The sequence below is a fragment of the Pelophylax lessonae genome (assembly GCF_965119305.1).
Source record: "Pelophylax lessonae genome assembly, chromosome: 8".
NCBI lineage: Eukaryota > Metazoa > Chordata > Amphibia > Anura > Ranidae > Pelophylax > Pelophylax lessonae.
The window spans coordinates 204,659,600-204,731,688 of NC_138775.1; positions in this window are offsets into that span (position 1 = coordinate 204,659,600).

Here is a 72,089-nt window from a genome sequence, read left to right on the forward strand (position 1 = left end):
AACACCTCTCCAAAGTGCCAGACGCCATCCAATGTGACCATTTGCCCACTCAAGTCGGTTACGACGACGAACTACAGTAAAGTGGAAACCCCGATGAGGACAATGAGAATGCAGATGAGCTTCTCTGAGACGGTTTCTGACAGTTTATGCAGAAATTCTTTGGTTATGCAAACCAATCTTTGCAGCAGCTGTCCGGGTGGCTGGTCTCAGATGATCTTGGAGGTGAAGATGCTGGATGTGGAGGTCCTGGGCTGGTGTGGTTACACGTGGTCTGTAGTTGTGAGGCCTGTTGGATGTACTGCCAAATTGTCTGAAACGCTTTTGAAGACGGCTTATGGTAGAGAAATTAACATTTAATTCACGGGAAACACCTCTGGTAGACATTTCTGCAGTCAGCATGCCAATTGCGCGCTCCCTCAAAACTTGCGACATCTGTGGCATTGTTCTGTGTGATAAAACTGTACATTTTAGAGTGGCCTTTTATTGTGACCAGCCTAAAGCACACCTGTGCAATAATCATGCTGTCTAATCAGCATCTTGATATGCCATACCTGTGAGGTGGATGGATTATCTCGGCAAAGGAGCAATGCTCACTAACACAGATTTAGACAGATTGGTGAACAATATTTGAGAGAAATAGGCCTTTTGTGTACATAGAAAAAGTCTTGAGTTCAGCTCATGAAAAATGGGGGCAAAAACAAAAGTGTTGCGTTTAAAATTTTGTTCAGTGTATATGCTTGGCCTGTTTGCTCAGCTGGCCACTGAGAAACACTTAATGCTGAATATTGATATCTAATATCAGTATGGCTTCTATACATCTGTGTCAAGTGTGTTTTAAGTGACAAAAATGAGAATGTATGGAAAAGGAAATTGCTATATTACTGTTATTCTTTGTCCTTTCGTAATACCTTTCTATTCTAAACCCTTCTGCCGCTGTTTTCTCAGTGTGATTATTCTTACTATTCCATAATGACTTTCAGCATGGCCTATGATTTTGTGTGACATCATCAGGAGTATGGTCAACTTGGACATAGTATGTAAGGCTTGATGAGACCCAGGGACAAAAAAACATTCACAGCCAATGTTTGCACATAAACCGTATAGAGGATGATATAAAACTGTATACCGTACAGTTAATTTTCTGCACTAGACACAATCAAGCAAAGTGTTTTGGTCATTTATCTTTGTTAATACATTGCATGAAAAAGCAAAGAGCTTTCTAATGCCCTAAAACTGTTCAGATGATTCGAGGTTGTCAGGCTGAAAGTGTAAGATTGGTTTTGTGACTTCCATTAAAACTAGCTCACTGGCTGTAATACACAGCCCTTAAATAATTCAAATGTAGTTGCTTCTCTAGCGAGTTCTGTGTTTTGCGATTCTTTACTTTTTACCAATGGTGCTATATCTATTGACATGTATATTTTTTCATTAGTACTTTTAAGTTATATATATATATATATATGTCTTTTATAGTCCCTAAAGGTGGACACACACATGCTATATCAATATGATCATGCAATCAATCATTTAATGCAATCAAAATAGTTAAATAGAATAAAAACTGCAAACCAACGATCCCCCATTAGATCAATTTTGTTAGCTCTTAATCAAAATTGACTCTTCCAAGATAATTGGCTTTGGTGGAACTTTGACAATGGCTTCTCAAAGATTGAAACAAATATCTGCATGTGCCATGAAAACTGATCCTAGCCAAAATAAATAAAGTGATCTTTTTTTCAAAGATAATATACTTCTGTAACATATAGGTTGCATTTTAAAACATTCTTTTCAGTTCTTGCTGTGTGTGTTACATTGTTAGAGTTTGATGCATTGCTTTTTTGCCATCACTTCAACGTAAATCAATCACAAATCTCTACACATATGGCGACTTTATATGTTATTCTAGGTACCAGCTCTGATCTGAGTTCTCCAATTGATCCATGATATCACAATAGACTATATCTTCTTTTAGCGGTTGTTTGATGGTGGGCATGGGTATCTAAACATGCAGGATTTAGAAACAGGAATTAATCATGTTAACACGTAACAGTGTTCTGGTAGAAGAAGTGTCCTGAGCCAGCAGGAGTTTCCTGAGATCAATAATTGTGTATACTTTTTATTAATTGCAAAAGACTTGATAATAATGCATAAAGAATGTGGGTAGACTACATACCTCTCCAATGTGTAACAGATTCTAGTGTAAGAGACCTAAGGCTTGTCCCCACTCTGGTATATTATTTTGTAAATGCCAGGCTTCAAAGTGGTTCCAATAATACTTTCTATTTGGGGGGAAGTAGCTTGCCGATGGTGGCGTGAGGATCACTTTAACATCACTCTCTCCTAAGGCTGCCCGCTGTGGCTTTATACCCCATCATAGCAGACCCCACACAACAGCAAATAGGTCCCAATAAGAACCCTATACCTACACCAACTCCTGGCAGCACTGAAGCTAAGCAGCTGCAAGAATTCTTCCCATCAGCAAAGTTTCATCCAGCCGAAGCCGCATGCTCCAACATGGCACCAGCAGAAGCGCAGGATGCAGATTGTGTTTCCCCTCCTCATAGCCCTGCTCATGTGGACTCTCCTTTGCTGCTCTCCATAGATTCTACAGAACAAGGTCAGTTCTTACCTTCATTGACTCAGACTGACACTAATCTGGACACTTACATCTGATCTCCCCAGACCAGAGCAGATTTGGAAGCTATGTCACTAGAATTGTGGACTCTCTCATAAGGCAGAAATGCAGACAGTTAAACAAGATATATTCTTTATTGACAAAAGAGTAGAGGAGGTGGAAAAACACAGCAGAACATACACTTCAAATTGGAAGAACATAGTATAGTGATCTCTCATCATACTATGCAAATCAATGACTTCATTATGCACTTGAATGACCAGGAGAACTGCATGCATCATGACATTATAAGAGTATGCAATTTCTTGGAAAATGTCAGTATTGTTGCAGTCCATCTTTAACCAACTCCTAGATCATCCTAATGATGACCCGCTGGAAATTGACAGAGCCCACAAGAGCAAGGATCCAAATTGTCCCAGAGACATTATCCGCAGAGAGCACTATTATAAAGTGAAGGAAGCAATCATGTGAGCAGCAAGGGACTCTGATAGACTTTAATAGAAAGGTGATTCAACTTCTATCAGACTTATCTGGATAGACCCTCCAATTGAGGAGATCTCTAAGACTACTTCTAGACCTACTTCAGGAACACCAAAATACCTATCACAAGGGTTTCCCTTTCCAGTTAACTACACAAAAAGATGGTCAATTGAATGCAATGTTTAAATTGCTTGGTTTCTCAGGAAATTTCCTAACTTAATAAGAGTCTTTCAACTTCTGCAGGTGCAGCTACTACCTATGTCTTCTGTGCTACCTGGAGTTACTCCCTCTGCACCATGGAAAACACAACTCCCGTGCTGCCCTAAGAATGCACGCTAGATGCAACCAGAATAGGTTCTACTTGTTTCTCCTATTCTTTTTTCTATACTGGATGATATATAGTATCAGCTTGGTTTGCACTATTGCACAAAGCATAGCCAAGCTCTTTTTCTGACCCTAGCCATGCTTTTCTTATACCTACCTATTACATTGCTATGGATATTATCTTTAAAAGATCAAGATACAGAACCATACATTCTTAAGAATACCTGAAGAATTTCCCTCATAGTTTCTATTTGGGGGGGGGTGGAACATTGCGCGTAATGATCCAGTCTGCAGTGATCCAGCTATCTATTAATTTCTATGACTTTTAAAAGCAGTCCACCCACAGTCAGAACAGGGCCCAAAATCCAAAACGATGTGCACAAATATATAAATTTGGATTAATCTAATAGAGAATAGTCAAATAATCTGCTAAGGTAATACTATTTCACTGCCCTACATTAAAATTTAATTTTTCCAAAAGTTTGGACTTCTACTTTAAAACAACTTGTTATGTTAATTAGAAAGGTCTCAGCAAAATATAAGCAAAAATATTAGGCAAAGAGCAAAATATTTAGCAAAAATCTATCTAAAATGTATAGTTAGTTGGTGGCCACACTAGTCACAACAATTCTTAAACCTTTACCTTTTCCTCATTAGTTATAGGTATTGTGGAAAAATTTGTCTTGAAATTTCACAACAGAGACGTACAAATCTTAGTTTTTTTCCTATTTGTTTCTATTACAACAGAGTTATGCCAGCCTGCCTGCCCTCTAATATAAAAAGTAGGGGTTTCTAAAGCTGGCCATAGACGGCTGGCTGAACAAAAAATAACTAACAGTTTCCTCCAACCACACAAGCGAGGCGGACATTGTATTCTAACAGCTGCACCTACTGCAGTCAGAATATACTGATCAGTGGCTGCAGCCACTGATTGAGAAAAAGTTTTCAATATTATCCTTCAACAGAAGTCGATCTGATGATAGACTGAGTGATATTTGGCCAGTCTCTACTGAACCAGCCAAATTATAAACTGTCTATGGCCAGCTTAAGCTGTTTAAAATCTTCCGGAGAGTCTAAGGGTGGGGTCCCCGTCCCCATAGATGATTTTGTGGTTTCCTGGTACAGCTCTTAAAGAATCAAGCAAAGCACTCTCACTCTGCGTGCTGCTTGCTGACTTCTTTTTAATGTCAAATAAATAGATAATGCAGCAAACATAGTAAAACTCTATTGTAATGGTTGATGCACTGAGCCAGAATCACAGGTGCAGAGATCCTAAATCTGAGAAAAACATTAGAGAGTTTTTTACCCCACCTGCATCCACTCCCATCTGAAGCATTCATTTTGGGAGAACTAACTATTTAATATTCTGTCTTCTTTGTTGATCATTATATTTTTTTACAGTCAATCTGCAGAACTCCAGAAAACTCACTAATAGTTTATGGGAATGTCATCATTAGGTACCAACACAATGCCTGGATCCAAGGAGCTCTCAATCTATACATAAAAACAATTAAAAACTCCAGCCAAACTACTTCAGCCATTAAAGATGCAAAAGTTCATATTCAAACAACCATCGTTAATTTCTTTCCTCATACTTATTACATTTCTCATTTAAGTTTCCTCATTTGTATTATTATTGGACTTTCATTTAGCGTCCCACATCTTGTTCTTAATTGCTCATCATTAGCAACATACATGGGGGCCTTCCTGCGTAATTAAAAATGTGATCATTAGTATATGGGAAGACAAAAGCTCCTTTCAGACTATCATTAGTTACTTTGCCTCCACGGAAGTTCTCATTAGAAAAAAACTTCCCACCTGGTTCTGTTACCGTAATGAGGTTTTGACACTATATTTTTCATAGTGGGGTTTTTGTCTTGAAGTAATAGTACCCTTTGTTTTACTTTTAAGGCCATAACTGCCGGAAGAGATGGTCTTCCAAAGAGTTTTTTTTTTTTTAAACAGTTTTTATAAAATAGCGGTTGTAATATCTTGTAAATTCTGGCTGTTGCAGACAAATTTGAAAAGTAATCCTAAAGTAGCTTTAGTGTTTCCAGTGTCACTGATTCCCCCCCTCTTGTGTTAACGTATGGTAAAATGTGTGTACAAGGAAAAGTTGAGACTTCTTTATCAGAATGAGGAAATGGAGGATCATTTCATGAAAGTTTCATTGATCAGTGGAAACAGACCTACAGCATTATGGAACTGAATACTAAGTTTAAAAAAAAAAAAAAGAAGAAGAAGAAAAAGAAAAGTAGTATCAAAATATTACCTTAGTAATGCAGAAATCCATAAACAACTCATCTCGCATATCTACCCATAGTTGGGATTTGATAACACAGGTTCATTTTCTGCAATTTCTAGTTACATGCATTCTCGTGGATTCTAAAAGCAAGATGATTTTAAAAGGATTTGGAGAGTGTCTCCAAATGCAGCTGTATACTAAGGTAGACATTAAAAGCAATCATTTTTATGTGCTGGCAAACAGCCGTATGTTTTGCCTCACCTCTGTTTGGCTGTCAAGACAGAGTGGTTTCTTGTTTATTAAAAAGCTGATCACCTTAAAAACTCTAAACACAGTCATTATTTTGTGTAAGTTAAGGTTGAGAAACTAATTTTAAGTCCTGCGGTTTTATAGAGTATCTGTCACCACTTTGCAGAACTTCATTTAAATTGATGTTTGTTGGGTTTTTCACTTTCCTTTTTTTCTCCCCAATTAACTTTATTTTGTTTTTTTTCTTAATTATTTTATAACCTTACTGTTATTTAATTTTTTTTTTTGTTTTAATAGTTTAAAGTCATATCCATAATTTCATAGCCTTCACTGTTCCCAGCCAACACATGCATCGAGATGCACAATAGAAGTTCCAATATTTGAAAGGGATACAGCCAACTCTAGCAATAATCATGACTTACAAACATCTGAATGATTCACTATTGCACATAGAGGTTTTGCAACACAGAACATTTCTGTGATGTGTCTTTTTCAAAAATATTAATATTATTGTTATTATTCAGGATTTATATAGTGCCAACAGTTTGCACAGCGCTTTACAACATGAGGGCAGACAGTACAGTTACAACACAATTCAATACAGGAATAATCAGAGGGCCTTGCTCGTTAGAGCTTACAATCTAGGAGGTAATGTCAAGTGATACAAAAGGTAATAGCTGTGGGGGATGAGCTGATGGAGAAAATAAAAGTACAGTTGTTATGTGGGGGCAGAATTGGCTTTTCTGAAGAGGAGGCTTTTCAGGGATCATTTCAAAGCAAACAGAGTAGGATATTGTCAGACAGATTGGGGTGGGAAGTTCCATAGGATGAGAGAGGCTCTGGAAAAGTCAATAGAATAGTCATTCAATTATGCATGAACACTTTGTAACATTTCTGACTTGTGGAGAGAAGGTCTGGCAAGCCCCAGTTGTGCTGGAATCCCATGTGTAGCTGGCTTTAGCTTGGCCTTAGTTCAATAAATTTTTCAACCATATTGATAGGCAATAGGTGCTTTAACATGCTCATTATTGCTGTTTAGTCAAAGTCCAGCTCCAGCCATAACTTCTTTGTTTAGTTTTTAATTTTCCAGGACCAAATGACTTTTAGATGTTTTGTATCACATGCAACTATTAGGCTATGTAGGTCCACCCTAACAATGGAAGAAACCAAATGGAGCCCATCTTCTTATTAGGTGATGTTGAAGTTTATCTCTACCCAAAACTGTGTTTTTCTTATTTTGGATAGAGTAGGGAAGGAACAGAACCTCTTTTAGGTTCTTATTGCTGTCTGTGTCCTCTGAGGGTAGATCCACCCTATTTATTTATCCACTATTATCAGGACTGAAAATCCAAAAAAATGTAGGTAGTCACCAAAAACAGGAGGATAAATCCTCCAATGGGAACATCTGTTCCAGTTACTCCTGTCTGAGAGTGGGTTTCCTCTAATTTTATTGTTGTGGCTACAGGAAATGAAGCAAAAAAGATATTGGGGGGCACACACTAAACACGCAATTCTAAGGTTGGTGCTGCTAAAAGACCAATATACAAATTGAGCAATATAATAGCGCACATGTAGCACCCTACAAGGTAGGTGCTAGGCAAACGTATAGTGGGCCTTGGCTGCCTAACAGCAGGGTCATGATTTTCAGCTGGGCTGTCATGTCTCTCAGGTGATGCTGTTGAGGCTGGGGAGTCTCCCCACTGGCTCCATGAGAAGGTTCTCATTGGGCAGTGGAGGAAACCCAATCAGTGGCACATTCAGGCTTGTATCTACCCCAGAAAGGCAGATTCTGCTGCACAGGATTCTGGGAGTGGATATAAGTTTGAGGGGAGCGCATGAGGCAGCGTCTTTGGAGGGAAGCAGAGTCCCAGGAGGGAGAGTATTGAACTAAACAAAAGAAAAAGAGAGAGAGCGCTCTAAGTGCAGACAGTCTTTATTAATAACAAGGCATAGGTGATATAAACTCACTAGAAACCAAAGTCATCGAGCTGTGTCAAGTCATGGACATCAGGAATTCCTCTGGGAGGTGCCATCCACTCGTGTGTAGCAATTCAGAAGCTTGATCGCTGATCAGAGGAGAAAAGGAAGCCGGCTACCTCCTCCAGCAGTCGGCGGTCAGCGTCTAAGGCAGCGGCTGCGATGTGCGGTGGAAGCTGGAACGCGGTCTCGTCACCAGGGAATGTATGGTGTGTGGAATATGCACGGTATGCACGACGCGTTTCTGAGCATGCGCAGGGTCACGTACGGCCCTGCGCGCTCTTTCTTCAGGTGCTGTGAAGCCGTGTTTATTCCAGGGAATATATATGGTGCACAATAAAGGATAATTGGACACAGCCCAGGAGAAAGGGAACCTGCTAGTGATTCAAAACAACATATAGACAGGCAATACTATATAAAACTGCAATTAATCACTACATTAATATAAAACATTAGCGGCACATATGTGGAGTCTGTTCAATCGATGAAATATGTGAAAAATAAAAATAAAAAGACAATTGATCATCAATCTAATGCTTAGTAAAGAAAACATCGCCGCCTCATTGAGGGGGGATGTGATCTCCATAGCGTCCCGCGACACTTTCTAGAAATCCACGGTAAATCTACTGAGGGTCTAAAAATCTGGGTCATTGAAGCTATCCCCAAAGAATTACCAGAAGGTGAACGTTTTTCTAAATTGTGTATGCGAGAAACCTTTTGGATTTACACATTGGATGCTCTCGCGCCTCGAGGGTTAAATGAAGAGCTTGATGTACATACCATCTTATAATGTTGCGCCCTAAGCCTGAGTTTTTTATAATATTTTTTATAATATTTTCCTAATATTTTATAATTTTTTATATATTTATATTTTTACATTCTGATGCTTTTATAGATATATTAAAATATCTTGTTGTTTTTTTTTTCTCTTAGGTCCATGTATAAGTAAATTATAGGGACCACAAGTATACTTGCAATATACTGATTTTTGTCTTTTTATTATGTGATTTTTATCCTATTTAATGGTTTTAATGCCCAATCAAATCCTTGTTAATGGCGGTTTCACGATCATTCATATAATTAATTTTTTTTTTTTTTTTTATGTATTTTATTTCACGTATTGTTGTTTCCATATAACTCTAGGGGTCCTCAGTGAGCCTAGGTTAGCCTGGGTTCTCCTAGTTTTATCTTATCCTATTTTTATTATTCAATTATTTTCTTTACTAAGCATGAGATTGATGATCAATTGTCTTTTTATTTTTATTTTTCACATATTTCATCGATTGAACAGACTCCACATATGTGCCGCTAATGTTTTTTATTAATGTAGTGATTAATTGCAGTTTTATATAGTATTGCCTGTCTATATGTCGTTTTAAATCACTAGCAGGTTCCCTTTCTCCTGGGCTGTGTCCAATTATCCTTTATTGTGCACCATATATATTCCCTGGAATAAACACGGCTTCACAGCACCTGAAGAAAGAGCGCGCAGGGCCGTACGTGACCCAGCGCATGCTCAGAAACGCGTCGTGCATACCGTGCATATTCCACACACCATACATTCCCTGGTGACGAGACCGCGTTCCAGCTTCCACCGCACATCGCAGCCGCTGCCTTAGACGCTGACCGCCGACTGCTGGAGGAGGTAGCCGGCTTCCTTTTCTCCTCTGATCAGCGATCAAGCTTCTGAATTGCTGCACACGAGTGGATGGCACCTCCCAGAGGAATTCCTGATGTCCATGACTTGACACAGCTCGATGACTTTGGTTTCTAGTGAGTTTATATCACCTATGCCTTGTTATTAATAAAGACTGTCTGCACTTAGAGCGCTCTCTCTCTTTTTCTTTTGTTTAGTTCAGAACTCCTCTTGTCTGTGGAGAGCAGCTCGGTGCCTTGGACATTTTCCATCAGGACTCTGTCATTCATCAATTTATGGTATTTTTTTCATCTGCGTTTTTTCATCTGCGTTTTTTCATCTGCGTTTTTTTTTTTTTTTGCAGTTTCTATTCCTCATGTTCTCTTCCCTTCCCCTCCCCCACCCGTTCTAACCCATTTACTCTTCATGTGCTGGAGGTTTTGTTAGCGCTCCTACATTGTTGTTGTTTTTTTCTGTCTTATCAGGAGGGAGAGTATGGCTGGCTCTCCTCCTGTCAGAAAGATCGGGTGTTCCGGGCGGCTTGCCTGAGAGTACAGAGAGAGCTGAGCTGAGCTGCAGAGAGGAGTAGAGGGGGTCCAGTTCCAGGAAAGCATTCCAAGTTAGTGAGTACTGTGAACTACCCCTGGGGGTCTGCCTAGGTGAGAGGGGACCGCTCCGGTGAAGGTCCAAGGGATCCAGGAGCTAGCTAACTGTAAAGGGGGTGCCAGAGGACCTGAAGTGTCAGAGGGGGTGCCTAGTGAGAGGACCCTGAAGTGTCAGAGGGGGTGTCTAGTGAGAGGACCCTGAAGTGTCAGAGGGGGTGTCTAGTGAGAGGACCCTGAAGTGTCAGAGGGGGTGCCTAGTGAGAGGACCCTGAAGTGTCAGAGGGGGTGCCTAGTGAGAGGACCCTGAAGTGTCAGAGGGGGTGTCTAGTGAGAGGACCCTGAAGTGTCAGAGGGGGTGCCTAGTGAGAGGACCCTGAAGTGTCAGAGGGGGTGCCTAGTGAGAGGACCCTGAAGTGTAAAGGGGTCGCCAGCGGTTGGTCCCTGAATAGTTAAGTGTACAGCGTGCAGTGTACAGTGTTGAGAGTTGCAGCAGCACAAGCAGTTACAAGGAGCTACCTCAGCCAGTGAAGGGCTGGAGGGAGCTGTTCACAGGACTTTAGAGCTAAACGCAGTGTCAAGAGTCAAGTCTTGCTACAGTCCAGGATCTTTTGAGTTAATCTGAGGGTTAAAAGCTCTAGCACAGTCCAGCAAGACAGCATTTTTCAAGCGCCAGTAAGCGTTGGTCGTCATTCAGCTGGCGTCAAGACATTGCTTACAGGCATTTTTCTGCAAAGTGTCCCAGTTTACCTAGTTGAGCCAGAGGAGTATCCCACTCGTTCCCTTCTTCCATCCCCATTATCAAATAAACAAAACAAACCAAAGATGCCAGAATGGTTATTGTCTCAACTCTCACGCTTGGGTATTCAGCTTAAATGGGCTGAAGGTGTCACCGGTAACATTGGCAGATGCATATCGGGCCCAATGCCACTGCTACACACACATACACAAAAAAAAGTTGCTTTCAAATCTTGCAATGCTACTTAAAAACACCTGCTCTTCTTAAGTAAATATGGGGATTTAGTCACACCATATGGCCATATTGTGCTTAAGCCCATCACTACGTCAAAGTACCCCATTTTCAGTGGGTCCTACACTATTCATAGAAAAGTTCAATTCCATTTCTCAGAACCATAAGGCACTCTCACTCCTTGCATGGGAGAAGTTTGCTAGCTGCAGATTCCTCTGCTGAAACTGCAATGAAGGGACCCCTCCTATAACTACTCACAGGTGGACAATGATAATGAGGTATTGGTGTGGGAGAGTGGGGTGCTCCACCCAGAAGTCTGGTAAGGACTAAACATGTAACAAAAAAGATATTGGGGGGCACACCCTAAACACACAATTCTAAGTTTGGTGCTGCTAAAAGACCAATATACAAATTGAACAATATAATAGCGCACACATGCACAAAAAAAAGTTTCTTTCAAATGCAAGGAGTGAGTATGCCCTATGGTTCTGAGAAGTGGGATTTATCTTTTCTATGAATAGTGTAGGACCCACTGAAAATGGGGTACTTTGACGTAGTGGTGGGCTTAAGCACAATATGGCCATATGGTGTGACTAAATCCCCATCTTTACTTAATAAGAGCAGGTGTTTTTAAGTAGCCCTGCAAGATTTGAAAGAAACTTTTTTTGTGTATGCATGCGCTATTATATTGTTTAATTTGTATATTGGTCTTTTAGCAGCACTAACCATAGAATTGTGTGTTTAGGGTGTGCCCCCCAATATCTTTTTTGTTACATTTTATTTTTGTCTGTTGCAGATTTTCCATAATTTCCCTGTGGTGACAACTCAATGGAGCACTCGTAAGCAGTAAAAACCTGACAGGACATGCACTTTTTACACAACTGATACTTTATAACACAAGGTAAACACTTTAACAATTTTTGTTTTAACACAGTTGGAGATGTGGAAAAAAACATAATAAAGCCACTGTGCTGTATCATAAATGAGATGTATTTATGTATTAATTAGTTATTTCATTTATTTATTAGCTAATACCCAATATTTTTGTCTTGTTTTTTTAAACAATATTGCAAATTTTTAGGAATCTGTTTGCAGGACCCATTGCCACCAATCACAATTTATCCTATATGTCAGCTATGGAAGATGCAAGAGCCCAGTGAGGGAAAAATGGGGACAGAGACAGACCAGGAAGAGTTTTTGTTTATCAATTATGTATCGGTTAGTTGTTAATATGTTGAACAGTTCATATTTTACCATTTTCAATTCTGTTTTTAAAAAACATTGGAAAAAGAAAGGGTTGCTTTAAAGAAACAAAAAAAAAAAAAAACTAAAACAGAAAAAGAAAACCTGAAATATTGCTGATTGATATTTTGTATTCTTTTAAGCCAACAGGTGGAGCTTTGGACTTTCACTGTTTCCTTAATCCTTACTACTAAAACAAACAAAAAACTGGAATTTAAAACCTAAAACACATATCAGTCTGGATGTCACATCACTTCCTCAAACTGAATCTATCCAAAACTGAGCTCATAATATATCCTCCCCCACGTGCCCATTCCCCTGACTTCTCTGTCAAGATCAATGGCACAACTATCAGTCCGCCTCCACATGCCAGAGTGCTTAGTGTAATCCTGGACTCTCCTTTTGGCCCCAATATCTAATCACTGTTCAAATCAACACTTTGCACAAACTCCTCCTCAATGAGTGTGGAAAAGAAATAAAGGGAAGGCTCCCATAGTAATTGCTCGGTAATGCACTATGGGAGCCTTTCTTTTCCACACTCATTGAGGAGGAGTTTGTGCAAAGTGTTGATGCCCCTAAACTGCTTCTTATTTGATCCTTCTGGCTACTGGAGGCTACTGTGGTGGACATGGTGATTTAACCCCGGACCATCCGGTTTCTTGCATGATGCGCTTAGCCACTTATAATTTGGTGATGAGGGGGATCCGGTAAGGAGCCAATTGAATCGCTTTTTGAGTGCATTTTCTTCTGCGACTCCCTGACACATCTTACTCTTCTGTGTGGAGATTTCCTTTCTGGGAACTGTAATCATCTGTTTTTTCTGACAGATTTTTATGATATACATGGACTTATTGTGCAGATATTTAACATCGGTGACTTTGTCACACATCTTTTTATTTAGCCACATTCACTTTATGGTTATTTATTGATTGTTGCATATCAATTGTCACTAAGTAATTCTATGATTAGCGCTGCACCACATTGTTTGAAATATTTCCTTGAGGGCAGTGTTTTTCTGGTTTACATACTTTCTTGTGCAACGTCTTTAGAAGAGGCTTCCTTCTGGGACAACAGCTATGCAGACCAACTTGATGCAGTGTGCAGCGTATGGTCTGAGCACTGACAGGTTAACCCCCCTACCCCTTCAACCTCTGCACCAATGCTGGCAGCACTCATACGTCTATTTCCCAAAGACAACCTCTGGATATGACGCTGAGCAAGTGCACTCAATATCTTTGGTCAACCATGGCGAGGCCTGTTCTGAGTGAAACCTGTCCTGCTAAACCTCTGTATGGTCTTGGCCACTATGCTGTAGCTCAGTGTTAGGCTCTTGGCAATCTTCTTATAGCCTAGGCCATCTTTATGTAGAGCAACAATTCTTTTTTTCAGATCCTCAGAGAGTTCTTTGCCATGAGGTGCCATGTTGAATTTCCAGTGACCAGTATGAGAGAGTGAGAGCGAGAACACAAAATTTAGCACACCTGCACCCCATTCACACCTAAGACCTTGTAACACTAACAAGTCACATGAGACCGGGGAGGGAAAATGGCTAATTGGGCCCAATTTGGACATTGTCACTTAGGGGTGTACTCACTTTTGTTGCCAGTGGTTTCGACAGTAATGGCTGTGTGTTTAGTTATTTTGAGGGGACAGCAAATTGACACTGTTATACAAGCTGTACACTCACTACTTTACATTGTAGCAAAGTGTCATTTCTTCAGAATTTGTGCAAAAAGATAAATCAGCGCAATTAAATATAAAGTGGTGTAGTGTTAAGACCCAATAATTTGGGACACATAAAGAAAATACAGCAGCTATATAAAACCTCCTTCACTAACGGGAGAAATGAACTATAAACAAATATGTATACAGCGCTATATAAAATCAAATAAAGTGACAATGTGCATCATATAAATCAATAAACTCACTTAAAGTGCAATATATATTCCTCTTAAGTGCAATATATAATGTCCATAAAGTGCATTCAAAGTAAAGTGTATAAGAGTCCATTAAAATATAAATATAACCGTGGATTAAAATTCAATAAGGTGCTTGATAGATGTTTCATATAAAAGTGCAAGTGACACCACCACCGTTTAGCCACCAGATGGCCTCTCACCTCACTGAAGCATTAAACCAGCATTGAATCCTCAATAATACCAGTATAGGGAATGCCACTTCCTGAATCAATCTAACTGAAGCATTAAACCAGCATTGAATCCTCTAATAAGACCAGTATAGGTAATGCCACTTCCTGAATCGATCTCTCACCATCCCATGGACATGATATGTGAATAAAGATAATGAGGCATCTAAGTGTACACTGCTATTATCCTTTAATTGATTCACATTCAAAGTAGAATTGCACTCACATGAATCAGCACAATGGGCTTGTGCGGACCATACACACCAAAAACAGTAGCTGTCAGGAGCCGTGCTGGTGGGTCACTGCTCGTCCGTCCTGGTCTCCTCCCCCTATACGAGTGGCGTCTTGCGCTTTCGCGACACGACTTCCTACTGAGGAAGTCGTGTCAGGAAAGCGTAAGACGCCACCCATAGAATTGCACTCACATGAATCGGCACAATGGGCTTGTGCGGACCGTACACACCAAAAACAGTAGCTGTCAGGAGCCGTGCTGGTGGGTCGCTGCTCGTCCGTCCAGGTCTCCTCCCCCTATACGAGTGGCGTCTTACGCTTTCGCGACATGACTTCCTACTGAGGAAGTCGGGTTGCGAAAGCGTAAGACGCCACGCCCTGTATAATAATAATTATCATAAAAGCATAAGTAAAATTGGCCTACTCCAACTTTTCACTCGGACAAAGCAAGCCTTAAAGCAGGCAATTGCAGGCAGGTGTAGTACAACCGTTTAAACACTTATAAACGAAAAACAAAATCTAAAATACAAGTGACCCAAATCCATTTCATTTTCCCTTTAATGTGTTATTGCTGACGCATCAGGGGGCAGGTCTTCCCTTTAAGCAGGAGCCTGATCATGGTTACAACTGTTGCAACTTGTGTTACTCTGTCACTGTTTGCAAGTGGAGCAGCCTCCTCAAACACAGGTATGCCAGGTACAACACTGGCATAAAACAGAGCCTTTTTCTGGCATCACAAATACTAAAAAAACAAAAATATGTTAAACTTTTCCTATTCTACGCATCCTACAATGCCAGACAGGAGATACTCCTCAAATTGAAACTTTCTCCCACCCCCACTTGTCCCTTGGTGACTGTTGTTCGACTATTCAAAGTGTGTATGTAACAAAATGAGCTGCGCTGGGTTGATAAGTGTTCAAATCCTAACAGTAAAGATTAGCTGCCAGCACATACATGCAGGAATAATGGCATAAAAAATACAAGTGTCACAAAAAGTGCAGCACTAAAAAATGTCAGTCCAAAAAATACCAATAAATCTTCAAAGCGTTTGCTGATAACTGAAATGAAAGGGAAAAGTGGTGTCCAAAAGGAGCCATCACCAACACATGTATACATGTAATTGCAATTAGAATTGGATGTACACACCTTTTTACCATTTCACTGTCTTATAACAGCAGCTGATGATGTATTGATTTTATATCAATTATTTGTTTTATTGATTTTATTCTTATTAGTTGATTTTATATGATCTCTTAGCTGTGATCATACCACTTATCTCCTTAGCGCCGAGTGGGTGAGATAAACAGGCATCCCGTTTGTGGTGTATGCTAGTTTCCTTACTCGTTTTTTGGGCATCACCAACACCCATTCACACTGCCTCTTACCCCTTAATGCGGACCCCCAACAAAGAAGGTCAATTGAGCACTGTCAGAATATTCCTGGAGTAATACCGCTGAATCAGATAACCAACTTGTCCCAGATGGAATAATGAACAACTGCCCACAGGGTCTTCCACAGTCTACTTAGACTACGACTTTCCCAGCTCGCTGCTCCTTCCCTCAAAGCACACTGTGCTCATTTCCCTGATCAAAGTGTGCTCCCAACGTACCAACTGACATATGTGAGGCTGCCCAGTAAAGTATGATAAAATGTGGTCTGTATGGTTACACTCTACCTGAATCCATCCCACCCCCCAACCTGATCCCTTCCTTTAGCTACCCTAACATATCCTCTTTCTTACTACCCCCCCCCCCCCATACCCATTTTATCCATTACCCATCCAGTGCTTCCACAGTAGGATTAACCCCCCCATGTATTTTACTGCTATGTTATGGTAAACCATTGATGGAAATTAAATATTGATATTGACTACCTCTATTGAAATTATTATAGTAAAGCAGTCTTGATGACTCTGTATGTTGTCTTCTTTTTTACATACAGAATATCTATGTTGTAGCTAAGATGTGGTGATGTTCATGTAAATGTCTGTTTTTTAAAACTTTTATTGAAGTATTACTGTTGAAAAACACAAAAAGAATTACTGTAATTCAAAACAGAAATAAAAAATGTTTTGGCCACCAATACACTCTACTTTGAAAAGTCTAATTGTACAATATCTTATTCTTAATTGTTTCTCTTTTTAGAATTCAAACCCTCTCTCAATGACATGCCTGTTACATAAAGCTGACCTTTATTTACAGAAATACCTGTGTTCAACGTCACTAACCTATAGCAATCAGTTTACACCAGTAAAATCAGCTAAGAGATTAATTCCGGTTGGTTTGTGTTGATTACTGCCAGAGGCGTAATAGCATAGATAATTGTTTCTTCTTTTCTTCAAAAACCTATCAGGCCTACTACATACTTTAAAAACTTTCTTACAGCAGAAATAATGAATTTGGGACATGTATTCACATTGCTAAAAAATAAGTGGGAGGATCAATTATAACTAAAGCCCAATGTGCCTAGGAAGAGTTATCCCATTCCCCATCCCAAGCATATGCTTTAGGTAATGGCATTTTCCACACTTTGTACTGTCTTCTAAACCTAAAAAGTTTTGCAATTTCGCACTTTAGGCCACATCAGTGCAGTTCCTTTCTTAAGCTTAAACGTTCTGATCATAATCTTTTTTCCACATGCTAAAAGACTACGAAAATATTTTGACACTTTAAATGGGAAAAAAATGTAGCAAATCTTTTTTTCCCCACCAGATATTGTTGTATCTGAAGGTGACAATGATGTTTAGAAATTGTAAGAGATATAAAACAGGTCTTATTTAAAGATCACATGTACAAAATGGCTCAAAAAACTCTGCCATGTTTCCTTTTCTACAACATATCTAATGACACTCTACTATGTGCTAATCCCGCATACAACTCTGTATCCATAAAATACATATGAGTGGATTTGTGCTGCATTGTCAAGTATGTTCTGTTTGTGTGTTATTTTCAATGGAATATTAAACCTGCCTAAATATATTGATTGTTTTTATGGTGAATGCACATATTTTAATGAATCGTGTTGTTTTCAGAGCCAAAACAGTTTTACAGATCCTCAAATTACATAATAAAGTGCTATTTTTCCTCATTTATAATTTGTAAAAGCTTAGAACCGTATTGTACAAATGTCAAGTGTAAAACAAGAAAAAAAAATACATGGACATAAAGAATTAGTAAAATATGCTGGCCCTGAATGGAAGTCTTCCCTCTGCTATGAGAAAATATTTGGCAGTTCTCCAAATAATTACAGCAGTCTATACAGATGCAGTGGTCTGTTCCTTCCAGTGAAAACAATTCCATTCTTATAACAATTTATGTTTTAAATTAGGTTGGTTGCCATGGGGCATCTGATCTCAATCTAGAAAATGTTGTACAGTATATAATATATAATTCCACAGAAATTTAAGAGAATGTACAAATTTGTTTAAGTTGCCATGAGCTCCGGAACTTCTCAGATAACCACAACAGATGTTTGAAACCTCAAGCCACGAAGAGGATAGCTACAGCAGAAGAAGATCACAAAAGATCACCAAAACTGGATCCATAAAGATTGGAATGAGGTTGCCAGGTATGACAAATCAATTTCTGCAGCAACATGCAGCCCATATGGTCATAATTTGGTCCCCACTGCAGGGAAAGTAAAAAGGCTGTCCAAGCGTGTTTACTTATCCAATCCTCCATTCCAACAGCAGTTGGCGCTTTCCGCTTCTCCCCCATGCTCCAGTGGTGGACTGTTTCTCATAGTCCTCACATTCAGTGCAGGGCATTGAACTTTGCATTATGCTTGATGACAACTGAGGACCTGTGACTGCTGGAGCATAGGGGAAAAGAAGCTTCAGGGACCGGTTTTGTGCTGTGAATAAGGTGTGAGGAAAGGAGCAGAGGATCAGGTAAATAAAACTGCTTTTCTCAGTCTCCTGGACCTAAACAAGCATTTAGCCTTTGCAGTGGGGGGCTTTTCCTGGAGTTGTTTTTTTTTATTAAAGAATACTGCTGATCATTTACACCTCTTTATGGTTATATATCCCACCCATTTACCATTGGCTGCTTCCAGCACTATAATGTGTTATGTTCACAAGTAGGCAAAGTCACAAGCTAGTTCTATATGTGTGACAGTACCTTCAGTTAAAAATTCCCCAATCAAAAAGCAGCTCAAATAAGGCTGTAATGGAGGCTTTGTAGCATGATAGTGTTGCTAGCAAAGCTAAAAGAGCGGTGTGGGGTTATCATATCAAGGTAGACTACAATTATCATTAAGGGATCCTTGTTGAATCTATTAAGTAATCAAGCAACAGGAACCCCAACCAGATACTAGATAGGTGAAAATAATAATGTGCCCACATATTGTTTCCAGCATAATAGCATCAATATAATGTTGTGTTGACAAGCAAGTTCTCTCTAATTCTGGTCACACATTAAAATATATTAATTGACAGTCATAACAGTTTCTAAATGTTTGTGCTACAATTCCATTCTGTATGAATTAAAAACAGATGACAATTTAGTAGATCTGACAATTTGAAATAAATCTTTTCATCAAAATTTCCTCCCTGATACAAACTAAATATCTATACCCATGATCATTCTGAAATTATTCACATTGAATACTGGGATATTTCCCTTTTTTCCGGGATAAAAAGACCAGGAAATAAGGAAATATATCAGCCTGTCAGTCTATTTGATGGGTTTTGGACAGAACAGAAGAGCAAGGCTTTTCTTGAGCTGGAATGCAGTGGAATGGAGTTCTGCCACCTCCAGTGCTGGCCCTGTGCTTCCTGCTCTTTAATGTCACTTGTAAACTCAGAAGCCTAGCTCTCCTCTTGCGAAAGCTCCACAGGTCTCTTTCTGCCCTCCCTTGCCCTTCCATCTCCCCCCAGCACTCTCAGTACTCTCGCTCAATGTAATCTAGTGCTGACTGCAGAAAGAGCACAAAGGTGGAGGCAAAGCATCTCTACTGCTGGCTGCTGTTGCTGACGTGTCTTGGCAGAAAGGAGGCTCATTGACTGGCCTCAGAGATCTCCCCCCTTTGCCGAGTGCCCCCATAGCAAGCTGCTTGCTGTGGGGGCACTAATGCGTGCTTGCCCCCGAGTCAACTCTCTATGTCCATTCCCCTCCGCTCCCTCCTCACTGGCTGTGATTGACAACAGCAACAGCCAATGTGCTGCTGCATCTCAGCAAATGGGGACGGAGAGACCCTGGAGGGTCACTACTCTTGTGAACATTGCAGGATCGAGCTGGGGCTCAGGCAAGTATTAGGGGGGGCTGTGGGGGGGGGGGGAGCTGCACATTGAAGGTTTTTTTACCTTCATGCATATAATGCATGAAGTAAAAAACCTTCAGGCTTTAGAACCAGTTTAGGTTTTGTTTGTTTGTTTTTTTTGTTATTGTTTGTTTCTTTCTTTATTTGTTGCACTTGTATTCAGCTAGTAATTGTGCATAGAGTTTATTTAGTTATTAAATCAGTAGTTCGTTCCAAAGGATGTGTATGAAGCAGTAAGCTGGTGGGATGTTGTGGGATGTCAGGAAGGTGTTAAGGTGACAAGGTGCTAAGGTGGCACTGTGGCGAGGTGTTAGGCTGACAGTGAAGCAAGATGTTAAGGTGGCAAGGAGAAACAGAAGGAGGGTAGGTGTGCAGGAGGTGGTAGGCACCTGTGCTGTGTCTCTGCAGCTAACATCAGTTGCTGTGTCTATGCATGCCACTGATGAAGCATTGAATTCTTGTCCACACCATGTACCTTCATACTATCTGACCTCCTCTCATGCACATACTACCTGTCATCATATGCTCTGCCTCTGTACTCCTCCCTTGAATATACTATCTACTGTCATATACTCCACTGTCCCCTCCTGAACCTACTACAAGCCATCATACATTCCACAGTCTTCTCCTGAACACATGACCTGCTTTCATACACTCTGCACTCCTCTCCTGAACATACTACTCACCATCACACACTCCGCACTCTTTTCCTGAACATATTACCAGCCATCATACACACCACATTCCTCTCCTGAACATGCTACCAGCCATCGTACACACCACATTCCTCTCCTGAACATACTACCAGCCATCATATACACCACATTCCTCTCCTGAACATATTACCAGCCATCATACACACCACATTCCTCTCCTGAACATACTACCAGCCATCATACACACCACATTCCTCTCCTGAACATAATACCAGCCATCATACACACCACATTCCTCTCCTGAACATACTACCAGCCATCATACATTCCACAGTCTTCTCCTGAACACATTACCTGCCTCCATGCACTCTGCACTCCTCTCCTGAACAAACGACTCACCATCACACACTCCACACTCTTTTCCTGAACATATTACCAGCCATCATACATACCCCATCTCTCTCCTGAACATACTACCAGCCATCATACACACCACATTCCTCTCCTGAACATACTACCAGCCAGTATACACACCACATTCCTCTCCTGAACATACTACCAGCCAGTATACACACCACATTCCTCTCCTGAACATACTACCAGCCATTATACACACCACATTCCTCTCCTGAACATATTACCAGCCATCATACACACTACATTCCTCTTCTGAACATACTACCAGCCATCATACACTCCGCACTCCTCTCCTGAACATACTACTCACCATCACACACTCCGCACTCTTTTCCTGAACATATTACCCGCCATCATACATACCGCATCTCTCTCCTGAACATACTACCAGCCATCATACACACCACATTCCTCTCCTAAACATACTGCCAGCCATCATACGCACCACATTCCTCTCCTGAACATACTACCAGCCATCATACACACCACATTCCTCTCCTGAACATACTACCAGCCATCATACACACCACATTCCTCTCCTGAACATACTACCAGATATCATACACACCACATTACTCTCCTGAACATACTACCAGCCATCATACATTCCACAGTCTTCTCCTGAACACATTACCTGCCTTCATACACTCTGCACTCCTCTCCTGAACATACTACTCACCATCACACACTCCGCACTCTTTTCCTGAACATATTACCCGCCATCATACATACCGCATCTCTCTCCTGAACATACTACCAGCCATCATACACACCACATTCCTCTCCTAAACATACTGCCAGCCATCATACGCACCACATTCCTCTCCTGAACATACTACCAGCCATCATACACACCACATTCCTCTCCTGAACATACTACCAGCCATCATACACACCACATTCCTCTCCTGAACATACTACCAGATATCATACACACCACATTCCTCTCCTGAACATACTACCAGCCATCATACATTCCACAGTCTTCTCCTGAACACATTACCAGCCTTCATACACTCTGCACTCCTCTCCTGAACATACTACTCACCATCACACACTCCGCACTCTTTTCCTGAACATATTACCCACCATCATACATACTGCATCTCTCTCCTGAACATACTACCAGCCAGTATACACACCACATTCCTCTCCTGAACATACTACCAGCTATCATACACACCACATTCCTCTTCTGAACATACTACCAGCCATCATACACTCCGCACTCCTCTCCTGAACATACTATTCACCATCACACACTCTGCACTCTTCTCCTGAACATATTACCAGCCATCATACATACCCCATCTCTCTCCTGAACATACTACCAGCCATCATACACACCACATTCCTCTCCTGAACATACTACCAGCCAGTATACACACCACATTCCTCTCCTAAACATACTACCAGCCAGTATACACACCACATTCCTCTCCTGAACATACTACCAGCCATTATACACACCACATTCCTCTCCTGAACATATTACCAGCCATCATACACACTACATTCCTCTTCTGAACATACTACCAGCCATCATACACTCCGCACTCCTCTCCTGAACATACTACTCACCATCACACACTCCGCACTCTTTTCCTGAACATATTACCCGCCATCATACATACTGCATCTCTCTCCTGAACATACTACCAGCCAGTATACACACCACATTCCTCTCCTGAACATACTACCAGCCATCATACACACCACATTCCTCTTCTGAACATACTACCAGCCATCATACACTCCGCACTCCTCTCCTGAACATACTACTCACCATCACACACTCTGCACTCTTCTCCTGAACATATTACCCGCCATCATACATACCCCATCTCTCTCCTGAACATACTACCAGCCATCATACACACCACATTCCTCTCCTGAACATACTACCAGCCAGTATACACACCACATTCCTCTCCTGAAAATACTACCAGCCAGTATACACACCACATTCCTCTCCTGAACATACTACCAGCCATTATACACACCACATTCCTCTCCTGAACATATTACCAGCCATCATACACACTACATTCCTCTTCTGAACATACTACCAGCCATCATACACTCCGCACTCCTCTCCTGAACATACTACTCACCATCACACACTCCGCACTCTTTTCCTGAACATATTACCCGCCATCATACATACCGCATCTCTCTCCTGAACATACTACCAGCCATCATACACACCACATTCCTCTCCTAAACATACTGCCAGCCATCATACGCACCACATTCCTCTCCTGAACATACTACCAGCCATCATACACACCACATTCCTCTCCTGAACATACTACCAGCCATCATACACACCACATTCCTCTCCTGAACATACTATCAGCCATCATACACACCACATTCCTCTCCTCAACATAGTACCAGCCATCATACATTCCACAGTCTTCTCCTGAACACATTACCTGCCTTCATACACTCTGCACTCCTCTCCTGAACATACTACTCACCATCACACACTCCGCACTCTTTTCCTGAACATATTACCCGCCATCATACATACTGCATCTCTCTCCTGAACATACTACCAGCCAGTATACACACCACATTCCTCTCCTGAACATACTACCAGCCATCATACACACCACATTCCTCTTCTGAACATACTACCAGCCATCATACACTCCGCACTCCTCTCCCGAACATACTACTCACCATCACACACTCTGCACTCTTCTCCTGAACATATTACCCGCCATCATACATACCGCATCTCTCTCCTGAACATACTACCAGCCATCATACACTCCACATTCCTCTCCTGAACATACTACCAGCCAGTATACACACCACATTCCTCTCCTGAACATACTACCAGCCATCATACACACCACATTCCTCTCCTGAACATACTACCAGCCAGTATACACACCACATTCCTCTCCTGAACATACTACCAGCCATCATACACAACACATTCCTCTTCTGAACATACTACCAGCCATCATACACACCACATTCCTCTCCTGAACATAATACCAGCCATCATACACACCACATTCCTCTCCTGAACATACTACCAGCCATCATACATTCCACAGTCTTCTTCTGAACACATTACCTGCCTCCATACACTCTGCACTCCTCTCCTGAACAAACGACTCACCATCACACACTCCGCACTCTTTTCCTGAACATATTACCAGCCATCATACATACCCCATCTCTCTCCTGAACATACTACCAGCCATCATACACACCACATTCCTCTCCTGAACATACTACCAGCCAGTATACACACCACATTCCTCTCCTGAACATACTACCAGCCAGTATACACACCACATTCCTCTCCTGAACATACTACCAGCCATTATACACACCACATTCCTCTCCTGAACATATTACCAGCCATCATACACACTACATTCCTCTTCTGAACATACTACCAGCCATCATACACTCCGCACTCCTCTCCTGAACATACTACTCACCATCACACACTCCGCACTCTTTTCCTGAACATATTACCCGCCATCATACATACCGCATCTCTCTCCTGAACATACTACCAGCCATCATACACACCACATTCCTCTCCTAAACATACTGCCAGCCATCATACGCACCACATTCCTCTCCTGAACATACTACCAGCCATCATACACACCACATTCCTCTCCTGAACATACTACCAGCCATCATACACACCACATTCCTCTCCTGAACATACTACCAGATATCATACACACCACATTCCTCTCCTGAACATACTACCAGCCATCATACATTCCACAGTCTTCTCCTGAACACATTACCTGCCTTCATACACTCTGCACTCCTCTCCTGAACATACTACTCACCATCACACACTCCGCACTCTTTTCCTGAACATATTACCCGCCATCATACATACCGCATCTCTCTCCTGAACATACTACCAGCCATCATACACACCACATTCCTCTCCTAAACATACTGCCAGCCATCATACGCACCACATTCCTCTCCTGAACATACTACCAGCCATCATACACACCACATTCCTCTCCTGAACATACTACCAGCCATCATACACACCACATTCCTCTCCTGAACATACTACCAGATATCATACACACCACATTCCTCTCCTGAACATACTACCAGCCATCATACATTCCACAGTCTTCTCCTGAACACATTACCTGCCTTCATACACTCTGCACTCCTCTCCTGAACATACTACTCACCATCACACACTCCGCACTCTTTTCCTGGACATATTACCCGCCATCATACATACTGCATCTCTCTCCTGAACATACTACCAGCCAGTATACACACCACATTCCTCTCCTGAACATACTACCAGCCATCATACACACCACATTCCTCTTCTGAACATACTACCAGCCATCATACACTCCGCACTCCTCTCCTGAACATACTACTCACCATCACACACTCTGCACTCTTCTCCTGAACATATTACCAGCCATCATACATACCCCATCTCTCTCCTGAACATACTACCAGCCATCATACACACCACATTCCTCTCCTGAACATACTACCAGCCAGTATACACACCACATTCCTCTCCTGAACATACTACCAGCCAGTATACACACCACATTCCTCTCCTGAACATACTACCAGCCATTATACACACCACATTCCTCTCCTGAACATATTACCAGCCATCATACACACTACATTCCTCTTCTGAACATACTACCAGCCATCATACACTCCGCACTCCTCTCCTGAACATACTACTCACCATCACACACTCCGCACTCTTTTCCTGAACATATTACCCGCCATCATACATACTGCATCTCTCTCCTGAACATACTACCAGCCATCATACACACCACATTCCTCTCCTAAACATACTGCCAGCCATCATATGCACCACATTCCTCTCCTGAACATACTACCAGCCATCATACACACCACATTCCTCTCCTGAACATACTACCAGCCATCATACACACCACATTCCTCTCCTGAACATACTACCAGATATCATACACACCACATTCCTCTCCTGAACATACTACCAGCCATCATACATTCCACAGTCTTCTCCTGAACACATTACCTGCCTTCATACACTCTGCACTCCTCTCCTGAACATACTACTCACCATCACACACTCCGCACTCTTTTCCTGAACATATTACCCGCCATCATACATACTGCATCTCTCTCCTGAACATACTACCAGCCAGTATACACACCACATTCCTCTCCTGAACATACTACCAGCCATCATACACACCACATTCCTCTTCTGAACATACTACCAGCCATCATACACTCTGCACTCCTCTCCTGAACATACTACTCACCATCACACACTCTGCACTCTTCTCCTGAACATATTACCCGCCATCATACATACCCCATCTCTCTCCTGAACATACTACCAGCCATCATACACACCACATTCCTCTCCTGAACATACTACCAGCCAGTATACACACCACATTCCTCTCCTGAAAATACTACCAGCCAGTATACACACCACATTCCTCTCGTGAACATACTACCAGCCATTATACACACCACATTCCTCTCCTGAACATATTACCAGCCATCATACACACTACATTCCTCTTCTGAACATACTACCAGCCATCATACACTCCGCACTCCTCTCCTGAACATACTACTCACCATCACACACTCCGCACTCTTTTCCTGAACATATTACCCGCCATCATACATACCGCATCTCTCTCCTGAACATACTACCAGCCATCATACACACCACATTCCTCTCCTAAACATACTGCCAGCCATCATACGCACCACATTCCTCTCCTGAACATACTACCAGCCATCATACACACCACATTCCTCTCCTGAACATACTACCAGCCATCATACACACCACATTCCTCTCCTGAACATACTACCAGCCATCATACACACCACATTCCTCTCCTGAACATAGTACCAGCCATCATACATTCCACAGTCTTCTCCTGAACACATTACCTGCCTTCATACACTCTGCACTCCTCTCCTGAACATACTACTCACCATCACACACTCCGCACTCTTTTCCTGAACATATTACCCGCCATCATACATACTGCATCTCTCTCCTGAACATACTACCAGCCAGTATACACACCACATTCCTCTCCTGAACATACTACCAGCCATCATACACACCACATTCCTCTTCTGAACATACTACCAGCCATCATACACTCCGCACTCCTCTCCCGAACATACTACTCACCATCACACACTCTGCACTCTTCTCCTGAACATATTACCCGCCATCATACATACCGCATCTCTCTCCTGAACATACTACCAGCCATCATACACTCCACATTCCTCTCCTGAACATACTACCAGCCAGTATACACACCACATTCCTCTCCTGAACATACTACCAGCCATCATACACACCACATTCCTCTCCTGAACATACTACCAGCCAGTATACACACCACATTCCTCTCCTGAACATACTACCAGCCATCATACACAACACATTCCTCTTCTGAACATACTACCAGCCATCATACACACCACATTCCTCTCCTGAACATACTACCAGCCATCATACACTCCGCACTCCTCCTCTGATCACACTACTCACTGTCATACACACTGCACTCTTTTTCTGCACATACCATAATACACACTTTCATACACTTTATATTTTAAATAAATGCCCCTCACATAAAGTTTATTCTACAATGGCTTGCTGAACACACAACTGAAAAAGGTGTCCCTGGAATTCTTGTTTAAATGTTAGAAACCATGCGTTCTGTACATAATGCACTTCTTAACTTTAAACTCACTCACACTCCTGATCTGAGCACTCTGTACATAGCACTCTCCTGGACCATGCACTCTGTATGTAGCACACTCCTGAACTGAGCACTCTGTACATAGCACTCTCCTGAACCATGCACTCTGTATGTAGCACACTCCTGAACTGAGCACTCTGTACATAGCACTCTCCTGAACCATGCACTCTGTATGTAGCACACTCCTGAACTGAGCACTCTGTACATAGCACTCTCCTGAACCCTGCACTCTATATGTAGCATACTCCTGGACCCTTCACTTTGCGTGTAACTCACTACTGGTATTTAACAATGCCCCTTTAAGATCATTTACTATTAGTAAAATTTTTCCACACCCACCATTTAACGCAATACATCCCCCCCTCCCACATGAAGGGGGCGCGGTTGAGTTCCTGCACCTCCTTTCTGAGAAAAAAAAGCCCTGATGAGGAGAATGAGGACGATGTAGAGTCTTTCTAAGAATTTTAATGCTGTCTAAATCAACATGAAGTAGACATTTGCTCACTTACTCTTAAGATGGTGGGTGTCAAACAGAACAGGGATCTGAAACAAATCTCCTCAATGGAAGTACAGACAGCATTTAATATCTGACAGAAAATTTTTCTAAAAGATTATAGGCAATATCGAAAGTGTTACTAAACCCAGGACCCTGCATTCACTACATCTGGTCTCCCACAGTACACAGAACATGGGCATGCAATTATTTTAGTAAATAATAACTGCTAAATACCTTTTCTCATCAGCAGTATATAGCAGACTTGTGACTTCTATCAGTTCCTGGTAAAGCTTGTAGAATGAGTTTTCATACTGGACTGAGCTGTCCTATTAGGATCCAGGGCCCCTGACCCTCTGTCTGGACAGTGCTTATTGGCCCAGTGCTGATCACATGCACTCTCCCAAGGAAAAAAAAAACTCTCTTGCCCTACACACCAAACTGAGCATGTGCAGAGTGACAGTGGAAGAAATTGAGGAGCTTACCGGGCTTTGACCTCCCCTTCCTCTTCACCGGAACATTCGCTGAGCGGCTAGGCATCTTGTGGAGCTTTTGGCGTGTGTCCTGAGTGACCCTCGGTGTCGGTATCTGCCCCGGTGAGACTGCTTAGCGAGGAGCTGAGAAGCTAAGCGTCCATCTCCCTCGCTGGCCGGCACCGCCCCCCCGGTGAGTGTATATTTCTTAATAGCCACACAGGATATAAATGTACTTTGTGTGTACATAACACCTTTTAACCTGGTATTACCTTGTAAAAGTAACAGTGACATAATCATTGTGCTGCACCCAGCCTGTACCCCCCCACAAAACTGTGAGGGGTACCCGAAAAGTCCACCCACTACAGGCTGCCTGTAGAAAAGTATAGGAGGGGCGGATACAGGACCAGCCGCCCTGCACATAGATAGAGAGGGCAGCAGTGACCAGTGTTTATTATGGGAAGCTCCACAAAGTTTTACACTGGATTACTGCATAGATCTAGTAGAAACACACAAAGCATACTAAGATTCAGCTAAGGACACACATGCCTGTTGTATTTAGATGATATGTGCTTATCCCAGAGTTCAGCTTTAAAATCTGAAATTCTAATCCTTCCTATTTTAACCTAAACAAAAAAATATATATATTTTGGCTGGAGTTGGCCTTTTACAGTTTAATAAATACATTTTCTTGATGTTTGGAGTTGCTCTTTGAAAGCATCAAAAAGACTAAACAGACAGCAACAAATGAAATTCAAATGCATTTGTTTTTATACAGCATGACCAATTTATTACATGTATATTCCAGTCTATATTTTCAGCTACTTTTCATCCTTCAGTAACGGTGTTGTTGAGGCAAAAAATTGCACTTCCAGAGGCATTTTAATCATTTAGTGGTTTGTGGTTATTTTAATAATAATAACAGAAAAAATGAGCTAAATGGAACACAGTGTCATTTTAACAAGGTTGGGAAAGGGTATAGTGTGATAAGTCAAACTGATTTTAACTTTTATGAGTTATGTAACACAGCCAGTCTGGTTTAACAGCGACATAGTCATTTCATTATGTCTAAAAAAAAAATGGAAACCCACGAGGCCCACTGATCTCTACAACACTTCCTATTATGTGTAGCCACAGGAGAATTCAACATATTGCTGAGGAAGTACATTTAATAGAGGTTAGTGTCTCAAATTCCATGTGTTATTATCTGCCATTTAATAGAAAGTTTAATTTTTATACTGCAGGAGTAGAGTCCTTTAGACACTGCTGGTGTGCAGGAGTTTGTTTCAGAAAATTCCCTAGCTGCATGTAATATAAAGACATTACAACACATAACATCTCTCTCATATGAACGGCAAGCAATGAACTCTGAAACCCAGTCATTTGTAACGAGCGTGTGTTTCTATTCTCTTTCTTTTTTTTTTTATTGCTCAAAATGAATTCAGTAACCTCTGATTAAATGATAAGAGGGCCTTATTCTTCCAGGAAATTAAGATCTAGGAAATACATTAAGAACCAAGCAAAAATTATTTAGTTTTATATTATTGTATGATGCTTTGGTTAAAAAGTATATGAAAGAACCAAATATGTTTAGGCTGGGAGTAGCTTTAATGTTTGCTATACATGCAATATCAGCTCAGGTGATTACCCTAGTAGAGATATAGTTTCAAGTCTAAAGACCCTCAAAAGCTCCATAAACTAACACAGACCACATAGCACTGGATCTCTGTAAATAATCACAAATACAGCAGTTTTTACGTTTGGATTATTTTGGCTACAGCTTTAACCACTTGCCGACCGGCCACTGTGTATTTACTGTGACAATGTGGTGCTATTGCTGTTGTTGTTTCGTTCAATAGCCACTAGATGGCGCCATCGCACCACCGGAGATGCCATCGCACCATGATTGGCTAGCAGGGATGTCAACTGCGATCATCCCCGGTAGAGGCAGAACTTGTTTTTATTTAGGCAGATCGCCGTTCTGCAAGGGGACAAGATGGAGATCTTGTGTTCCTGCTAAGCAGGAACCCGGATCTCTGTCTTCCCTCAATCAGTGCAATGTCCCCACAGTCAATAAACACCCCCTAGGGACATACTTAACCCTTTGATTGCCCCTGATGCTAACCCCTTCCCTGCCAGTGTCATTAGTGCAGTGACAGTGCATTTTTTTTAGCACTGATCACTGTATTAGTGTTACTGGTCCCCAAAAAGTGTCAAAACTGTAAGTTAGATGTCCGATTTGTCCCCTGCAATGTCACAATCCTGCTAAAAACAGCTGATCGCCACCATTACTAGTGAAAAAAAAATCCATAAAAATATTGCATTGTTTGTGGACACTATAACTTATATTTATTGTTTTTTTTTTTGTTTTTACAAAAACTATGTAGCAGATTACATATTGGCCTAAATTGATGAAAAAAATGTGTTTTATAGCAGAAAGTAAAAAATATTGTTTTTTTTTTTTCAAAATTGTCGCTTTATTTTTTGTTTAAACACTGCAGAGGTGATAAAATACCACCAAAGGAAAGCTGTATTTGTGGGAAAAAAGGACATACTTTTTATTTGGGTACAGTGTCGCACAACTGCGCAATTACTAATGACCCATTCACACTAGCCGCATGCTAAAATGCTCCACATTAGCATACAGGCTGGTGTTATTTTCGCCAGGCGGTGAAGGAGAATTGTGGCGCAATATGGTGAAAATTCCCAATGACAAACAAGGAAATTTAAAGAAAAAGTATTTTTCTGGCACATGATTTGATGGTAGAAGTCACCTCATTCACTAAGCCTATTTGCCTTTAGTAAATCAACCCTATTACATCAAAAAATGCATGTTATGTTTTTTGACAGCATCCCCAAAAACCACACTTTGTTTGTTACTAGTACCGGTCACCAGTAATTTTACACCAGCTCAGTGAGTGCACATCACACTGACACATTCCATACTTCATCATAACAGTGTGAGTCTGCCTATTCCTAAACTACAATGAAACTCAAAAATAGATTAATGATGGTTATATTTAACGACCTGTCCCCCAAAACTTTGCAGATTAGCTTTTTTGATACAAAAATAGCCTAAGCTATATGCAGCGCTTGCCACAAAATGCAATTAACTTAATGTAGGTGAACAATGTTGAAAACAAATAAGTCTTTTCCAGGGGTGATCAATATATGTGAATAAAATAAATGTAAAATTCAATAAATAAAGTCTTTTCAAGTGGTGATCAGATGCAAAGTGCTTCGTGCTCAGTAAATAAAAGTTTGTGACTTTCGTGACGTGAATTCCTCTTTTCCTGTGGCTTGTGGTAAAAATAAATGACTTACCAGAATTATTGGGTCCTATGTGCTGTATAGCACTAGGACCTACAGCGCTTGGAGGCCGTTCAGGCTACCTTTTGAAAACGTCACAGGAAGTGACGAAACGCGTCAAGGTTGTGGAACGCACGTCAGCCCGCTACGCACCACGTGGAATGCAAGCCGGAATACTCTGCTCGCCACTCTGCTAGGAGGCGTTTGTAAGCGGTTTCTTTGCCTGCAAACTTGGAGTTTGAGTCTTTCTTCGCTCCGATTTTTATGAATATTTGATGAATAAACTTTTAAAACGATAATACATTATCTGGAGCCTTTCTTTTAACCCCATATCCTGAGGCTCGAGATCGGGTAAGGAGGAACCTAACCTGTATCCCACCAGGATCATCCACAAAGGGGATCCCCAATTCGGCCTGAACGGCCTCCAAGCGCTGTAGGTCCTAGTGCTATACAGCACATAGGACCCAATAATTCTGGTAAGTAATTTATTTTTACCACAAGCTACAGCAAAAGAGGAATTCACGTCACGAAAGTCACAAACTTTTATTTACTGAGCACGAAGCACTTTGCATCGGATCACCACTTGAAAAGACTTTATTTATTGAATTTTACATTTATTTTATTCACATATATTGATCACCCCTGGAAAAGACTTATTTATCTATTTATCAATTTCTTGGAACTTTTTATTAATTTTCATGTGTTTAATTGATTTGTATTTTCACTTATACTGTAAAGATAAGTTTTCAACATTGTTCACATACATTAAGTTAATTGTTTTTTGCGGCAAGCGCTGTATATAGCTTAGGCTATTTTTGTATCATCCATTTTAAATCTACAGCTGCTGCCACCCAATATATATTTTTATATTTATATCTCACTAATTACACATATAATTTTATATTTTTATCTTATATTTAATCAAAACCTTTTCCGAGGCGCGGGGAGATACACTAGTATAGTGTAATCTTTTTTCTATCTTCAGATTAGCTTTTTTGCCATTGTTGAGGACCTTCCACCAGTGTGGTAATAAACTCCTCTTCTGATCACCCAAATGGCACATAATCTCATTCAAAGTTTCTTATCTAAAAGGGGTTGGAGAGTGAAATAAAGACAAGACATTATTTTATTACACATTGATAGATATATTTTGATAGTTTTGCTCTATTGTGGCCTTGGAAGGAACATTCTTGCAATCAAATGCCCACGACTGTTAACCTTCATGAAACATTTTTTGCCTTTTGCATAAAGGTACCAAATAAATATCTACATGTTGGTTCCTAGAATGTAATTCCTACTGTAGTACATGTTGGTTTCTAGAATGTAATTCCTACTGTAGAACAGTTTCCAAACTGAACATATCTATACAGCAGCCACTAGAGAACCCTTATATATGATAGCAATTAAGACCTACTACAGAAGATCCCCCAGAATTGAGGTACTAACTCCACCAGAGTAACTCATCACATGAGCTGATACCCCATCACATATCACCTCATCCCTATATATGCTGCAGAAATGAGGGACGTCTTCTGAAAGACTCTTTTGTGGCCAAATGAAAGGCTTTATTTGGGAGATCTTTCTCAGAGTGCTGAGCAGAAGAAGAGTTTCATACTAACAAATTCCTTATCCATGTCCCTTCACCTACAGGAAAAAGTTAATAAATTCTCTCTTTCTGATATAAGACCCCTGCTGAACTCCTGAGTATCTTTCCTTCTAACTTTAGGATCTGCTGCTGATCCCCAGTTTCTTATATACTTGATAAGTGAGACTCTGACTATCTGACTCCTGTCAGGAAAATGATGTTCAAGTACTATAACCAGAAGTGTCTGCTCTCAATGAGAGCCTCACTACAGATCGCCATGCTTCTGAGGTCTATTTTAATGGTAAAAAAAATCATATTGTGACTTTGCCTATTGATACGGTAGCCAGAGAGGTGATCTCTTAGCACTAGAGAGGCACTCTTATCCTGTCTTGGGTGGAGTGGGCTTACTTTTCCATAGATATAATGCACATGGAGATCCTAGCAGTATCAAACCATGGCAGGTTGTTGGAAAGCATACAGAAGTTTTTCCTCTTTCAAACAACTAGTCCAGGAACCAAATGTTTTTGGACTAGTTACTTAGCATCATGTGAGCTGATTACCAGGTTTAAATGTTGCCTTAAAGCTCATCTACTTACATTTTGCCTTTACTGGTTCCTCCTTCCCCCTCATTGACATTCTGATGAATTGATCAAATAAAATCTTCTTGTTTGCATTACATATGGCATTTTAGACCAAGTGATTTTATCATTAAGCCTCTGTTTTTCTCTATGCAATGAGGCAGGTCATGGTTTCATAGCACCCTGCCCTGCCAATACTCCTCTCAAAAACCTTCAGCCCTGGTGTCAATATTGTATTGGTTCTCGGGAGCCCCACATCATAGCAAATATCAAAATCCCATGAAAGGTGGGTCTCAAGCTGAAGAATTGGGCATCCCTAGGCAGACTTAAAACTAAGTAATGTCCACATACGAGGTGGTATAAAAAAAATAATAATTTTGTAACACGCCAACAGATGGCTGCACAAGGCTGCATGCACAGTCTAAGGAAGCACCGACCTTCAAAAGTCAGTGTGCCAAAAGACATTGTCTTGTGTACATTGGAAGCTGTGCAGCTGGTGCTATTCTGACCATGTATGTTACCTCTTCGCTATCTCATCATGGACAACAAATTAGAACAAAGAGCAAATGAAAATTCTATGTGAAACTGGGCTAATATGCCACAGAGACGTTTGACATGATTTAGCAAGTTTAAGGCGATGCTGCAATGAGTTGAACATGCAGCTCAAAGGTTGCTGTTTTGACACCATTGCGGAGATCCAGCAGGAATAGCAGAAGATGCTTGACACACTTTGAAAAGAAGACTTCCAGGGCACATTCTACAAGTAGCAGGAACGCTGGGAGCGCTGTATTGCTGGACAAGGGGACTATTTTGAATGTGATAGTGTTTAAACGTAGATAAAAAAGTACTTTGATGAAAACATGGCTAGTCTTTTGATACCACCTCATATAATGAACCTCTTTGATTGAGAGAAATGATATCCAATCAATAAAAGAGGTGGGCCAGGACATTCAGACTGAGGGTGGGGGGTATAGCTAATGCTAGACATCCTCCAGCCATAAAATCAAGCAGGCTCTATTTGACTTGCTGTGGCTTCAAATTTACATTGCGAGGAGCTCACAGTGTACATTAAAAACAGAGTAAGCAATTTAGGTTCAAAACCGGAGCCTGTACAAGTATACAAGATGAAAGGTAAGGCAGAAGTTCAGCCTTAGGTGCTTCCAAACCATATTACCTACTCATACCCAGGTTATGTGAGCCTGTCTTTATTCCTCTTTGTTTATGCAAACTTGCAAACCATTGTTTGTCCCCTCCTCTATGAGCTCCTTCCCTGAAGGGACCAAAACATATATATGTAATGTGTATTTTTCATTGTTTGGGAGAACTCTAAGACAAGAAAGTCAGCCATTGTCAAATATCTTGTTACACCTCTGATTGCAGGGTCTTAGCACATAGAAACTATTTATTTCCCTAGTGCATTGAAAGCCATATTCATGTTCCTACATTTTCAGAATTTGGATTGTTACATGTTAAATTAACTATTCTATGTTCACCCAATATTCATCCATCAACGGTCCTTTTTGTGCTTTCAGTTAATGTTCAACATTTTTCCTTTATTTTACAGGTGAGGTTTCATCCAATCACTAAATGAACCTTGCTGTCAGGGTATGAAACTAATTTGTTGCCATGCCATGGCATCATAGTTTATATTGCAAAAAGCGGTTACTATGAATTGTCAAATATTTTCCTAGGTGTGAAGTGAAGAACATTACAGATGTCAGCGAAAAGATATGAAGCTGAGTAACTGCAATGAGAAAGCTGTACAAAGGCACAAACCTGGTGCTTGGAAATCATTTTTTCATTACATGGAAGTTGATTGTGTAAGAAAGTATTGCCCACTGTTTAAATGGGAAAAAAATTTAAGAAGTGAAATCAGCAGTATCACTTTACAACATATGGTCCAGCAAATCAAATTACAAAGCTTTCCACATCTCATTAACTGCAACGAGCACAGTGAGTTTGTTTAACAAGTCCCATCTTTTTCATGAGCGTGATAAGCAATGACTTTATGAAAGCATCCTCAAAGGAGCGTCCTCATGCTGAGATTAAAAACAAATCAAAAAAGGATTAGGTCATTTGGTCAAGCCTGGTTATATTTAATACATTTTATTTCTGCTCAAAGATCATGCTTCACCTATCACATCTTCTCAATTGAGCTTCTTGACAAATGGGCGACATGGCTATTATCACTTATATAATATGCTATCGTTAGTGAATTAAAATAATTTAGAGGATGCATACATATAAATATGGTCAAATATACATGTGTGTGTGTGTCAAGGTGAAAGTGAGTTCCTTTGGTTTTATGGTTTATTGTCTTTGATGTTTTGGTGGGTTGGAGCACACATTCTTCATGTGCAACTTATCCAAATGTTGATGATAATAAACCATAGTAATTCCATGTTATCCTGACATGTGTCTCTACTTCAGTGCATGTTGCTTCTTTCCATATGAGTTCTCAAGCCACGGTAACTGAATGGCATTTTGTTTGAAAAAGTATTGTGTGTTATAAACAACTGTCAATTTTGTTTTTTAGAGAATTCTGCATACAAAATTTCTAGATTGAGCAGTGTTTGTGGATGGAGAGCCCAAGGTATGGTGCACTCTGTCTATTTCAATGGGAGTGTTCAGAGGATTGTCAAGATCTATGCTAAAGATGGTGCAGACAGCATCTTTCAAGTCTACTGTGGCTGCTGCTACAGGAAGACCTTTTATCTATATATTGTTCCTCATTCCCCTATTTTCTAGGTCATCACGATGCACCAGCATGGAGGTGAATTATTAGAAGGTATTCTGATCATTTTCCAAAATTGTAATGTGTTTTTGTAAGTTAGCTTGGGACAGTTCTATCACAGTCATTCTGATGTCTAAAGATGGTATGCTTCAAAATTAGCTTTGAGGATTAGGGTATGTCAGGTTAGCTTTAGTAGTGAGCATTTAGGAAGGTTCTTTTATCCCTATCCAGTTTTTGCATTGTTTTTGGGGCATTGCTATGTGGGGAGCATTGTCTTGTGACCCTGAATACGGAAAAACTGAGTGCCAGGATCCTATCCAGCGTTCTTTAGAGGTATGTACTGGTGGAAGCATCCACAATTCTTTCACAAGTAGGTTGGAGTGACCACCTTGGTTACCCCCCAATAACTTGACTGTATAACCTTATATGTGTGAGGAGGAAGAGTATGGTTTCTGCAGGCATAAGAGTCCCTCTGGTCATGGGTCTGAGTATATCTCACCTGTAAATAAAAGGTGTAGGGGTGGAACAAATACTTGCTTCATTTTTTTTTTTATATCCCTTGTTGCATTTCAGTGCAGCTGATTTCCTTTATTTTCTTTGTAGCCACTTCCTGTCAAACTTTTACAGTTATGGCTGTATGGCATTTCTCAGGGTAGGCTTCCTGATGATGACAAAAGTGGGTCATGTCTCTATGATGTGTGTTTAAACAGCCACTTGTCATCTCCATCGTAAGCCTGTGTGACAGAATGACAATGCAAGTATATAATTAAAAAAGAAAGAGACAGAGCATTGTCACCCTATAACAGGAAGTTCCTAACCAAGGACCTTCATGGCGGAATAACCAAGTATTATTTTTATGAAAGCTGCAGATTTAAAAAATATTGAAAATGACTGTTGAAATTACATTAACATGTTAAAGCTTATATGAGATTTAGGCAATCGGGCTTACATTTGCCTAAAACCCATACCAACCTATCAAGTAAATCTAGAATGTAATGAACTGCTTGCATTTCTTGGATTGTGTATCTCCACCCTACAGATATGATTTAATTAACAAACTTGTTTATTTTTATTTTTATTTTATTGTTTATTCATTTATTTATTTATTTTTTGCTTTCAGTGCCGGTTCACACTGCAGCGACGCTACTTCGCACCGCGACCTCCGAGGTCGCGGTGCGAGCAGCGCGCCGCGACCTCTGAGCGGCCACCATGGACTTCATAACATTGAAGTCTATGGCGGTCGCCTCCGGGTCGCCCCAAAGAAGCTCCAGACCCTTTTTCTAGGTCGGAGCGACTTGTGTCGCTCCTATTAGAAGGGGTCCGCAGCTTCCCTATGGGAGGCGACCTGCGGCGACCTGTGAGGCGACCAGGTTGCCTCACAAGTCGCCCTAGTGTGAACCGGCACTCAACCTTCATTCTTAAACATTCTTGCAAATCTGAAAACAGTTGATAGAATCTATTTTTTTGCTATAAGCAACACCCTTTCATTTCTTCCTGTGTAGCACTTATTTGGGGATTTTTTTTTTTTTTTTTGTAAAATCAAAAAAGAAGTATTTGCAAAGGTAAAACAAATGTCTAGAACAATTACAACACTGAAGAAAAATTATCACTTATTTTTGCTAATAATATAAGATGTTTTAAGGTGAGCAGAGCATGCACTGTTAATTTGTCAACAGGGGACAAGTCCAGTTGGAAGGTACAAGTAGGCTGTGTATCTTGGTGAAACGATCTCTGTACATAAAAATTATCCTTTGTAACTCAGAACTGCCCTTTGCATAAGGTAAAAAGTAAGTGATGCATTTACTAAACGCACAACTCATCTATAGCTGGTTATAGCTTTAAAATGCACTTTATTTGAAATCATTGTTTGAAGTTGGCTAAATAAATATATATAAAATTGGCTAAGTGGTGTCTTTGTCATCATGGTCATACATATTCCTGGATGAGATTTTGAATCATACAGTAAAAAAAGAATTCTTGACGATTCCTTATACTTCAAGAGCCTTTCAAAAAATATATTGGCATGTAGTGGAAGTTGTTTTTGGTTCCATATCGGTAACAGATATAAAACAGACTGATCTATTGCTTTATTCATGCCACTTAACAAGTTCAGCTTTTAGTACAAACTAGGAATTGTTGCCCATTGTAATCAAACTATTTTTAAAATGTTTCCATTAAAAAAAAAGGGTGAGATATGATTAATTAAAAGCTGATTTTCAAAACTCCTTCTGTGTACATTAATTGTTAATGTTTAAGTGTACAATGGCTTGGTTTTCTCACAGAAGCTATGTCTACCAAAGCAGCTGCAGTACACAGGCCCTTCGACAATAGAATGAGCTTGTAGTATAAAATTCCATGACCCTCAAGCAAAAAGCTACAGTGAAGCTTATACCCAACAGTCCAATGTAAACACACTTCTAGGCAACTCTTCAATGCTAATGAGATGCCAGCATGGGGGAGCCCTCTTCTTTATTGTTTGACATGGAAAATTATGGAATAAAGGCCCCAAGTCCTCCCCTAAAAAGGGGTTGTGCTTTATCTATTTATAGAAAAAAGGTTATTTTTCTGACCATTCAGATTTTCCTCATAATTCAATTGAAATGCCAGTTTCTAAGACAAAACTAATTTTAAAACTTTAGAATTAAGTAATGACCCATAGCTGACTTTTGAATAATTATTGAATTTGTAAACACTCTTTAAAAATTCAAATGTATTTGTTAGTCTAGCACAAAAAAAATAGCAAATTTTGCAAAGGTTAGGCAAAGTGATTAAGAAACCACATTTCTTTGGGTTGCTGTTATTGAAAAAGTGTTAGTGTAAATTTTAATTGAATTTCTTTGACTATGTCTGTGAAGTTTTTTCACTTTATAGGAGCTTCCGACAAAATTCCGTGCCAGGACTCTTGTCAAAGCCTAAGCCAAAGAGAGTGGAAACAGCTGAATGAGCACTATTCATTAAGTGCTTCAGAGCAGGTATGATCTTTCAATTTCATAACTTCTCTTGTTTAAGTGATGAGGCTTAAATGGATTTAGTTCCTTTATTAAACTTGGCGTTAAATAAATGCAGCATGAAACATACCATCAATGACTTCTTACTTCAACAAAGGTCAAGTGTGCTTTCATTAGTATTTATTTTTTTTTCACAATTGATATGGTTTGGACATTCAATTTTGTATTGTCCTTATTAAAGTAGCACAATACTTATGCTCAGTGGTAATGATTAGTAGTGCTATTGTAGCACTGATCTTTAAGGAGCTGCTGAATTTTATGGGTCCTTCTAGTCTTTCTACTGGTACATTGCCTTGTAGCTGCTCCCAAACTCTCACTAACCCACCGAAAGTGACTGGCAGATAGGCTTCAATCCTATCAAACTTCTTTTTGCTATTTAATTGGTTCAATAGTTCAGAAAGGAGAGAGTTGGGGGTACAGGATACCCAAAAAGAGCAGAAAAAAATGCTCGCTAGTACCCTCTAGTATCTCTAACCTTTGCCACAGGCTAATATAGGTTAGGTTGAGTAGATGGACATCAAAGCGTTAAGTATCTTCAGACACTCTCATGGGCTAAATCTGGACCTTTAAGCCGAAACCCACAATTGTAATTGCAGACCTTTAAACCAAGACCAACAATTACAGTGATTTGAACTCTTCTTTAGCGTCACTTTCCGTTACCAGGTAGCAGGACTGAGTTGCATGATCTGGGCCTATACCCTCCCCGGGCAAAAATCCTGGAAGGCAAGAACCTCAGGCCTGGGAGTCAAGCATGGACACTTCACATACACATATTTTCACCAGGCAAAGCCTGAGAGGATAGGCCTTCTAGAAGGTCACTCGAAATAAGTATTTCCCCTCCACTGCCTACATCACTGGCATAAACCCCTTTGTAATTGGCCTTGGAAGAATAAAACGTTCCCCAGTAGCAGGCGGATGCATGCAATGTTCTAAGGCTTAGGAGAAAGCTAATGGGCCCAGCCCACACTACATTCAGACTAGAGACACTCCAGCATATGGCAGGGTGTCTATACTTTTAATAAACATTTTCAATATTCTCTGGTGTGGTTGAATGATTCATAAAGATTTCCAGTTATGGAGCATGAAAAGAAAAGTATGGGCACATTCTGTCAAAGTAATGCCCTTGCGTGCATTGTTATATACACTGAAACATGTCATTCTTTTTAGTTATCGGTCCAAACTAAGGGCAAACCTACAAAAAGGATTGAAAAGGTCAGTTGAGAAAAATATATTTTACAATTAACCTTGTAAGAGAGCCTCCTCCTGGATTTTTAGTAAATTGATTTTACAATTTGTGTGCTGTTTACATGTTAGGAGTATTGTAGATGAACATACACTTGCAGATCTCACCACTTGATTGGGATTTTAGGAGTTAAAAAGTAACCCTTGCAGATAAAACTCACAAGCCCATGAAGAAACTTAGCCAAGTCTAATGGAGTAATCCTGTCAGTGTATTTTTATTTATTACATTTATATAGCACGATCAATTCACACAGTGCTTTACATATATAATGTTCATTGACATCCGTCCTTACCCTCAAGGAGCGTACAATCTAAGGTCCCTATCTCACATTCATACATTCACATACTAGGGCCAATTTAGACAGGAGCCAATTAACCTACCAGTATGTCTTTGGAGTGTGGAAGGAAATTGGAGTACCTGAAGGAAACACACACAGGTACAAGGAGAACATGCAAATTCCATGCAGCTAGTGCCATGGTTGAGATGGCAATACCAATGACCTTAGTGCTGCTAGGTGAAAATGCTGACCACTAAGCTAATGTTCTGTACATTTTTGAGCCCATAAGCAGAATGTGCATAAACTATAGCATGTTTGTTTTTTATTAAATAGGGCTGACTAAGGTTGCAGATGTACAGATTTGTTATTGGATAAAGCAGTCCTTTTGGGTAATGCTCAGATTATGAAATTGCTAATCTGAGCATGTTAATTTACTAGATGTTTTTTTTTAGATTTGAATAGAGTGGTATATGGCCAAAGTTCAAAGATCTATTTGTTTCATGGCCTAACTAACCTACAACTGTTATTCAGTTTGTCATTTCCAATTTATGGCCATTCATTCATTATTTGCAATCTCACCACACACCCCTCTTTGGTTTTATTGCTCAACTTTTTTAAAATCTTACAATTAAATGAATTGTTGTTTACTGTGCAAAACATTTAAATCAAATTGATTAGGTTTTTTTTATATATTTGGATTTCCAGGTATTATGAGTGTAAAAGATGAGGATCCCATAAGAACATATGGATAAGGTAACAAAAGTTCCCATCATTGTTCCATTTAATTAGATCAGAAGGTACTGATCACATCTGATTGAAAGCCCCATAAACACTTAAGGAGGGTCTTCACTTGCCCCCCTTTTGTACCCTGAACCCCACTTACCAGGAGGTCCGTTGCTTCCATTACTGATACTCACCTGACCAGAGGATCCATCATTATCCCGCTGAGATCCTCTGGTTCTCTGCCACCTCTAGGTCCTGGGCTGCCATCTTGATTATGAGATCATCAAGAGGCCCACTGGCTCTTCCTGGTTCAGTCATGTTGCCTCCCGATAATGCAGCGCTAGGCACGCCCCCTCCTCCTATGTGAATGAAGCTCTTTGCCTACTGGGATATTTGAAGTGCCTATCCAAACAGGCAAGGGAAGGACAGTGCACGTCGTTCGCCTAGGCGAAAAATGTGCAAGTGGGGGGCAAGTAAACAAAAAAAACACAGCCCTATCAGTTAGTGGAGGAGAGGATAGGATGGAAGTCCTTCATGAAGGTGAAGATCTACTTTAAGATGGCCGTACACAAAGCAAATTTCGGCTGGTTCCTGGGGGGCCAGACAAAATGTACCCTTTGGGTGGCCCAATCTATTGCATCCCACAAAAATAGATCTAAATTCAAACTGGGTGACAATGTGTTTACTATAGCGGTGTATCATAAACAATTGCCATGTTTTTGTCCCAAAAAACAATTTACACCTTTTGTATCTCAGTGCTGCTTGTCTCAACATATGCTCCAGTGTCAGCTGCACAGCAATGTTCTGGTCCTGTTTTCTGATAGTGACAACACTGGGCCACAGCTGCACAATGAGAAGCTGTAGTTTCAATCAGGGGCAAATATGACAGGGTGATAACATTGAAGCACAGCTGGGAGACTATTGTCACCCCATAAGAGGAAGTGCCTGAACAAGAACCTACATGGCAGGATCACCAGGTATTAAAAGCTGTAGGTGTTAAAAGAATAAAAAACAACTTTTAAAATACATTAACATGTTAAAGCTCATAAGAGATTTAGGTAATTGGATTTAGAACTACTCCAAAAGTTGACCAATATTGTGCAACCCTATCAACTGAATTATATAATCTATGGGCACTATTTGCTAAAGCCTAGCACATGGGCTGAATGTCGGCTGGCATCGGCCGGTTTAATAGAAACTGGCCAACATTCGGTACATGTGTACAGCAGCCAGTCTGTGGAAGGCTCGTGACCGAAAAAGGTCCGCCGATCGGCTCCTGATCAGTCCTTTCAGCCAATGGCTAAGAGTTCTGACCGGAGTGTTCTGGCTGAGGGCCGTCCCCCTGTCAGAACACAATAGCGCAGCAGGGGAGTCTGTCGAAGGCTCATGACCGAAAAAGGTCCCCGATCGGCTCCTGATCAGTCCTTTCAGCCAATGGCTAAGAGTGCTGACCAGAGTGTTCTGGCTGAGGGCCATCCCCCTGTCAGAGCATGATAGCGCAGCAGGGGTGATCGCTGTACTAACTTCAGATTGTTAGTACAGCGGTTCCGACCTGAGCTGTCAGGGTTTTTTTTCATTCAACCCGGTTAAACAAAAAAATATTAGTAGCATTTACACGGCTTAAGGGTTTTGAGACAAACCATTGCCACTGACAGGGGTGCTTAAAATGATTAGCTTATTTATGCAAAACCTTTATCCCAAAAGGAACAAAACTGTTGCTGTAACTGTTTGTAAAGTGTTAACTAGAGTTTGGCTTCAGTTTGTAAGTGTATTCAAATATTTTAGTGCAACACTTCCCCATTTTAACAATGCTGCTGTCCAAATGCATCCCCTGTGCTCTTTCATGGAGGCACTCTAATACAGGAAGTGGGTTACTGGCCAGATCACCAGGTGAAAACATGGGGGGAAAGCCTACAAAAATAAAACAAATGCAGCCATCACATCTAATGATTGGTAAGCTGCAATATATAACATTTTTGGTTTATTTCCTCTTTAAGGTTTATTGTTGCTGGGGTGATAAGACATATTTTGTTGAAATGAGTAATGCATTAATAGACTACTCTATTACATTCTTCAACAAAATGAAGCTCCCTGCTTTGAGGAAAAGTGCCAATAAAAACAAGTCAAGCTGTCAGATCCTTGTATTAACTGTAACAGGACCTGTTTATGTCTGTACCTGGCCTCTGTAAAATTGTAAAAATAATCAGTCCATCTCAAGTTCCTGCTGGGACACATCCTAACAATGGTTTATAAAGCAGGCGTTTTGTAGTGGGCCAAAATATGGAGAATATTAATAAAGTAACATTCCAGAGAGTTACATTCTGGGTGATATCTACTTACTTACTGCCAGTAATATATATATAGTACATTACCCAATCTGTTTCATCATCACTTAAATATTTATAATCCTACTCACAACTGAGCCACAATTTTGAAGTTGCCTTGGTGTGAATGCAGCGTGGTGTTTTTCTCATTTTATAGCATTCCTATTCAATGCCTGAGCAGTGACACAAAATAACTTTACAGAAAACTTTACAGAAAAAACAATCACTTGTTTTTTCAGTATTTTTCTACATAGAAAACTGAAAAATATTTAGAATCTGAGCTATGAATGCATAAAAAATGCAATTTCACCTTTACTGCCTTTAAACAGCACTTTATTTGTTTCTCAGTTTGTAAGCATACGATACTTGAGGCATGTAGCACCCTCTAGCATGTGCTAGGTGTAATATAGGTTTGTTAGAGTAGATTTGTTGGTGTAGGAAAATTCAGATTGGCTAAGCCTGAGATGTTAATCTGGGTCAGGGTTCAGTAAGTCAGGGCTGAATAACTCATCCTTATGGCTCCTCTAGTGCCTCCCCCAGTCTAGAATGTTGTAGAAACTTCTAGAACTGGTGGGTGGAGGTGAGGTGGGGCTGTTTGGAATATTTATTAAGGCCTCAGCCAATCCCCAGTAAAGGGCTGGTAGGGGGCAAGCCTTAGCTCCTAAATAGGCATGGACCATCCTAGCAGAGGCAGTCGGGTGGAAGATGGAGATATAGTGCTGTGGAGACTGTTGGTGGCCCTCAAGGGCTACCCCTAGTCTGGGGGGGGGTGACCTTGGGCCAGGGTTCAGGTGCTGAAAGGATCCTGCCACAACACATGGAGGAAGCCCTTCCTGGAGGCACTGTGTGAGTACACAACTGGGGGCTTACAAGGGGGAAGACTGCCACTTGTAGCAAGTTCTCCCTGAAGACCACGTAGTGCCAAGTCTTCAATCCTTTCCTTGGGAGATCTCCTGAGAGTCAGTCAGTTGGGCTTGTGAAGAGTCATCCGGGTGGGCTGGTAAGAGACAGTCAGGAGGACTATGGAGGAATGTTAGCCCGGAGGGCTAGTGAAAGGGGCAGCTGCAGCCAGATGGGTTGGCAGTGCCTGAAGAGATGGTGCTGGGACCAGTAGCCACAGAAGGAGTAATACAAGCTGATCACTGTAATTTCTACACAACAAGGGGCTTCAAATTCCTGCCTGCAAAGGGCCATTGCTAAAAATATGACTGTACCTGTCAGATCCACAAACAGTGTTCAGCTGGGAACTGCAGGCAAGTGAAGTGCCGGAGGAGTAAAAATAGACTGTATATAGACTGTGTATAGGAAAGATATCAATGAAGTGTTGCCAAGTTTGTTGCAGAAGTCAAGTGGGAATCCCATAATCCACATCCACATCCAAGTTATTAACCCTCAATAAACCACAAAAACAAAGCTGGGGACTGTTCCCTGTCTCTGGAGTGCCTGTGAAAATTCGATGAGCCTGGCTGTGCAGGGTGGGCGGTCCCAGTTACTTGTGGCTCCTAAGGGGGTGCTCTACAGTTTATTGTTATTGTTATTTGTGCAATTGCGACAGAAACAAAAACTTGCGACAGGACAGTACTCAATTGTTTCTAAACATACGATATTTAGCCAAGTTAGGCGTGTGCTATTGTAAAGACAGTGCTAAGTCAAACACAGCTTTTCTTCTTTTTTTTTTTTTTTTTTTGAATTAGGATTATTCCAATGTTGGGCTAGAGTGAAAGTGACACTAAACAATTTCCTTATTCTCCAAAAATAATTCATGCACATCCATTACTTAACTGGCCTTTAATCTATTTTTCATTAAATCATTTCTTATTGTGTTTTTCTGCCTCCTTGTAATGAGCTTTAACAAATTTTTCTTTAAACCAGAGTTTATTGACACTTTGAAAGTGTATGTGAACTCTAACATTGAACTACTTTTGGTTTGTTAAATGCACCATTGAACGCATTATGTTATATTTGTTCAATAAGTGCGAAAAAAATATCTGCAGATCCTGCCTGAAATCCAGTGCAGTCTTGGGGACCGCTCTGCTATCTCAGACTGTCTTACCAGCTTTACCTATTTTATCTATGTGAATTTCAGAACCTCTCCTATGTTATGGAGTGGAGAGTTGTCGTTTAGTCCTATCCTAGGGTCTATTCAAAGCAGATGCTGTGGGACTGTGTTGGGCAGGTATTTCAGTGCAGTCCAACTGCAAGACAAGGCAAAATGCCTTCATCCCTTTAGGGCTGGATCCCACCACCATTTTGTGGTGTTGTGTGGGCAGCATGCAATATAAAAAAGTAGAGCAGTAGTAACCCTTGCACTACACTGCAACCGATACAACTTCCTACGACATCACTATGTGACATGTCCATAAAATTGGTTTTGAAAAAGAAAGTGAACAGTGTGGTGCGCTATGATTGGCACATTGGCATTGCAGTGATCCAATTGCACTGCACACCAGCCCCTGTGCAGTAACGCAGAGGCTGGTGTGAGTTAGCCCTTAGAGAGATGATACTACTTTTCCATGGATACAATAAAGTGACTAAGTTTTCTCAATTGGAACAGGAAGTAAAGAACCTGGCTGAAAAATCGATTCCCCCATACACGCTAAATAACATGCACATAGAAATCTCCACTGCTGTCTATTGTATTCAGGCAGCCCCAGTACCCACAGGTGCTTGAATACCTGGCCAGTGATTGCATCTGATATACAGTACTGCAATCACTGTTCAGCTAATATTTTTTGACTGGCTTTGCCTAATTTCTAAGTTGATCCTATGGCTTTTATACTTTCTAAACATTCAGGTTAGAAGTTGTCACTTCATGCCAAGTTTTCTGGCTTGTTCCAGATCAGTGATTCAGAAATCAGCAAAGCCAGTAACTAGTCTTTTTCAGAAGAGGGTCAGCAATCACAATCTCTGTGTTTTTTCTCACTACCAGTTTCCTTTCATATATGTATTCATGATCACGCTCATGTTTCCATGAAATATTCAAAACAGAGAATCCTTAGGCCCATAGCCCTGTTAGCCCTTCTGATGCTACCATAAACTCATCAGAATTGCTAAACATACACTTACTCTCTTTTATGATGTCACTATGTTATCACACTGTTTTTGGTCTCTTGAGACGCTGTGACGTGGGAGTAGCTTCAGTCGGGTAGTGTAGCAGCTGCAAGCAAAAAGAAACAAAAAGGGCGCACCGACCTAGCGCATTATCCTCAATAATATGGCTTTATTTGTACAACATAAAAATGGCTACTCACAAACAGAAGTAGGAAATAATCATATCAGGCTCAATCACTCCAGTGTCAGAAATAGTCCATGTATTAGTCCATAGTCCTGTTAAGATGACGGCTGATGCGTTTCGAGGCAAAGCCTCTTCCTCAGAGCCACCATGGCTAATGCACTAGGTCGGTGCACTCTTTTTGTTTCTTTTTGCTTGTAGTACTGTTGGACCTCCCCAGTCCTTTTAGGGCAGCAAGACTCTAGCCATCCGAGATGCCTTATGTGAGTCCCGTGGGAAGTGTGGTCGGGGAGCTTGGATTCTAAGCGCAGGAGAGAGGTGGTATCACCATATCGTTTTGGAGTGTAGCAGCTGCACCTTGTTGATTCACCACACTAGTGACCGAGTTACCACTGTGACATTGGCTTTATACCATAGTAAGTATGGTGTCTGCAAATGTGAATAAAAACATGAATGAACAACTTTGGTGTGGGGAAACACAGAGCTCTAATCTGAAAACCTTTGACCACTTTTAGTCTCTGATTTCACAAACATACTTTTTTGGCTCAGTGGGTATCCATTACCACAAACACTCGGAGGAAAGTCCGACTCCAAATCAATGTCTATAGTATTGGAATTAAATATCCAACATGCTTGTGATGGTTGAGTGTCCACAAACATTTGGTCATATAGTGTATAATAAATTTAAAACCAGATCTAGTCTACATTATTGTATCATCTATCTAATGTTTTTCCATTAACTATTCAACATTCAGATCAAGTTTTTTAATATGAAAACATTTTAATGCTCTTACTTTCCAGTCCTTGCCATTTGATCGTTTCCTTCTTACGTTTAAACTCAATTTTACTGCCTATTTACTGCTAACTCTACAATAAACACTTACTATATCTCCATGTCCTGTGACATTTAGTTATGGGAAAAATTATGAAGTATTAAGCTCTGTATTATTTGTGCATGCCTTACGAAGAGAGTTTTATTACTTCAAGCAAAGTAAAAATTTTGGCTTGGTCTGAAAGTGGCATGTACAGACATGAAAGTGAAGCAGATATAAAGCTTCCATTTATGTATAAGACTTGGGGGCATAACGGGAAAAGAGCATTCAGTGTGTAGGATAGTGTTAGCAGTAGGGTGGGAAGGGCTGTGGTATGAAAGTATAAGACCTGTGGGTCAGCTAGGAACTAAATAAAAATATAAAATTAGAATTTTGGTATTAAGTTTCTGTGTATATTCCAATGAATACCTATACTAAAAAGCAGAATAGTTGCAGATGTATCCATTATAAATAGAGCAAAACATCAAAAACAATTATCCAAAATATAAAAACATGATAAATAGGTAATAGGGGGAACTTCGCATAGGGAAAAGCCAGAATCTGGGGGCTCCCGTGTTAAAGAGGCTTCCAGATTCTGATAAGCCCCCTGCCCACATACCCCCACAATTACCAGCAAGGGTTGTGAGAAAGAGGCCTGGTATGAATTGCCAGCATTTTTTTTTTTTTTACATTCAGGTGTCAGCGGGGAACCCCACTGACAGCTGATGACTCATCGGTTGCAAGGGATGCAGTGGCCTCCTCCTTCTTAACAACCATGACAGATGCTGGTTGTTAAGGACTCCGGCGGCCACCTGCTCCTTAACAACCAGCTATTTACAGCCTGTGTAAATTGCCGCAGACATTCACACTAAAATACCGCAGGACTTCATAAAATTACTCATGCAATATTTTAGTACCATTTTTTATTGAATGCCAAAAAACTGTTTGAAAAATGCTGTGTGGTATCTTACTGCGAACCCACTTTGTGAATGGAGCCCATTATCCCTTATTTCTTATTTGCTTCCCTATAAATATATATTTATAAACTTCTTACATGCCCCACTGCCTTGTGGATGGTACAGGGTAGTGCACAACTTCTTAATGCCTAGTGAATGAGACTATGCTCACTTTCAAAACAAGGTCCCTGGTCTGAATGTATCTTCTGTAGACACTTGAGAAGAAGGCAGAAGTGCTTCTGCACCATCTGGGAGACAGTCTTGGTGGTCTGTTTGTAGGTCAGTACTGCCCTTGCAAACTTGTTAAAGTTGTTCACCATTGACTAGAACATGATGGTGACATGTTGATTTGCCGCCTCACTGCTTTACTCCTGGCAGTGGGGCATTCTAGCTTAAAGTAATTATAAAGGATGACATTTTATTTTTTTTAAATAACAAACATGTTATACTGACATGCTCTGTTCAATGTTTTTGCTCAAAGCAGCCATGATCCTTCTCTTCTGCAGCCCCTCGGTGGGACTCCTGGCTTCTGATCCCCGCTTAGTGCTCACCATAGCAAGCTTCTTGCTATAGTAGCACTAATGTGGGCTTGCTATCATACCCAGCTTGGCCCCATCCCCACTCCCTCGTCACTGGCTGTGATTTACATTTTTGAAAAATACTATTCTACCTTTTAAAAAATCATCCTACATTTTAATATGACTACCTGTCATTTAGCTCCATACAATTTGGAGTTCTCCATACATTATTTTATGGTCTATATTTATACACTTCATCATTATTATTTTATGGTCTATAGTTATGCACTTTATATGTATTTATATCCCATATATACATACATATTATTGATGCCTTCGATTTTACCATTCCATGTTATTTTTTAGGTATCCTCTATAGTAGATTTTAAGGCACACCTTATTTTTACGGTACACCCATATTCTTTTTCACAACCATATATTCTTAGAAACTCAGCATATGAAATATACACAATTTAAACTATTTTTAAGATGTTGGTATATATATATATTTTTTTTTTCCAATATGGTTCTTATCATTAATTTCATATAGAGATGTATATATTTTATATATATATATATATCTTTAAATGTACCATTTTTACATATATACCCTTCACTCCAAAATAGAGTCGATTTATATCATATTACCTATAGATGAGCAATATTCCCGTTCTCCCGTATACATCGTCGCATTAGGAGGCCCATACGATCATAGATAACATAATACAATCCCTCTTTCTCCTCCCTAATATAGATTAATAATTTAATAATTCAATTTTTAAATTTTTAAATACATTTTAAAACACACGCCATTGATATTACACATATTTGTATTTATTTTTATTTTATTTATCTTATGTCATTAAAGTATATATTATGTTTAAATTACAATTATAATTATATATGCAAGTAATTATAAAATGGCAGGTTGAATTCCGGGCTATGTAACCAGCAAACCCACGATCAACAATTACAAACTATCCATAATATATATATAAAAGAATAGTAGCGCAAAAAGTCAATATGATATGACTCAGAGTGTAAAATCAGTAAAGCAGTAAGCATACAAAGATAGTGCTTCATTAACACTCTAAATAGGGTGCAAAGTCCTTATAATGTCCATAGAACATCCAGGAAATCGTAATGATATTACTGGATCACCTTTAAACCACCCCCAAGTGTCACACCGAGAGGTCAGTAGAAGTGGCAACTCACCAAATGTAGTTGCTCAAGTGTTCTCACACAGGAGCAAGATAAGCAGGGTTCATAAGCTGAAGTGACAGGTGTGCCTGAAGAAACCTGGACTATTCACCACTGCTGCATGCACATTAGAGACCTCCTTCTCATAGACTCTCCTCGGTTAAATGGTATCATGTAAAGAAGAATGGCTCCAATAGTGAAATACCGTAAAGATGTACTTTATTAATAAAATATATTGCACTCACATGGGTAGTAAAAAGCAGGCTCTTTGTCACAAAAAGACGGCCAGGTAGGAAACCCCACTCGTATAGTCCGCTGGGCAAACTCCACGCCAGCCCAGATACTTCCGGGTAGGTCCTCCGCCGTGTCACGTGATGTCGGATGCGTCATCTGGTCACGCCCCATATCCATAATATACCTTGGCTAAACATATTTCCTATGTCAACTATTTATACTGTATAATTGGCAAATGTGTATTCTATTTCGGCCAAACATACCAATAATTCAATTACATACTCATTACGGCTGTGTACGAGTGAAAAATAGAGGTCGCGATGGCAACCATAAAAACAAACATGGCCGCAATGCAGAGGATCAGCGGGGTTGCCTAGTTACATATGGTATAAATAGCAGGAGTGGAGACGGAGTGACGTAGCTCCTGATGACGTCAATGCTGACGAAACGCGCCAAGCTGGACCGTACGTCACTCCATCACTTCCGCTAGAGTGGTTCCACACCTTGGAACGCATTCCCTACCCGGACATCCGGATCGCACGCTAAACCAGCGCTGGAATATTTTAACTACAACTGTGAGTGGATATTTTCTTTTTATTAATAAATATATTAAGTTACTACACTATGGCCAGTCTATCTTTCTCCATGCGGGGCACCATCTGAGGCACCCCAGAAACATCGGTTCGAGTGTAGCGTTGAGACATCCATTCATACTAGGGTCAACACCAGGACACATAGATCGTTTGGAATTTCCAGAAGGATAGACGCAGGACCACCTGGATCACCCATACTGCTGTGCAAAGCCTGCTACCCCATCACAGGGGATAGCATTGCGTTGAGTGCAATTCCATTAGGGGCACGGCATCACCGCACTGAGCACAGCCAAGTAAGAGCTCAGCACAACACCACCGTCTCACATACCTTCCTTTAGGCTTCTCATATAATTGGGAAACATCACAAGCACTTTAAGGACCACGAGTTGATAGCACCTATTTCCTTTGAGCTGTTTTGCACCTTTTATAACGTGGCTGATTGTATATCTCAGCACACAGCATTAGCACTTTGATTGTATCTGGACGGAAGGATTTATTTATTTATTTATCTATTTAACATTCATATACCACCATTGCTCATTCACTTTTGTGTTCCATATATAGCACTATAGCACTTTATTTTTTTCATTGAAGTTTTTATCATCCCATGGAGTAATTCACCATTATCACTGGTCTTGTTATTCACCGTTTATTTATTATTAGTTTATTTGTTGAATCTTATGTGGCACAGAGCACAAGAGCACTTTATATGTTAACATTGTATGTAAATTGTATGCAAATTGTATGCATAGTGTGGTTTAATATTTTTTGGTAGGCAGTACACCAGATAATAGCACCTTAATATTTTTTATTCATCTATGCATATAATCCCATCATAATATAGTGTAAAACACGCTAAATATACAGATTTTCGACAGATTAGCTTACATTAGAAGTAGCGCCCACATCCTTCACCATTTACATTTCAAATTAACTCAATGTATTTGATATGGGTTCGAATAAATGGTGGTTTGAGCATAAATGAGCACATAGAAGGTAGGTTCAGGCACAGTTCAGTAAACTGTATAATCACTAAGCCAAGGTTACTTAGAATAGAGTTCTGTACTAGACCACTAGACTGGAATCAACACATAAGTAAGCAATAAAGAGTACATATAAGCATTACCTGCAATGTGCATAATAATACTATTACTAATGTAGCACAACCCCGCAAGGGCTGCTGGTAACTGGCTCCCCTATTCCTGAACAGCCAGGCAACACACATTTCCAACTGGTATCCAGACACAAGAAATCAGCCCATAAACTTGTTTTTGTTGTTTTATTGGGGAAAACAACTTGGATGGGGATTATGGGATGCCCAACTTGACTTGAAGAACAACAGATGAGGACAACTTCCTTCCTATGTGCAGAGAAAAGATCCTAGACTGCTCTCCGTGCTAGAAATACTCAATCTCTTGGATCAGTGACAAAGTCCCTTATGGACTTGGAGCTCTCAGCCCCTTTGGAAAGTAGCATAAAATGAAAAGCTGCATGCAGGAGCATCTCCTCTTTGAGCTCCACAGCCTGCAAAAACTACCAGCCCTCCTGCCTGCATGACTACCAGCCTACCTGTCTGTTCAGAAGATATCCCAGAACAAAGAATAAAGGGTTAAGCACAGCGCTGTCCTTTAAAAGCTTGCTACATATGGCAGTCTCTTCCCTTGTGCATAAAACAAGTAAATTATGGCGCAAAGTAGAGTTCTTGTTTTTTTTTGTTTTTTTTTGGGAGAAAAAACTAAAAAGCAACAACAATGTGTTGGGAGACAGTATCATAAAAACACTAAGATTTAGGCTGCAGCTGTCCCAAGAAAGGATTGGAAACCTTAGGATCTGTGTAAACAAGGCGTGGGAAGCGCCGCCATCTAAGTGCAATTCGTTTACAAAAAAATTGAAGCCAGAGATAAAATAAAAGGTGGCACTCACATTTGGTGAAATTGTAAAAACGTATCCATAACGGAAACTATGCAGAGTTCCGCAGGGTCTCAGCTTGGTCTTTACGATCAGGCTGTGGGAGCCGCTGGGAGAGAACATCTGTTTGGCCGGGAAAGGTGCTGTGAATAGCGGCAGGTCAGCCACAAGATGGAAACAGAAGGAGACTGTGGAGATCAGCTGAGGGGGTGCACCGAGGGGATGGAAGTCCAGTTGGCAGACTGTGGTGACACCTCTGATGGAGACTCTGAGAATGACGGCTGATCAGCCACGTGGTAGTGGCGGCAGGAGTCTGGCAATTGGCTAGCTGGGTGCAGTGCAGAGCACCGGAAGTGTGTGGGAGACTATTGTGTTGAAGGGTTTTTCCCATTATATTGCCTGTAAACTACTGGGCACATGTTATGTGCACTTTTAAAGTTAAGTATACTATATTTTGAATAGAAAATATTGTACTGCATGTGAAGAACACTATAATGTACATCCTTCTCCTTTTTGAGTCCCAAATGAAAACTGGCAAAAGGATTGTGGAGGATGAAGATGGACTGAGGAACATCTGGCAGCTAAAGTGAGGAGTACAGCCGTGGCTTATGAGTCCCTCACTTAAAGGGGAAAACAGCATGTGACCTAGTATTTGTTAGGTCAGAATATAAGGTGAGAGCACAAATACGCTGATGACGGAATACGCACAAGTGGTGGAATAAACACTTAGAGAATCACTGTGACAGTGGAAATTCAGGAGTTTTGTGTGTCATTTTTATAAAGAAATTTTGGCCCATTTTAATATGAACATTCACTTTTTGAGTTATGCATATGTGAATACACAGACACATTGTACTTTTTTCGATTATTTCTTTATTGCTAAAATATTGGTTATACGACAGGATATTTATTTAATATTTATTATTCTTGGGTGAGAACTGCGCGGCACTATTTTAAATAATTGTATTCACTGTTTTTTCTTGTGAAAACATAAGAAGTGTGAACAGCAGTACTGACACTATCACATAATATGTTATATTTTTCAACACTGACATCATATTTATTATTTATGACACTATTATACATATAGGTTTAAATATCATTGGAATTGTGGTTGATATTTGGTGAATTGTATTTTTATTGAGTTTTTTTTTTCATGTCAACACTTTCCCTGATAGTGATTGCCCCTATGTTTTTTTATTTATTTATTTATTTTTTATCTCCTAACTTTATCATTTAAGACGCCGTTCACACTGGGGCGATCCGTCTTGCCGGGGCGACCTCACAGGTCGCGGCGTGCAGCTCGCACCGCGACCTCGGAGCGGCCGGCACGGACTTCATAACATTGAAGTCAATGTAGGTCGCTCCAGGTCGCCCCAAAGAAGCTCCGGACCCTTTTTCTAAGTCGGAGCGACTTGTGTCGATCCTATTAGAACGAGTCCACAGCTTCTCTATGGCAGGCGACCTACGGTGACCTGTCAGGCGACCAGGTCGCCTGACAGGTCGCCCCAGTGTGAACGGGGTCTTAAAGACTGATGTTTTTTCTATGTTGCACTCAAAGTCACATACTGTACAATTTTTTTTTTGCTTTGGTAAATGTTCCCCATAGAGCTCAGATTCCTATGCCCTTTTCAAAAATAGCTGGCCAATTAGCCTCAAAAATGGTCAGAGTTTAGTATCAAGATTCGTTCCCACATAGACATCAATAAGTTTACTTATTAGGTTCTGTTTTTTTAAATTTCAAACAGCATTCAACTAACCCTCCGTGATTTAAACCCAGGCAGATTCACCCATTTCAGATAGCAGCTTTTTTTTTAATGACAGAGGCAGGCATCACAAGGCACCTTTTATTAGCTGGAAAGCCCAAGCATTTCTGAATACCTCTTGTCAGCAAGTACTGTAACTGTATTTACTGTATGGTGCACTTGACTAACAAAGTAATGTTGATATATTTACTGAACTTGCATAATTAGAGTTGAGAAGAGTGAAGATGAATATGCCAAAGCGAAGATGTAATCAATGTGTAAAACCTAAATAAGACTTTGGAATAGATTTCATTTGGACAATTTGTGTACCCATTTGCATACTGGTAAAGTGCGAAGCCTCCTGATTATCACACTCTTAAAGGAGAACTGCAAATAAAACATAACATTTGATGATGATTTATTTGATTTGATGATAAATATGCACATATGAACATCTATTTAAGTCTGCATTTTCATTTTGGATGCACTCTTTGACAAAAAAATGAATGGGCCATTCAATTTTAACCCTATGGCCGAATTAACACCTGTCTCCAACAGCATCCTCCTTCTATGAAACAGGTCATTGTAAGCAGTGCACTTCAATTCCAACAGCATATAATATATCCCCACCCACCCTCACTGGAAATTTGCATACCTAGTGGGAAGGGATTTTCTCTCACCATTGGTACCCCTGCATCTCATTTTTTCAATTAATACATCATATAATGCATATTCTTAAGTTTTCTGCTGTTCTTATCTTTGGATCATTCTCGATTTAAGACAGAGGGTCTTTTGTGAGCACCATTGAAATTGACCTAACTAACCCGTACCTGGCTATAGGCCAAAGTTATGTGTGGACTCTCTTTATGCCTTTGGTTCAAACACCTCTGTGCGATGAACAGGGAATATCCAAATTGAAAATCTAAACATCAGTAGGGGATTGAAGGTGAATATCTCAGCCATGGTGTGCTCTCAAAAATGGGTTCAGAACTGCAGTGTGGTCACTGTGGATAACAGAATGCAGATCAGAATAGAAGCTGGCAGGGTTACTGCCACCACCAGAATAATATGCAAGCTTGAATGGTTGTCATGGAGGAGGCTGGAGTCAGAAAAACCAGACAGGAAGCAGGCAGTGGGGGAGTCTTTGTCAGGAAACAGGCCAGGGTCACATCGCAAAGCAGATAGACAGAAACAAGCTATGGTCATAACATAGATGGGTGAGCCACAGGTAGGCAGAACAGAGCAGATTCATTGGCCTTCATGGGGGTGCAGCCTGGTTGGAGTCCAGGCTGAGATTGCTACTTTCCCACTGATCCCAGGGACAACACGGATGTGCGGCTAGCAGAACCTCCCTTCTCTGTTATCTTCAGATCCATAGGCAATTGGGGTTAGCAACAGATAGGTAGAGCAGAAGCAGGGTCATGCTGGGTAAGCAACAGGTAATCAAAGCAGAAGCAGGTCCAAGGGTAAGCCTGGTAGGCAAGGGGTAGGTAAGAAACAAGATCAAGTTATTTAGATCACAAGATAACTAGCTACGAACAACCCAGCAATTTTTCAATTTAAATCTCGTGCTTAAATAGGCCTTCTGTTGCCAGTGCTGGAAATTGATGTGCATACAAACAGCTGGCTATGGCTGCAGGCTTTTGGCCTGACACAGACCCTTGGAAAAAGCTTTTTCAAATGATATGCAATCCAGCTTTAAGACTTGGTTAAATATTAAAGATGGTGTTTCAAATTTTCTTAATTATGTAATTTTACCAAAGAAATACACAGACATAGATGTACACAACAGACATCCTAAGGTCTAACTTCATACATTAAACTGTTAGTCACAAAATCCATGCTGACTAAATCAGTTAGCAAATGATGGTCACCATGACCCTTTTCCCTAAAAGTCATGCTGATTGATCCCTGACCCTGATTATTTTATTACTATTACACAGTCACACTTGTGTATGAAAAGATCACAGTAGACAAACACTTGGATCTTTTTTGAGAATTATTGGTCATTTCCTATTGTTCTCTGCTGAGTAAAATGCCAAGTTCCTTGCTTAGTGCAACGTTTTTTCAGCATAAATCTAAGGTTAGGGGGAGCATTTATTGATCCACCTAAACCTATGGGTCAGTGACAGACCAATCAGTTTTTAAGCTAATGAATAATTAATTAGGGATATTTACATATATGACCTGATTGGTTAAAATTTACTACAGTTGTTCTAACGGTCCTTTGGTTAATTCAGACCATATAAAAGGAGATAGCTGCGTCATCAGCTATCAGTCAGCAGGGACAGAGAAGAGGAATTGTGTCTGTACCGTGCCTCCTGATTTCTGCCTCCGGTCTCCAGTATGCAGTCATTGCTTCAGTCGGTCTTGGAACAAGCTGGATCCGCCGGTGGGGAAGAATGGATCCGCCGCTGTTTGCAGATGCCGGACTTTCCTGTTTCTGAGGGTGAGGACGCCCTGTTCCTGCCATCTCGCCCCCCTTCTCCTTCCTTCTCTGACGGCGTCCAAGCAGTTCATCCTCCTGGGACATCACTGCCGGCGAACGTCCGCCCTTCTCATCACCGCCGCCCACAGTCTCCGCCTCCTGTGACTGCATCATCTCGTCCCACCCGGTCTCCTCCTTCTATCGGGCCTTCGGATCGGCAATTTCCGAGTGAATTGCCGGGTCCTTCCGGCGCATGCGCAGTGGCCAGAAGAGATAAGGAACCCAGGACCAAACGCAGGCCTCGCAGGTTCGAATCCCCTTCACCTCCACGCCGCTCTGCTGCGCCTAAAAAGAGCAGGGAGCCGAATGTGCCTAGAAATGAACTATCTGTGATAAATGTTGAGCCGGTTGTTCTCCCTGTTTTGGGGAATCAACCCCCTTCCCCCCCTGTCTGCTCTGTTTCCTCACAGGTTAATGTTGCTGCTACTGGACATCATCCTCTGGTGCCACCTACTGGTACAGATGGTGCACTGACTGCACATCGTGGATCTTCTGCTGTGTCAGCCACATCTGCTATTGGTGAGTCTGACAATGTAAAACTGTTGTTGGATTTAGCACGTTCATTTAATGTATTGTTGCACAAATGTATTGATGTTCCTGCTACTATGACTAATTCCGTTGCTCCAGTTTGGAGTGATAGTGTTGATGGTGATTTGCATGTGTTGCCATTGTCTAATGTCCCTGTTTCCACTACTGTACCTTGTACTGTCTCCTCCGCTCCTCCTCCTGTTTCAATGGCTGCGGTTCCAGAGAATTATTACAGGGAAGCTATGGCTTGCGAACTTTCGCCTTTGGGCTTTCATCTTCCATTGGCAATTAAAGAAAAAATTTGGAAGGAGGAATTTATTGAAATTTTGAGTTTGTTACCTTCCTCAAAGGACAGTAGATTTGAGAGAAGGGATTCTGAAAGGACAGAGGATGAAAAGAGGAGAACGCCAGCGCGGTCTTTTAATAATTGGCTTCAGGCCTTCTGCATCTACGCTAGCGTTATGGGTGAAAAATATCCTGACCGTTGAAGCGGTCTTTTTCAACATACAGAAATTATTTTGGAAGCCTATAAAAATGGATTATCTAATGGATTAGCTTGGTTTTATTATGACGAGTCTTTTCGCCAAAAGTTAGCTATTCATAAGACTCTTCGTTGGAGTATGAAAGACGTGGGCCTCTGGCTCAATCTATTATTGCCACAACGTTCTTTGCAAAAGCCCGTGGCTCAAAATGTGGCCAAATCGCCAGATGGCGGACATGCTGTGTAGTGGTTTTTCACAAGGTTTTTTTGTTACCCTCCTACACAGGTTCAGGTTGCTTAGTTTATAAGAACTTGAGTTCTGTGGAAAAACATCTGCGTCTGTTGTAGCTGATAAATTATTTAAAGAACTTAATGAGGGGAGAATTGCGGGTCCTTTTGATTCCCCTCCTTTTTCTAACTTTAGGGTTTCTCCATTGGGAATCATTCCTAAAAAGGAGAGTAATTAATTTCGCTTGATTCATCACTTGTCCTTTCCTAAAGGTTCTTTGTTGAATGATGAGCTGGATGCAGAGATTTGTGCAGTCTCTTATGCGTCTTTTGATGACGCTTTGCGTATCATTCAAAATGTTGGTCATAGGGCTCTGCTTGCGAAAGCAGATATTAAATCGGCTTTCCGCCTACTTTCGATTCACCCGAGCGCGTTTAACTCATTGGATGGTTACTATTTTTATGATATGTGTCTCCCGATGGGATGTTCCTTATCTTGTCGGTATTTCAAGCTTTTTTCCTCTTTTTTGGAGTGGGTTACTATGATGCGCTCCGGTTTAAAAAGCGTTCTGCATTACCTTGACGACTTCCTTTTTGTTGGTAAAGCAGATTCTTTGGATTGCTTGTACGTTTTTACTGAATTTAAGCTCATGTGTAATCAGTTTGGTGTTCCTTTGGCAGACGATAAAACTGTTCTTCCTACGCATTGTTTGGAGTTCTTAGGTATCACCATCGATACTATCTCCATGGAGTTTCGTTTGCCCCCCGCAAAGATATTTTGTTTGGTTTAATTAATAGATTTTGTTTTATCCAAAAGAAAGGTGACATTAAAAACATTGCAATCGTTGCTGGGTTTATTGGCCTTTGCATCTCGTGTTATCCCAATTGGTAGGATATTTTCTAGATGTCTTTATAAGTCTATGGCTGGTGTTGTTTCACCTTTCCATTTTGTCCGTATTACTAGCAGTTTGAGAGAGGATCTTGTTGTTTGGAAAAAAATTTTGACTACCTTTAATGGTAGTACTCTGTGGAGACAGCCTTTTTGTCCTACGTCGGCTTTGAATTTGTTTACCGATGCCTCCGGTTCTTTTGGTTACGGTGACTTTTGGCAGGGCCATTGGTCAGCTGGTTTATGGCCAGAATCCTGGAAAAAAATGGTTATACTAGAAATATAGTTTTACTTGAAATATTCCCCTTGTTGATTTCCCTGGAGCTATGGGGTACGCATTTTAGTGATAGAAATATTTTGCTTCATTCTGACAATTTGGGTGTGGTATACGCTGTTAAATGTTTGACGTCAAAATCATTGCCTGTTGTTGTGGTTTTGCGACATTAGGTTTTTAAGTGTCTAGAGCTAAATATTTGGATAAAAGCTAAGTATGTTCCTGGTGTTTGTAATTTCATTGCTGATTCTTTGTCTCACTTGCAGCTAGACCGATTTGACCTCAGTTCATCGGGCGGTGCGGAATTCGGTTGCTCCTTCCACGTGGGCACAATACTTAGCCGCGTGGCGGTCGTGGTGCGTTTTCTTCTCCAACTCAGTGCCCGATCCTGCAAGTTCTTTTGAAGAAAAGGTTTTATCCTTCCTTGAATACTTAATGTGCAGGAGTTATTCCTACTCTCATATTCATAAGATTATTTGTGGTATTTCCTTTTTCTATAAATTGTCTGGTGCTCCTTCACTTATGTCTTGGTTTTCAGTTAAACAAGCTATGAAGGGTTACCGCAGACAGCATTTTTCTTCGGACTCCAGGTTTCCGATTACAGCTGATATTTTGAGGCGCATTTGTGTTACCACCAATACTATTTGTTTTTCTCCTTTTGAGGCGCTGTTGTTTAAGGTGGCTTTCTGTATTTGTTTCTTTGGAGTGTTCAGAATATCTGAATTGTTGCAGAGAAACTCGGTTTCCATTTCGGGACTTTTGTATTCAGATGTTAAACTGCATGCGGATTTTGTACAAATTTATCTGAGTAAGAGTAAAACGGATCAAATGGGACTTGGACGCTGGATCACACGTTGGCGTTTCAATGACCCCTTAATCTGTGTTGTAGGTTTGCTTCATGATTATTTCCTCATTCGTCCTGGGGGTACTTGCCTTCTTCTTCATGAGTCGGGCCCCCCTTTGACTGTATATCAGTTCAATTCGGTTTTGAAGAAATGTTTATTACATCTTGGTTTACACCACCTTCACATTACCTCGCATTCATTCCGTATTGGGGCCGCTACTGAGGCAGCTAACTTGGGTTTGTCAGTACTGTACCAGTTATTAAAAATATTGGTAGATGGGATTCTTCCTGTTATCGTTCATATGTTAGGACTAATTTTCTTATTTAAATTTCAGGTATTCGGAAGCACGTGTGGATATTAGGGCATTCATTCGTTTTCTGGGCCTCACGCCGTGCTGCTCTACGAACTTATGGTTCAAACCTTGGTTTTGACATGGACTCTCTACAAATATGGTGGTTTGGAAAACGGGGAATGAAATGTACTGATTTGTCTGTTTATCTGTCTTTTTTGTTTTTTCATTGGCCTTCCCCTTCTATTATCATTATACATTTAGGTGGAAACGATATTGGTTCCCAGAAAACTTTGGATATTATTTCCACTCTTAGGTTGGAATTTGTTCAATTGCATTCTCTTTTTCCGAATGCTGTTTTAATATTTTCGGAAATTGTTCCCAGATTGCAATGGACATTACGACCTGATTTAAAATTCTGTAAAGTTGTTAAAAAAAGAATTAATAGGGTTTTAGAAAAATTTATGACGTCAGTAAACGGTTTTTCTTATCGCCATTTTGATCTGGAGGGTGATCTTCTGGGTTTTTATCGCTCGGACAATGTTCATTTGTCTGATATAGCTTTGGACATTCTAAATTTGGGTTTTGAAAATCGTATTGAACTGGCCTCGGTTCGTTTGGTGGGGTGCCAGGCTCCTGGTGTTTGAGCCTGGCTGGTGGATGGAAGTTATAGTGTTCATGTTTAACTCGAGCGGTTATAGCTGGGTTAACATACTCATTTTATTGGTTTTTGTTTAAATAACAAAATGGTTTTAATAATAAAAGTAAAGTAATATATTATATTTTAATACATCAATAAAGGGCCGTGGCCAGTTTCAAACCACAATTTATGGTGTTGTGCTATTTTATTAAAATAAGGTAAAGTTTTAGATTGGTTCGGTCTACTGTCCCATATAAGGTTAGGGGGAGCATTTATTGATCCACCTAAACCTATGGGTCAGTGACAGACCAATCAGTTTTTAAGCTAATGAATAATTAATTAGGGATATTTACATATATGACCTGATTGGTTAAAATTTACTACAGTTGTTCTAACGGTCCTTTGGTTAATTCAGACCATATAAAAGGAGATAGCTGCGTCATCAGCTATCACTCAGCTGGGACAGAGAAGAGGAATTGTCCCGCCCTCCCATCCCTCATTTGTCATGGCTCCTTTTTTGGATGTTTGGCGTGTCTACATATAGCTGGAAATGTTGATGGAAGTTATAGTGTTCATGTTTAACTCGAGCGGTTATAGCTGGGTTAACATACTCATTTTATTGGTTTTTGTTTAAATAACAAAATGGTTTTAATAATAAAAGTAAAGTAATATATTATATTTTAATACATCAATAAAGGGCCGTGGCCAGTTTTAAACCACAATTTATGGTGTTGTGCTATTTTATTAAAATAAGGTAAAGTTTTAGATTGGTTCTGTCTACTGTCCCATTGTCCAGTGGATCTGCATTTCAACTGGAAAAAAACAGTTATATAATGCATAACTGTACTTTGAAAAACCCTAACCACTTTCCCAAAACCACCCAACACACATATTCCATACCTCCCAACATTCATTAATGAACAGGAGAGACACCTTTTTAGAGCAAGCTATGTGCGCAAAGGACAAACCCTTATCACGCCCTCAGTCCTACAGACATCAAAGAAGTTATATTTAAAAAAAAAAAAAAAGACTGGTTAAAACCACATGTACCTTTCCTTACTACCATTTTTTCTTTATATATATAGCTTTTCAAGATAACAAATGCAATCATTTAAAAGTTGGATGAGATAGTGTAACATAGTACTTTTGTTCAAATAGTACATAATATTATTAAAATTGACCTTTCCTTTTCAATATGAAGCTGCTGTAATTTTCTGTAAAATTCAATGCAATACAGCAACTTGATGGTGTTTTGAATACTGTTGGTGTTTTATTTTTTTCTGGGATACTTTACAAAGGTTAAATACTTCTAAAGAAATGAAGACTCTGTAGGTTTTCTCAACAGGACACTGAGAGTGAACTAGGTAATTATAATTAACCTGACCCTCCCATTCAGAATCAGTCTGAAAAGGACATGATGAAACAAAGAGCTCAAAGCAAAACATCAGAGCAAAAAAAGGTAGGACTCTACAAAGACAAACAAACTTTGTTAAAATCCTTGCAATGTTTATTGATCACCTAGCGGGGATTTTTTGTTTCTCAAAAAATTGTAGTTACACTTTAAATATTATCTTACTAGGCATTAGGTGGGCTGTGGGGTTCATACCTCTTGCATATGTCTATTTACAGATGTTACATATACACTGCTCAAAAAAATTAAAGGAACACTTTAAAAAGAACATCAGATCTTAATGGGGAAAAATATCATGCTGGATATCTATACTGATATGGACTAGATAATGTGTTAGAAACGAAAGGATGCCACATCGTTTGATGGAAATGAAAATGATCAACCTACAGAGGGCTGAATTCAAAGACACCCTGAAAATCAAAGTGAAATAATGATGCAGCAGGCTTTTCCATATTGCTTAAATTTCATTGCAGCAACTCAAAATGGTACTCAGTAGTTTGTATGGCCCCATGTGCTTGTATGCATGCCTGACAAGGATGGGGCATGCTCCAAATAAGACAACAGATGGTGTCCTGAGCTCCTGAACAGATTTAGTTGCAACTTGGTGGCGTTAGATGGCCTGAAACATAATGTCCCAGAGGTGTTCTGTTGGTTTTAGGTCAGGCAAGCGTGGGGGCCATTCAATGGTATCAATTCCTTCATCCTCCAGGAACTGGCTGAATACTCTCACCACATGAGACCGGGCAATGTCGTGCACCAGGAGGAACCCAGGACCCACTGTTTGAGCGTAGGGTCTGACAATGGGCCCAAGGGTTTCATCCCGATACCTAATGGCAGTCAGGATGCCGTTGTAGGCTGTAGAGGTCTGTGCGTCCCTCCATGGATATACCTCCCCAGACCATCACTGAACAACCACCAAACCTGTCATGCTGAATGATGTTACAAGCAGCATAACATACTCCATGACTTCTTCAGACCCTTTCAGGTCTTTCACATGTGCTAAGGGTGAACCTGCTCTCATCTGTGAAAAGCACACAGCGTCAGTGGCGGACCTGCCAATTCTGGTGTTCAATGGCAAAAACCAATCGAGCTTCAGGTGTCAGGCAGTGAGCACAGGGCCCACTAGAGGAGGTCCGGCCCTCAGGCCACCCTTATGAAGTCTGTTTCAAATTGTTTGGTCAGAAACATTCACACTAGTGACCTGCTGGAGGTCATTTTGTAGGGCTCTGGTAGTGCTCATCCTGTTCCTCCTTGCACAAAGAAGCAGATACTGGTCCTGCTGATGGGTTAAGGACCTTCCAAGCTCTCCTAGAGTAACTGCCTGTCTCCTGGAATCTCCTCAATGCTCTTGAGACTATGCTGAGAGAAACAGAAAACCTCCTGGCAATGGCACATATTGATGTTCTATGCTGCAGGAGTTGGACTGCCTGTGCAACCTCTATAGGGTCCAGGTAGCCCCTCATGCTACCAGTAGTGACACTGACCCTAGTCAACTGCAAACCTAGTGAAAAACAGTCAGAAAAGATGAGTAGGGAAAAAAATGTCGGTGGGCTCGACCTGTAAAACCATTCCTGTTTTGGAGGTTGTCTCAGTGTTGCCCATCTAGTGCATCTTATGGTAATTTCATTAACACCAAAGCAGCTGAAACTGATTAACAACCCCCTCTGCTACTTAACTGACCATATAAATATCCCAGAAGTTTGATTGATGTTATGCTATACTCTGATTAAAATCTTTCATTTCTTTGAGCAGTGTATAACACTTTCTATTCCCTGTACAAGTTAGTTCCTGTAAAGATATTTAGAAACCAGCATGTGTATTTTGGATGCCTGAACTTAAAAACACTCCATTACAGTGGTGGCCCGTCCATTGGGGGTGCAGGGGCGCCGCGCCCCTTATCCATGCGTCCAGCCCCCTAATCTACATGCAGGGTGCCGGACACATGGATTCCAATAGGGGATTTTTTTTTTATGCATGTGTTTAGAGCCAGAGGCTCTAATAGGCTTCAAAAAAGGGTGGGCTTGGGGCACAGAGCACTGCACCCTGATCCTACCCAGTTGTATGACAATAGCGAATGAATATTTGCTATTATCACACTGATTCTCCTCCCAGTCAATCAAGAAGCGGGTTGTGAGACCCCTTTCCTGATTGGCTGAAAAGACAAGCGATTTTACTGGCCATTGGCCAGGAAGAGGGAGGAGACATACGGCAGACACCCGAGGAGACTCACAGCCACTCGGGGAAGGAGGAGGTAAGGATGATGGCTGTCCGGCTGGGCAGCCGTCCATCTGTCCTGGGGGATGGTAGATTTGACTGCTGTCTGACATTTGGCCATTCAGGTGTTTGTAGTAGATCAGGATTTCTATGCCGAGCACTGTGACATGATGCTGGACAGCTCAGCAAAATCTATTTCACAGCCCAGCTAAAGCTGTCCATTGTCTTGAAGTCTGTCTGTGATTTGCCTCTTCTATTCCATTATAGGTTAGGTACAACTTTTTCACTGACAACTTTTCTGTAGCCTGTCGCCAACCCTTTCATTTGCCATAATTAGAAGTTGGACTCTTGTGTAGCACAGCCATGGTTGTGGTCGGTATGACTCACTGGACTTGCAGAGTGTGAATGGATCTCCTGGCAGCAGTTGGGGAGTGAGCCTGAGAATATCGGCACAGTTAACTTCCCTCAGATTCAACCGTTAACCATGACCGCTGCTTATAATAGCCTGTTAGCCATGTCTATTTTTAACACTGTTCTTGATTTCTGTCACATAGGGACCATGGTAGATTCTTACTTGTGATTTCTGGTTGGTGACACACTTTTATGCAGCTTTTCTGAACTAATAGATGATCGCTGTGGTGCATTAGCCTAGTTAGTGAGCGGTCTAGACAGTCTGCTAATTGGTTTACCAACAGGTAACACGTTTGTTGCATCAATATATTAAGCTATAAATGGATTAAAGAGCTTTTAGGTAGAGAAAGGTTATCCAATTCCAATGTACAATAAAGTCTAAAACTGGGCTAGGTTTTGTGCATTTTTCTTTATTAATGTCTTGTAGTAGTTGGCTCATCTATACATGCTGAAGAATGCTAATCATGAAGTGTTTAAATCTAATTTTGTTTTAAAATCAGACAAACTACTGTTATGTTCTATAGCTTTAGGCCTCCATCACATGGTGGTTTAGCTGCATCCACTGGATTCCAGTGGCAAGAGTCAGCCAGAGGGGGGGGAGGGGGTGTTGGTTTTGCGCCCCCCAAATTATCATGCACCTACTACTGCACCATTACTACTCTCCCAGACTACAAGACACAACAGGGGCAGCTCTGACATAAAAAAACAAATTCCTATTCTTTAACAAAGATGGCCATCTCCACATAGAGACACAGTGCAGATCAAGGAATAGCAATATAGTAATAGGGAAAAGATCAACAGCAAGAAGTCTTCAGGCGATACCAGTGAATGGTCCTTTGCCCTATGACTACCTATTTGGCCACAGCTTCCATTGCATGGTAAACTTTATGGCAATTCAGTGTAACACAGCACAAGTTAAAGCCACATTACCCACATTAGAATTAATATTATTCAGGGTTTATATACTCTGGAAGATCTGGCCCAGCTATGTACCTGATTTACACAATAAACACAAACCTTGGATGATGACAAAAGTGTTGCCTAGTAAATATGGCATGTGCCACTCAATTTTAAATCGCCTTGTTTGGGTCTGTAAACATTCCCAGCATGCAACAAGTCATCCTGTTCTTAAAAGACTAGCATTAGAATTACAACGGAAAAGGTCAGACAGGGTTTTAACATAAGTGAAACACCTTTAATTTAAATAGACTTTCAGACCAAGACAGATGGTAATCACCATCTAAATTAGATCAGCAAATATGTTCCTTATCATGTTCTTCTCTTGATCTGAGTAGAGAAAAATGTACATGATTAGTCAGGCAATCAAAACTGAAAACTTTTTTTTTTTTTTCCATGGCAATGAATAATAAGACAATTATCATCCATTAACTTCTTTCCAAATCACCATTATAGAAAACGAATCCTTAATTGCATTTAAAACATCTCCCTTTTGTTGTGATGCTTTAAATGTTTTTCTCTCGGTTCTGTATTTCACTGCTCTTGAAGAGCCCCAGAAATAATGACAAAATCCAACATTTGCTTCCTGTTATCATTTATTTACAGACAGGCCTTGACAAATGTAAAGTCTTCATTAAATATAAAAAGGCAGCACAATAATCCACATAGACAAAAGGGCTTTGAAAAGAACTGCTATCTACAAAAACAAAACTTCATCTTTTCAGCTCATCCACTAACTTTGAAGAGGGGTACAGGTGTACCCACCTTTCAAATTTAGCACGTCAGAATTATTTGGAAAAAAAAATACATTAAACGTAAGTAACAGAACTTTTTTTTATTGTACAGGAAGACAATTATACAAATTATATCTATGAAAGACAGAGAATGGATGTACCTTGAACTTTGTCTATGCACGGAGAACAATAGGAAATTAATAATTAAATCTATTACATATGCTCATCCATTGCACAAAAGACACCTTAGTGGTTCAAACAGTGCCGTATTTTCATTTGAATAGTTGTTCCACGTTGCAGTTTTTTTCCCCCAACCTCATTATAAAGGTATTGTGCTTTAAATGTAACTGATAAGTTTATAAGCTTTAGACTACGAATAAGACTACATTTTAAAGCACAACTTGTGAATAGCGTTGACATCTCCCAGCCTTCGTTTTGAGGATTCTTTGTTTCTGAAATAATGAAATTAATTTGCCTTTGTAATTTCTCATCTCACACAGTCAAAATAGCACTTTAGAATCCATTTAAAGATAGCTGCAGAGCGTAGCTGATCTTGGCTGTAAAACAGGATGGAAAGCAAACATCACCCACTCTGCACTTTTAACCCAATGTTATTATACTCTTTGTACACAATTAAAGCTTGCTGCTGGATTGTTGATAGAGAATCATTAAATTAACAACTCTGATAGTTTTATAAGGTTTCATAATTATTTAAAGTGGATTTCCATTTAATCTCTCTTCTTGGGACTTTTCCAGGTACGAATAAAGAAGAGTTCTTCCCGGGTGATCTTTCCCACCACCACCCACAGCCATTTAACTTTCATGGCACTGGGATGCAAGAGAAAAATTCCAGTTTTTGCGCAGCCATCTATTAAAACCTGGAATTATGGCATAAACTGTAAAAAAAAAAGTGAAACTCCAGTTTTTTAAAAATGTAACTGCAGGCAAACAGGTAAATACAAAAACAAAATACATATCTGAATTTTTTTATCTGCTAAAGCAGCGCTCTCCAAACTTTCTAAACAATGGGCCAGTTTATTGTCCTCAATACATTGGGAGGGCCGGACTGTAGTCCATTGGTCCATTGGTAGTAGAAAATGCCTCTGCATCAGTGGGAGAAAACAATGCCTCTGACTTGGTATTCAGGGGGAGTAAAGAAAAAAAGACATAGCACCTCTGGTCAGTAGGAATGGGAATAGTGTCCTGTTATAGATATTGGAGGAATATTGCCCCATCGCTGGTGTCATTGGGAAGAATATTACCCCATCGCTGGTGTCAGTGGAAGGAATAGTGCCCCATTGTAAATGTGTCATTGGGACGAATAGTGCCCCATAATTGGTGTCACTGGGAGGAATAGTGCTCCATCATTGGAGTCATTGGCAGGTATAGTGCCCCATTGCTGGTGTCATTGGGAGGAATAGTACCCCATCGCTGGTGTCAGTGGAAGGAATAGTGCCCCATTGTAAATGTGTCATTGGGAGGAATAGTGCCCCATCATTGGTGTCAATGGGAGAAATAGTGCTCCATCGTTGGAGTCATTGGCAGGTATAGTGCCCCATTGCTGGTGTCAAAGGGAGGAATGGTGCCCCGTGGGCTGGTAAAGGTAAACAAAGGGCCACATTCGGCCCACGGGACGCAGCTTGGAGGCCACTGTGCTAAAAGATCTGTATTTCTATCCAACCAGTTCTGAGATTAACACTGCTCTTCCACATAACACAGACTTTCCTGGAAGGGCAGCAGACCTGATTTTTGTCTGCTGCTTGTTGGTAGCACCTACGGGTCTTGTACCTGCCCAAGCCTGTGACTGTTGAGGAAAGTGGAAAAAAAGCATTGGACTGGTAAAGTTAGCTCACTGCTATTGCGGTTTTAATGTACAGTTGTTGATGTAAGTAACCTGGTTCCCTGACAGGCAGCTTTTTCATTCCAGAGTATCCCCAATGTCTCCTTGGTTTGTAGTCTAAGGCAACAAAAATTTAAATTGAAGCACCACATTACTGCTAAGAAGTCGAGATACAACCAAATTCCAATAAAAGTTAGTGGGACAATCCAAAAAGCATTCAGCACTTTTGGGGGTTCAGGACCCCTTGAGTGCTCTTGGACCCCCAAAACACATGGGGGTGGATTTACTAAAACTGGAGAATGCAAAATCTGGTGCAGCTGTGCATGGTAGCCAATCAGCTTCTAACTTGGGCTTGTATAATTAGGCGTTGACAAAAAAAAACCCCTAAAAGCTGATTTTTAGTAAATCAATCCAATGGGCTACTTTTTTGGAATGGCCCCTCTGACCTTTACTGGAATAAAGTTGTATTGGGACCTCTGATCTGTGGTGTGGCGCTTCATTTTTAATTTTTTGTTACATTACCCAGCCTGTGACTTGACAGGGAAAAAAGAAAAAGACTAATGAGCTCAGGTCTCTTTTCCAGGTCTCTTCCTTTATAAACATGTTCCTTGTTGGCACATTAGCACTGTAGCACAAATAATTGGCATCTTGTGCTGTTTCAACCTTTACAGTCCGGGCTTTGCTGTACTAGGGAACACAAAAGGCAATACCAAGTAAATGTCAATTATTTATACTGCTTACAAAAAAACATTATATTTTTGTAATAATGTACTAATTATTATATAGCTGAAGTAATTTGTGTGCTTTTTATCTGCCTGGAAAGCAATCTGTTCCAGGGAAAGTCTACACACTGCACAAAGGTTTTTTTATTTTTTTTAGCAAATATGTATTTGCTATCAGTTTATTGTAGATTATCTCCTTTTTTTTTTAGAAATTCATATTTGCCTTTCTCAATGGGAGGGTTTGTCCTCATTATTACCACCTGAGAGTCAAAGAATATATTTGAAAAGATTAAAACTCATTTTGTTGAGGATTCCTTTTATTTGTTTTCCAGTCCTGTGAAGACATTTAGGAAAAACAGTCAGACCATTGCACAACCAGGAAATTAGATTTTTGTGTAGTTCTGTACATAAACAGTCTACAGAATGTCCTCAGTTCACCAAATTGCAAATGAAATTTAATATTTGGTGATTTGGCAATACTATAGCAGCTGCAAATTTAAATTTAGAGGTAATGCTAATAACAGTTATCTACAAAACTGTAAAGCAATTATATAGGACGCTGTATATCAAATTTTGATTGAAAGTGGAGTTTTCATGTAAGTGATTTGTCTATAAAGAATGTGGAAATGTAGGAACATTAACCCATCCGGATTCACCCACATTCTTGGTGAATCTTCAGCAAATGTGCTGCAGATTTGGAAAAGAACAATGCAGGTTACTATAAGAAAATACTTGTTGCATTTGTTCAGAGTGGCAAATATTATGGACTTATTTTAACCACTTGCTGACCAGGCCTTTTTCTGACACTTGTTGTTTACAAGTAAAAATCTGTATTTTTGCTAGAAATTACTAAGAACCCCCAAATATTATTATTTTTTTTTCTTTCTAGCAAAGTCCCTAGAGAATAAAATGGCGGTTGTTACAATTTTTTTATGTCACGCGGTTTTTGCAGAACAGTTTTTAAAACACAATTTTGATAAAAAGAATACACTTTAATTACCTGAAAAAAAACATAATATATACCCCAATTATTTTGTATAATTTGAAAGATGATGTTACCCTGAGTAAATAGATACCTAACATGTATTGCTTTAAAACTGGGCCGCTCATGGAATGCCGCCAAACTATGGTACCTAAAAATGGAGACAATTTAAAAATGTCTATAGGTTACCAGTTTAGAGTTACTGAGGAGGTCTAGTGCTAGAATTATTGTTCTCTCTCAGATGATCACAGCGATACCTCACATGTGTGGTGCAAACACCATTTACATATGCGTTCACCTCTGCGTGTGTGCACTGGGGGATGGGGGCGCTTTAAAAAAATGTAT